Raw genomic sequence first — 72,089 nt, 5'->3', positions numbered from 1 at the left:
GAGACGAGGATGGACCTAGGTACTGTCATACAGAGTGAAGTACGTCACAAAGAGAAAAACAAATATCGTATGTTAACGTATATATGTGGTATCTAGAAAAATAGTACAGATGACCCAGTTTGCAAGGCAGAGATAGAGACACAGATGTAGAGAACAAACATATGAACACAAAGGGGGGCAAGTGGGAGGTGGTGAATTGGGAGATTGGGATTGGCATATATACATATTAAAAAAAATAATTGTGGCAGGCTGGTAAAGGCTAACCAAATAATTTCATCAGAGGAAAATCTACAGCCTTCATTTGGGTAAAATAATCAGTTGAAACACCTGCCCTGACAGCGAGATTAATTTCACTTTTCCAAAAGTGTGTTGTGAGCAAACATACTTCCAGGAGTTGCTTCCCAAAGGAAGAGCCCTGGGGAAAACTAAGTATGGGAAACGCTATATGTTAAATGTATCTTATGATCATCCACAACACATATTAGCATATTAAAAGTTTGTAGTAAAGAAAAAAAAATAAAAGCAACTGTATTTTTGCATAACAACAATATCAGTTAGACATTAAAAATTTTAAAGGTACAAATGCAAAAAAATCCTATCAAATACCTATGAATTAAAGATGTGTAAAACCTCTATCAAGAAAACAATAAAACATTTTTGAGAAATTAAAGAAGGTAGAATAAATTGAGGCATATACCATGTTCATGTATTAGAAGTTTCAATAATATGAAGGTTTGATTCCTCCCAAATTAATGAACTCAATGCAGTCCCATTAAAAAGTCTCTTCCAGCTCTTGTACTATTGACTGGCTAACTGGGTAAACATAGGCAAGTTGACTTCTGTGTCTCAATTTCCTCATCAGTTAAACGTGCCAGTAATAGAATCTACCTCATAGGTTGAAACAAAGTTGTCAGAGAACTGACGTGTGGCCTTATCATTTTGTAAATTTGCAAAAGTAAGATATTTAAAGCGCTATAGATAACCAAAGTCACAATTAAACATGAAAACTGCAACACTAGTTATTTATCCACAATTCTTTATTCATAAAAACGCACATGAAAATCTAAATTTTTTAAGTAAGAATTTCATTTGGTGAGTATAAAATCGAGGAAGGGATTTTAATTGGGGGAAACAACTCCTCTCAAATCTAGGGAAGTTAGATGAAATAACTCTGCCACCCACGAAGTTCCATCTCTTTAGTGAAAAGATTGCTCTTCCCTCCCAAATGCATTCTCTCTCACTCACTCAACTAGTCCTGTGTGACCTCTGTGGTTCTTGTGGCTCCTTCTTTCTTCAGTTGCAGTCACTTTCTTTAGATGTAGTCAAGGTCTGCACTGGTTAAAGGCACATTGTGTCTTTAGGCCTTGGAGGCATTTTGTCTTCTCCCATTATGTGCTGATTTATTCAGGCAATTTCTCAGAATTCCCTGGCAGAGCCCACAAAGGACTATGGAGTTCTCTACTTTCACAAATCCACAAGCATTCAGCCAGCACCTGTGTGGGCAATGTTTTACAAAATATAGCTTTTCTTAACTTAATCCCCATTTTAGTATAAAGGATATGTATGCTTGAAGCCCTGGAAATTATTTTGATTACAGGTAGGGAGTTTGTTTTCAAGTACTACTTATAACGTTCTTTGAAATATGGTATCACATTGATCATAACCATGGGGCAGAAATACAAAGCAGCCTATAGGTGGTAGAAAAAGGGTATGTATCCAGCAAAGACTGGAATAGTTTAGTGCACAAATTACATAATCAGCATGGCAGAGACAAAGGACTTGCCATATGATCCCAACCACAACTTCACCTAAGAAAATGGTTTGGTGCCAAAAGAAATCCCCCCAGTGGACTGTAGGAGGATATGGTCATCCCCACTTTGTCATTCCCAGAGGCCGAGGGGATTCCACCTTCTCTTCTTTGCCATTTATTGCCTCTGACACACACAAATTAGTGCAAAGCTTTTAAAAATCTAACTTATCTCTATTCCTCATTTGGAACAAATTCTATCATTAGTTCCTTAAGTGAAACACATTCTATGTGACAATGTACTCACATTTTATTTATTTATTCATTTGCCTCACTCATCTCTCAAAGATTACTCATCGTGTCAAATGTTTCAAGAGCTGGTCAACAGGTTTGTGTTCACTTTATTTAATACTATTTTTTGTTTTCTAGATTTCACCTTTGATCCTTCTTAATATTTGAGTTTACAGGCTGAGTTCTAAACCCTACTAAGGTGCTAATACGGGCATCATTGATCTGCTACTAAGAGGAATCATGACAACTCTTGTATTAGAAAATTTTAGGAAGTTTTCAAAGGGCAACTTAACTAGTGTCAACTGAAAAAAAATCACAACCTAAAACTTGAGAATTATGTTTTATTTGTTAGACAAAACTGAGGACTTAAGCTCTAGACACAGCATCTCAGATAACTCTGAGAGACTGCTCCAAAGAGGCAAGGTGGGGAGCCAGGATATATAGGAGTTTTTGCAACAAAGACCAGGTAGTCAGAACATCAAACGATTAATGTCAATTAAAGAAAACCAGATATCTCAAGTTAAGGAATTTAGGGCTTTTCTATTTATGGGAAAATGCAAGAGTCTGGGCTCACTGAAATCATTCTTTTGATATGCACCTCAGCTATTTGAGGCCAGTATCCCCTGCTTTCTCATCCTGAGTCTCCTCAGGGTGTACCACTGAAGGTGGCTACAGCAGTTGACTGCTAGATGGCAGGCATCCTGCCTCCATCCTGAGCTCCCTCAGGACTCACTATCAAGGAGGCTGTAATGTGATGGTTTGATGACTGCAACATCCTTTGTTTACTGATATGGCAGGCAATATTTTTCATTCACACTAGTAATTAGTAACTTTTATATAACATAGAAAATGAGATGGTGGCTAATAGCATTGGGAAAAGATGACTGTATCATCTGTTTTCTAACAAATTATCACAAACTTAGTGGCTTAAAACAATACAAATTTATTATCTAACAGTTTCTGCATGTGAAGCCCAGGCACGGCGTGGCTGGATTGCTGCTCAAGATCTTACCAGTCTGAAACCAATTTGTCGGCCTGAGCTATGCTTTTCATATGGGGCTTCAGGTCTTCCTCCAAGCTCACTGGTTGTTGGAAAAGTTCACTTCCTTGTGGTTGTAGGACTGAGGCCCCGATTTTCCTGCTAACTTTCACCTAGGGAACATTCTCAGTTCCTAGAATATTCTCAGTTCTTGGCCACATGGCCCCCATAGGCAGTTTACACACAGAGGTTTGTTTTGCTTTCTTCCAGGCTAGCGGGAACAAATCTCTCTGATTTTCTCTTCTTGACCAGCCAGAAAACTCTCTGTTTTCAAAGAATTCACCTCATTAGGTCAGGTTCACCCAGGATAATCTCTCAATTTTAAGATCGAATGATCTGAGAACTTAATTATATCTGAAAAATTCCTTCACTTCAGTAAACTGATATTTAATTGAATAACTAGGAGAAAGTGTGAGTATACCAGGGGCCTGGAATCTTGGGGACATCTTAGAATTCTACTTATCAAAATGATCTAGGAAGAAATGGAGTATTTTTAATGCTAGAAATCTAGAATATACAGAGAACAAGCTTCTTCTAACAGATGGATGTAAGAGATGAAGTCACAGCCTAGTCTAGGTGCAACTTGTCTCTCAGTAGAGGTTTCTGGACCAAGAGAATTTCCTCTCCAACAACCTTACCCATTTCCTTTCCACTGATGGCAAGTTTATAAAGAAATCCCTACCTATAATGAAAATAAGGGTCTTCAAGTCTTCTGAATTTGATATGCAATTATAGGTCTGTTAGTTGGCCCATTTTTTTTTAAATAAACTTCATTGGTGAAGTATTACATTCATACAGAAAAGCAACAAGCTCAGAAGTGTACAGCTCAACAAATTATCACAAAGTGAACGTACCCATATAACTGCACTCAGCTCAGGAAATGGAAAATTTCCAGCATCCAAAAGGTTCTCCAATGTCCCCTACCAGGTCCTATGGCCTCCTACCTCCCCCAGATTAACCACTACCCTGATTTTTAAGACCATGGATTAAGTTTGCCTCTTTTTCTGAACATTTTTATAATTAGAAACTCACAATAGGTAACATTTGGTGTCTGATTTCTTTCATTCAACATTATTTTTGTGAGTTTCTGTTATAAGAATATGCTACAGTTATTTTCTCCATCCTGTTGTTGATGAATCTTTGAGTTGGTTCTCATTCTTGACTACAAATAATGGCTGTTGTGTGTATTCCTAGAGATGGAACTGGTTATGAATACTCATGAGGTCTACTTTAGTACTTACTGTGAGGAGAATCCCTACCCTTAACTGTGTTTAATGTCTCCCAGTTTGAAGACTCTCTCTTTACCTTCTACAGAGAATAAACTTCCAATTTTCTGCCAGAGTAGGGAGGCTCAGTCATCCAGCTTGTGGAGTGAAGGATCTGAGGATCCAGCTGCTTCTTAGTTAGTTTGCAATTCATTCTCCTTACTTTAGCCAGCCCATCTCTCTTTATCCCCCTCCAGGGGTACTTGGTGCTGTCAACTCCAGAACTTTTGGGGTTTCATCATATAAATCAGATTGGTTTTCAGCTTCTCCCACTACACATTTTAAATTTACCTTTCTCGGGCCTGCTGCCTTTTCCATCTTCCCAGTTTTCAAAATTCTGATGCTGTCATGCCCTTCTGCACTTCTTGGTCCCTCTGGGGTTTATATCTCTAAAACAAAATCCATTGTCTTTTGTTTTGGTGGTCAGTTGCAAGAGCACAAAAGAAAAGAGCATGTGTGTTCAATGCAGTCTATTTGGTAAGGTAATTTGTTTATTTTTTATATGTTCAATGTTCCTCCTATAGTAACAGAAGTTACTTTGTATTATGTGAAATGGCTCACAGCTTCACACAAGATTATCTCCTGCTTCCTGTGGTTTGGAATTCGTCTACCTTTTTTCTGTCATTGTTTTGGACGTATTTGTGCATTTTTAGCTTGCTCGTAAAGTGTCACAAGGAAATATAGCATGAGCAGCACCATCTAATATCTCAAAACCATATGTTGATAGAACCAAGATATTTATGAGCTATGCCTTCCACAGTGATGGGTTAGTTATTAAGATAATAATTATTACATGTTTTATTTACATGTTTCATTTCTGGAATTATTTACATTTCATTTCTTTTTTATGCCAGTCATCTGAAAAATGGTGTAGCTTAGATAGAAATATAAACTGTTCTGCTGGATAGATTTGGGAGGAACAGATAACACTGGTGTGATTAGCAATATCGTCCAGTTGATGGATTCCCACAGGAAGTAAAGGGGTATCTTGTGAGATGGACTCTGAAAATTATGCCAGGTTCTTCTATGCCTAGAGCCAGAGTCACCTTGAAGCACATTTTTAAAAAAATTGTTTTAGGTGAAATTACTTAGGGTGGCCTACATTAGTTATGGCAATGTAAGGCCAAAATGTACCTTTATATTGGAGGGAAAAAATATAGAACCATGTGTGGTCTCCCAAAAGTGACCCTCTAAATACCACCTGAATGGGAACTGGTCCTGGAAAGAAGGTAGGAAAATTTACCCAGGCACCAAGGAACTTCTTGGAAGTAAAGGGATAAAGACCCCCCTCCCTTTTGAATCTCAGCCTTAGAAAAACCTCCCTACTATGCTGGAATTGCGATGACAGGGGTCCTCTGGTAGAAAAGGACAGCACAGGCCTTGGAGGAGAAGCTACCATGAAGGAAGGTAGAGCCGGTATGGTCATTTGGGCCTAGAAACTCATGGCCAAGAGCTGATTTGGGCGCTGTGGGCAGACGAGGCTGATGCCCCTGCAGACCCAGGCTCCTCAGGCACGTTGCTCCTGTTTTGGAATCAGTAGTTGAGGATGTGAATGTAAACTAAACAGCCCAACTAGGTCGGTTTTCCAGCAGCCTCTGCAAGAATCAAGACCAGCAGAAGCTTCACTGGCAGAAAGAATAATTGTCCTTTGGACCTTGGGGCCATGGGAACATCAAAGTGTTCACTAGGACACTGAGGGACAGTAATAGATACTATGGGACGGTCGCAAAATCAACGACATGAGTGGACCGTCTAGACGCTGCAGTTTTCTCTCTGCCTGGCACTCAAAGGGAGGATTGATTCTTTTGAACTGAGTAGGTTTGTGAGACTCACTATGAATACAATCCTAGACATTTTATTAATGAGTGCATGTGAATTCCTAAACAGTTAATAGAAAAAATATGAGATACATGTACATTTTCAGCTGGCAAAGCAAGTTGTACCAATATTCATTAATGAGCTCCCACCTTCCTGCAGTATATATAGAGAGAGTGTTATTAGTTAATGTCGAAAATGACAGTACCCACATTACAAGATTGTTATTTGCATTAAAGAGAGTAGAGAACACAAATGTTTAACAAAGCGCTTAACACAGGGCAGATGCTAAATAGATCTCTGCTGCTGCTGCTTGCCCAGGTTCATTCTGGTAGCTCCAAAGTGTCTGTAGCACCAGGGCATAGAAAAATCATCTATGTCATTGGCTCTGTTATCTTAAGCAACTATAATCATCCCTCTGGACCATGATTTCTTGATCTTTAAACTGCGATACTACAGCAATCTCATAGGAATCTGCAAGGATTAAACAAGGCAAGAGTCTAAAATACTAAGGGTGACGCAAATGGAAGCTCTTCTGATTTTTAGGATCATTCCAAGGAAACAGAAATCTGGTTCATTAATCAGGCATTTATACAGCTATTCCTGAATCGATCTCTGCATGTAAGTTTTTCCCATTGAGACTTCAAAGGACGGAAAGATTGCAGGTGCGTTCAGACTTTCTTCATTCCTCGAGGAACGTGCTGTTTTCCGTGATTCTTCAAGGATTTTTGTTGCTGGTATGTCTCTATGGACGTAAAATAGTGGCCAAAATATATGTTAGTAAATACTGTTTGAGTGGCTTTGAACTGTGAGTTTGACTGACTCCCCCCCCCTGCCTCGGGCATCCTCCTACTCTCCGGGCACAAGTTCCACTTCCTTGCTCTGTACCAGGAAGAGTTTCACAGTCTGTGCAGGGAGGGAATAATTGGAAACAGCAGAAAAATTAGTTAAGAAGAGACTCCGACTTGATGACTCAGTGACAACCCACTGAAGGAGAGTGGCAAGGTTCCACCAAGGCCACTATTTAATTCTTTGAGTGCTGGGCTAATTCCAAAAGAAAACCAGGAAAAATCCCACAAAGCCAAATCTCCAGGCAGGTGAAGTTCCATAGGGCAGAGGGCCAGGCTAGCTCCTTTCTAAAAAAATTCTTGGAAAAGTGGCAAGGCAACCCCGTTTCCCACAGGTGCTGGATAAATACCACACACCCTGCAGGAAGCCAACTCCCAGGATGCCCCACGCATGGCGCTACTCTTGTTCGTTCTCAGCGCTGAGCTCCCATCGCAGCCTCCGTGCCACTACTGGGAAGCCAATTAAGGCACTGGGAGCACTGCTGCTCATATGAAGAGGTTGCCAGCTCGGAGCCCCAGGGCTCTCTCTTCCACTCTGCTGATTAACTATTCTTTCTTACTTTCTATCATTCTTTCTGATTGTTTCCCTGGCATGAGAATGCATTTTTGTTGCTTCTGCCATTGGAATTGATTCCCTGCTCTTCCGAACGTCAGCTAACGAAGCCTGGAATGCTAGCCTCGGTCCAGGCAGTCGCTACCACCGAGTGATTCAACGCATCTCCTCCAGCCGACCCTCTCCTCCCTTCCCTGCACCCCTTCCCACAGGTCTGGCGATTAGCAGGCGAGGCAGCACACAGCTCTTCCTCCTTTTAGCTGCTCTGCAGTAAATTGAAGACTCCTTAACGGCTGCTGAATTACCTTGGAGAGAAGACAGCCCTTCTGCAGTGGGAGTGCTGTTTTCGCTGAGTCTCCACAGGGTTTCCAAACACAGTATCTCGTGCAAATCAGGCCACGTGGTGATTGTGAGAGAGATGGGCAATAACAAGGCGTGCCAACACTGAACAGAGATTTCCCATACATGCAGGAATTTAATTATTATTCTTGAGCTATAGCACGGTGCTTTTAGATCTGCTTTATGCCTTATTCAGTATTAAGCTTCACAGTGTTTGTCATACAGGGCATAGAAAAATCATCCATCTCTCCCCTCTACGTTACCTCAGGCACATGGGCAGGTTTAAAGGTTTCAATCTTCTTTATGTTGCAAGATTCCTTGTTTTCCCTCTGTTTTGCTTCACAGGTTTCATCCTTTCCCTGGTATCTTACACTAGTGCCGTTTTTCACCTTCAATACTATTGACATTTTATGCCAAATATATATATTCCTATTTGTGACAACCAAAAATGACACCTGGGGCAAAATTACTGCTAGCTGAGAACTGTTGGTCCAGTGGAGGACAAAATGAGGAAAGGAAAAGGATGAAGAAGGCTCGAGTCCACATCTTAGTCCAACGGCTTCCTGGGGCATCTTCTCACTCTCAACTTTGATTCTGGAATGTGCTGTGTATTGTAGTCTGAGAGCTGGCCAGTGCTGCTGGCAAGCCCTCTGGGATAATGAGGCCAAAGCCGTCTGTCTGATCCTGAGCTGGGCCCCAAACCTGGTCAATTCCATGACACCAGACTGTGCCTCTAATCCCATGCTGCTGTAGTTTTGGAAACTCACTCTTTTGGACAACTAAAATTCTCCTGCCTGTCCTCATCCTCCAACCCACCACCTCTCAGGGGGCTAGTGTTAGAAATACCTTAGGTGTCCATCCCCAGTCTCTTTTTGAGTATACCAACAATGTGAGTATAGAGTTTTATTTCCCATCTATTTACCCAAAAGGGAGGCATATTTTACTGAACCCTTTCTTCCTTATTAATGAAACAGAGAACTCTTTCCATATCCGTCTATACAGTGTTACCCTATTTTTTTGTGTACAGCTGCATAGTATTCCATCACATAAATACATATTTAACCTCTCTCTCACAGAAGGATACTTGTACTATTATTTTTAAAAGTGCTGTAGTAGAAAATGTATATATATATATCAAGAAGTGGAATTGCTTGGTCAAATATAATATGTATTTATAATTTTGATAGATAGTGCAAAATTGTTCTCCATAGGAGTTATAATAATTCACCCTCCCACTAGCAGTACATGTCAGCACCTATTTCTCTTCAGTCAGACCAACAGAGTACCTCTACTTTGGATTTTTACTGATTGGTGGAAAATTGTATTTCAGTGTAGTTTTAATCTGCATGCATCTTAATTTGATGAGTTTGAGTGTCTCCTCATATGTTTGAATCATTTTAATTTACTTTCCTGTGAACCATCTGTTCATCCCTTGCTCATTCTTTTTCTGGGTTGTTGGGTTTTTTCTCATGAATTTCTAGAAGCTCTTTATATATTAGGGAGGTTAGTCTTTTGTGATATGAGTTGAAAATAATTTTTCCAATATGTCAATTGTTTTGTGTTGTTGCTTAAAGCACTTTTTCCCCTAAACAGGCTTTTAAAATACAATTTTAGTTAGACTAACAATTTTTCCTTAATGATTTTTGGTTTCAGATGATAAAGAAATTCTCCACATTTTTCTTCTAATAGTTTTAGGATTTCCCCATTTTTAACATTTAAATTTTTGATCCATGTGGAATTTATCCTGTTAGCATAATGTGAGTTATAGATACAACCTTGTGTTTCCCATATGGTTACCCAGATGTCCAACACCATATATTAAAATATACATCTTTCCTACATTTATTTGAGATACCACCTTTATCCGATACTGAATCCCTTCTTGTATCTGACTTTCTATGAATTGGACTTCCTACTCATTTCTGGACTTTCTATCTTGTTCCTTTAATCTGTTCATGCAATGCTGCCTCACTATTTTATACACACACACACACACACACACACATACACACACTCACACGTTTTAATATTTGGTCAGGCTAGTGCTCCATTATTGCTCTTTTTTTTTTTTTATCAGAACGCATTGGCTCTCTTGTTTATTTTTTCAATACATTCATTTTTAAAGGGAGCACACTAATACAAGGGTATTTTCCATGCTTCAGTAGACCCTTCAGGATTCAGGGGGCTGGACTGGGGTTCAGGGCTGTGGGTCATCACCTGCTACAAACTACTTCAAAGTCACTTACTTTCCTTTCACAAAATCCTCATGTAGTTGTTCATAGGATTTGTGGGATGTGATGAGGTGAAAGAGCATGTAGAATAGGAAAACCCTACTCTCTGATTTTATATAAACCTGGCCAATTTGAAAGGAATACCCAGCAGATGAAGTGAATAGGAGTTAGTAAGCTCATTCTTGAATCATTGAATCTAGCCTGCATATCTCAAGCATTTGACTTTCAAATGTTTCCCTTCAAGTAAAAGCACTCACTCCTCTGTTGCTGCCCTCGGTTCTTCTTTTTCCCTATATTAACCTGTCTTGCTTGAGTAAAAGAAAAGATACTATGAGGACAGATGGTTCTTTCAGTCCTTTGCTATTCTCAGGAAGACCTCTAACCTAATGGTCATTTTCTTGGAGGGAAAATAGAGCAAGATCCCATATTTAAGTAGGTCTACCCACAACCACTGTTTCCTATAAAAGTTCTTACTATTTCCTTGCCAACTTTTGAAACTCGTTGTTGAGCTGGTCTTGCTCGATTCCTTCATGTGCATGCCCAAGCCTGACTGCAGACATGTCTATTACCCCTTCAGGCCCATTTTGTCAAGCTGTACAGAATAAGAGCTGGGATTCTGGTTGACAAGCAACAGCACCCGCACACCTTGGCAGCGACGCATGAGCACAGAATTACTAATGTGAGAAAAGAAGCGTAGCTTAAGAAACATCAATAACTCCAATGATTCATTAGGATGACATCATTTAACTATACAGTCCCAGACGCATCCTGTATTTGTTATATACTGTGTACCTGCAAATGATAATCCTGTCCTTTATTTTATAGGATTAAAGTCAAGAATTCTTGAAGCATGATACTGACTTTGAAAGTCCCAGTCACCTTGACTCATGGCAAGAACTGTTTTGTCTGAACTGATACCTAAAGAAATGATTGACAATCACTATGTTTTGAAGGCTATGAATATATTTGTCTAAGAACAGCAGGAATTAGTCCTTTACCTGTTTAATGTCTCAAGGTGTTAGAAAAAACAACAAAACGAGCAGAACCCTTTGATTTCCTTTGTTTTGAAGATAATGCATTTGTTTAATTTGAAACATTATTTTTAGAGAGCATTATATAGTATGAAAATGATGACGGCAGCAGTAGCTATACACAAACTATGGTGTATGAGCCGCAAACCTATGGGAATAGGCTGCTTGGAGACTGCTCCGTGGTGTAAAATCTCCTCACACGCTGAAGATCAATACTATTCTCACCTGTTAGTCTGCACACCTCAGGCTCAGAAAGGACGAAGGGAAAGAAAGGGCATGCCGTGGATGTGGTGGCAAGGCTAGCACCGTTCTGCCCCACTGTTCGCACTGTCTGAGACCTCTTGCCGGCTTTGTGCCTTGGGCATCTACCTCTCCAAATGGAAGCTCACATTACTGAGTTCCTGCTTTGCTAACAACAGGAAAGGAGAAATAGTCTGTTGCCCCCCACCCCATGAACTTGTGAACACCTTAAAGTCAGTGACCACACTGTCTTAATTTCGACTTCTTCCAACTCCAGCTTTGCACCTGGTACAAAATAAACTGGCGATACATTTAGAATCATCCTCGATTCTCTGACAGGTAACTTGGTTTCTCTTCACAGTGCAGGCATCAGCGTGGGGCTTCCAACATTTCACAGTCATTCTATGTTGTGGATTTCTTCTCTAAAAATGAGGGTTCAGATTTAAGTAAGTGCCGTATAAAGCATTTTAAGGTTTCCTTGCCATGTTCCTACTATGATTGATTTTCTTAGAATTTAAGCTAAGAACAAAAGAAATATGTGTGTTGCAAAGGTGAGGGCAGAGGTGAGTGGGGAGAATCAACCTGGGAAATGGGAGCAAGACCATTTGACCTTAGGGCTTTGCATTCTATGAAAGGTTTCTTCCAGCAAGCTGTCCAAAGAGACATTGCCCAGAAAGACAGCTTGTCTTAAGTGTTCTTTATGCCATTGTCAGATTTACTGGATAGTTAGGAACTTTCATATTAATGTTGTTTATCAAAAGTCTGAGTTCAGAGGGTAAATTTCTTACCTCTTCCTTACCGTGGATGACTTAAATATACAAAAAAAGAAGGGTTTTTTTTTGGTATATTTAAGGTTTTGTCTGTATTAAGGTTTACATCATGAACACCTTAATCTTTTCTCCTGGGCCATGATCCTGCCTGTTTCCTCTCATTTCTCTGCAATTTGGCTGTGCCAGCTTCTTTCAGCTCATCCAAGCATTACATCAGCATCATTACAGTAGCCCTACTGCCCACATTAGAAGGATCTCTGTGTTCTATTTTAGCTCTTCGGTCCCACAGGTATGGTATAAATATGGACTATCAGACGGGCAGAGTGCCTGCACGCTGTTATCCACTATTGCTCCGTCTTCAGTCGTGGCTGGCGCAGGCCCCGAGACTCCTGTCTGTTAGACAGAATTGGTGGTGTATTTAAGGTCTGGACCTGCTGTTTAAGCAGAATGTGTACCTGGCTACGTAATGAGGTTTCAAGGGTGAGAAGCCAAATCTGTCCCTCATCCCTGAATGCTGCCTAAAATTTGACTTTGAGAGTACTATCCCTTTATCTTTCAGCACTAATACACTGCACAGTGTGGAGAAAGCGGGAAAGGAGCTAGCATTTTTGAAATCCATCATGTGACCAGTATTCTTTCAGGTAGAACCACTTAGCATGATATTATTTGTTTAATCTATACAAGAAAACTGTGAAATCAATGTCTTTGGACCCATTTTATGGATGAATAAACTGAGGCCTAGCAAGAGCCCAGGTAGCAAGCATGGCCCCACCATCAGCACAGTCAGTAATTAGAGAAAACAGGATTTGAACTCCACTCTGCCAGACTTCACATTCCTTATATGCTGGTAGGAATCTCAGAGCAGTTTTCCCCCTTAGGGAATAGCATCTCTGGGAAGGGAAAGGGACAAGAGGACTGAGTTTGCGGGATATCATCAGCTGCCTATGGGTATGTTGGCCTGGAGGTGGTTCTGCCGGTGGTGGCTGCAGTAGGTCTCTCTCAGGACTCCAGTGAGAGCAGATCATGCAAATATATGATCAGAGAGCACCAGAGCTGTATGGGACACTGGAGACCACCTAGCTCAGTTCCCTTTCCTCACTGCAGATGAAGAAACAGACAGGAAAAGATTTGCCAGGGAAGACTTGCTCAGAGAGAGTTAGAGGCAGCTCTGAGTCTACAACCCTGCCCTTCAATCTACCAGCCGCTCCACCTTCTCAAACTCTCTGTCTTCTCAAAGTGCTGTCTTAGGTTATTATTCTCAGTCCACACTTCAAAATCCAGCACTTGATAATGTGCCAGCTTCCTACAACTATAGAAGTGAATTGCGAGGAGTCCTGTATTAATTTATTTATGTCTTCCTGGATCATTCAGACTTCTTTTACCTAGGAATACAGTAATATATATATATAAGTTACTCCTAATGCACACCATAACACTCTCTCTTACATCATTATACATCTATCACAAGTGTCTGTGTCTCAGCAGCAGTCGGGACATTAGCATGGCTTCATAGCACATGCACGACTCAAAGACATTGCACATTTCCACTCAGCCTTCCTTTAACTTATTTCTTGAAATCATAAGAATGTTTTCATTATTCCAAAATGAATAGGATGGAACAAAGCTCCAGCTTAGAGAGTTAATTATAGCTTTTAATTTCAAATTTACCTCTTCATAAGGTCACTCACTGACTTAAGAACAGTCTTACCCCAAATTGCCTGCAGCTCTTATTTCCTCCTGGCTTTCCAGGGCTCTGCTGACTCATAACATAAAATCACATTACCTTCCAGTCCCTTGGGTTTCTCATCTGTAAACTGGAGAAGGTAATACAGACCAGCTTTGGGGTATTTTTGTGACAAGCAGTGAAACATGAGAGCAGGCTAAATTGTAGCTTGCTTGTACTCAAAGGAAAAGGCTTTTCTCAAAGGTCTAAGTGACTGTTGAGGCCAGCAAATCAATAGGACATTTGATTCAATATTTTTTCCATTTTTGTTTTGCAATTCCATCATATAATTTAATATAAGAGGGGATATAAACTTGAGACTTCTTCAAAGACATATAGGAAAAAAGTTAACTTCCTTTGTTGAGTTCTGACATAATATCACATTAAGTAAAAGTAGATCAGAAAAATGATCAAAATGTTCATTGTGCAGAATCATCAGAATCTGTAAGGAAAGGGAAACTGAATTATTACAGTGGATCAAAAGACACTTGAAGGGTGGATATGACAAAACTTCCTTCTCTCTGCATATATTCTGTTATTTCTTAAATACACTTCTTTTACTGTTACTGTCATTTTTTGTCTCTGTGTAGGAAAACTATTCTAACCTAGTTGTGGTGTGTATGTTCAGAGAATGCTACATATTAGATTTGAAAGGATTAATGAATGGTTTGAAACACCTTCTCCTTTGCTAAATCATCTTAACAGAGATTAAAGGCGTTCTGTGTTCACAATAATTCCTCCAGGAAGTATTCACAGACACATCCATCTAGTATTACTTTCTCTGCCACCTTTGTGCTTCTTTGTGGCTCTATTCCTGCCATGCCTCAGTAGTTTATGGCATTGGTTTGCAGGCTGTCCCCTGTCTTTGAGGATTCTTTTTCTGTGTAATCTCACTATCAGCATTATATCTGCTATAAAATGGATGCTCAAAAAAAGGCGTATTGCTTAAATTAGTGAATTGGTGAGTGGGCAGATTGATGGTACCAAACTAGAAATGTGTAATTGACCATGAGAGGTGTTTGACATGTGAAAATCACTTAAGATGCTTCCAGTGTAACCAGAAGAAAAAAAAAAGTGACCAGTGAGATAACTATGGGCATGATGGAAGTGCCTTAAAGCAGTGCTTCTCAAACTTCAGTGTAAATGTGAACCACCTAGGAATCTTGTTTAAATACAAATTATGATTCATTACATCTGGGTTGGGGCCTGGGGTTCTGCATGTATAACAACCTCCTAAGTGATGCTGATTCATGGTCTGAATAGTAAGACCTCCAGGACCTGGCCTGGCAAAATAACTGGCTGCCCTTGAGAGTGGCTGACACTGGGCACAAAGTTAGCAGGACCCTGCTTGTGGAATTGTAGTGGATTCTTGTTCTTTGTGGTAGTTACCTTCTATAAAGTCACTGAACACTGAATTAGCAAATACTGAACTATTGATCCTGGGGGAAATACAGAACTAGATCGCTGTGAGCCTCTGGTCACAGCATTTTTTCCAACTAATCAATACATGACCTTGTTTTACATGTTTTTCTGTTTACAGGCACTTTATTAAATATATATTATTGATTCGTTAGCATTAAACTCATGGCCATCAGCACTGTAACTCATGCCTGAGTGCAACTTATTTAAAACATGTACTTTCTCCGTGAAGCACATCACAGCCTTCTTGCACTCAGGGATACTTCAGACAGACAGTACTCTGTTTGGAGGCCATTATAAACAGCAAAGTCACCCCAAAAAGCACAAAAAAATGTGTGAAATATGACACTAAATACACTGCAAAAAAAGACATGTGTTTACAGTCTGAGAGCTAAAATAAGAAGGCAGAACATCACCTTGTTTGACCTCAGCTGGGAATGTGTGAATCGGGTAACTCAAATGTTTCGCCTCTTTGTACGTCTGCTACGACTATGAAAATGCCATCACTATTGATTTGGGACTTACAAATAAATTTTGTAAAATTTATTTGAGTAGGTGAAACCACAAATATGGACTCTGTGAACGATGAGGATTGACTGTATAATATTCAGATGTGTGATGAACCAGAAAGACCTAATAATTGTAGCAACTTCAACAGAACAACAGCAGAAAATTTCAGGAAACCATGATAAAATAATTGGATCCTTCTGGGAAACTACAAAGAGAGCCTGTGAGTCTCACTGGCCACCAGGCAGGGACCACTGTGAAATCCCAAATGCAAAACTTGTCAGCCTCAAGACAGTGCAATAGGTGCAGCTCTAGTCACGCTTCAGGCTTCCTTGGGGAAATGAAGACACTGCAATTAAACAAGACCACATTGGTGTTCCCGTGTAGTCATTAGTTATAGAAGTGTCTCCCAATCAGCATTTCTCAAACTTTCAACCCAAGTTCCTCTAATAGCAGAGGAGAGTCAAAAATGTATTCCCAATTAAGAAGAAGTGGTATATACAGATACAATGGAATATTAATTATTCAGCTATAAAAAAATTAAAAACTGCCATTTGCAGCAACATGGATGGACATAGAGAATATTAGGTTAGTGAAATAAATCAGACAGAGAAAGACAAATATTATATGATATCACTTTTATATGTGGAATCTAAATCTAATACAAATGAATGTATATGCAAAACAGAAACAGGCTCACAGATATAGAAACAAACTTGTGGTACCAAAGGGGAGAGGGAAGGGGGAGGAACAGATTAGGGGTACAAGATTAAAAGATACAAACTACTACGTGTAAAATAGATAAACAACAAGAATACACTGGATAGCACAGGGTATTGTAGCCATTATCTTGTAATAACCTAGAATGGAATATGATCTGCAAAAATACTGAATCACTGTGCTGTCTTCCTGAAACTAACACAATATTGTAAATCAACTACACTTCAATTAAAAAAAAAAGTATTCCCAAGAGCCTGCCTCAACAACGTCCAGTGTTATATTCTACTCCATAAAATATCTGGGTTTGTTTTAATATAACAGTGTTTTCATACTATTTACCACCAGATAAACTGACCTTCCATCAAGATGGATCTCATGCCTTTTCATCCTCCTGGCACACATAGCCTGGGGAGGGGCCCTTCCTCAGCCTGTGTGCTGGTCATCTAGATCGGAGTCCCCAACACCCGGGCCACAGACCAGTACCAGTCTGGGCATGGCCTGTTAGGAACTGGGCTGCACAGCAGGAGGTGAACAGCAGACGAGCAATCGAAGCTTCATCTGCCTCTCCCCATCGCTCCACATCGCTCGTATTACTGCCTGACCATCCCCCTAATGCTCACATTATCGCCTGAACCTCCCTCCCACGCACCCCCGGTCCATGGAAAAATTGCCTTCCACGAAACCGGTCCCTGGTGCCAAAAAGGTTGGGAACCACTGATCTAGATCAGTGGTTGGCAAACTACTGCTCATGGGAGAAGTCTGGCCCACCACCTGTTTCTGTAAATAGAAGTTTTTTGGAATACAGCCATACCTACTCATTTAAGATTGTCTATGGCTGCTTTCACACTAAAAAACAGAGTAGAGTAGTTGCAACATGAGACTATAAGGCCCACAAAGCCAAAATTATTTGCTATCTGGCTCATTATGGAAAAAGTTTCCCCACCTCTGGTCTAAATTGTTGTGTTGCTCTTTCTTAATAATTGATGTTATTACTTTCCCAACTTCGTATGTAAAGAAGCCCTTCAGATATTAAAAACCAGGCAAGCCTGAATTCATTAGTTTCAACTGATTATCAACTCAGATATTGATCTCTATGGAGTGAGCCAGATCTTCAATTAGACAAGACTCACATAATGCAAGTGGAACCAGACAGGATCTGGACCTGCTAACATGAACCAGTTATTTTATCCTGAGCTGAGCCTTTCCCTTTGGACTGAGAGAGCCAAGGGTGTTTTATATAATGTAAATGCAAATGCTTCACTATGTAAATGATTCTGTAATGGGTGATGAACAGGGGGAAATTAGAGCTTAGACTGCCTAGTACTGATAAATATGGATTAAAAGATGGAATTTAAACATAAAGGGGCATAGGAAAGGGAAGAAGTATCCATATGTAGGCCAATGGAAGGGATTTAGCTGCCTAGAGTCTGATAGCCCAAGGCAGTCGAGGACAGAACCAGCTAGTGCAGAGTTCAAGCAAAGCTTTGAGGAAACACTGAGGGTTTAATCAGGGATAAATGTGACTGATAAATCCAAAGGATAGGCATTAGGCTAAAAATAGCAGATAAGCCAGGGGAAAGGAAACACAGATTTGAAACAGAGCAAGAGAATGGGTGACAGCAAAGCTAGGGTCTCTGGAAGGTTGCACCCCAAAGAGAGGAAAACTAGCTTGCCTTTAATGACTTTTGGGTTAGTGTTTGGAGTTTGGGCAATTTGAATCAGTTGGAAGAAACTGAAGGTGTTTGGGAGGGCCATCTATTCAATAGATAGAATTTTCAGTAGGCTTCTGAAACTCTTTTTTTTTTTTTTTTTCTGAGATTCAGGGCAAGACTTGGAGAATCACACAGAAAAAAGCTTGATTCCTCAGGGATTGCGAGGTGGAGTGGAAAAGCAGAATGGAATTTGTAAGAAAAATCACATTACTTGGAGCAAAGTTTGAAAACTTACTCCTAGAAGGGCTTGGCTTAAAGGAATAAAAAGAGAGATTCATACCTGGAAAAAATGTCGAAGTTTTTTTTTTCTTAAACAGGGTACTATGGTTTATATAATTATATTATGTGTGAAATTTGATTGGCTTTATATATTATATTATCTACCTCAAGAATTTTCATATCTGGGTAAAGTACTCCAAATAGGTGTTCCTCCCTCCTGCCCCCTGCATGTAAAATGACTGGGCCAGTTCTTGTTGATTATTCACTATTAATTAGAGGTACAGAAACACAAAAGGACAGGAATTTCTTCTTGAACAAGGGAACATTGTAGTTTCCCTTGATTCCCACTGCCCTTCATGTTGATGAATGAAATTGGCATTCAGGTGAAAATGACCCAGAGGATAACTAAGTGGTGATACTAAAAAGAACCTTAGTTCTTGCTGGCATTATGGAGCCCCTGGTATACTCTTTGCTGGACTTCCAGTTATGTGAAAGATTACATTTCTTTTTTTGTTTTGGTCATTTGGGGTTGGAATTTCTATTACTTCCTGCCAAAATCATACTGATAGGTGCCAGGTTCTCCTCCAGATACTGAGGCTACAATGGTGAATAAGAGCTAGACACAGGCTAACTGGGAGAGCAAACAAAGAAACCAGATGATTTTAGTAGAATAATCGACTATGGATATTAGATCCCCAAATTCTTGTTATCCTGTTGATGCTACTCTTGATTGAATGATTTGAGTTTAAGGAAGGGGATGGATTCTGGGGGAGCAATACAAACCCATAGTGGAAGTTAAGATTTCCAGAGGTGAAGGAGATATACATGGTGAAGCTTAGGGGGAACATTGGTGATAGGAGGATGTTACAGTGGGGGGAGACAGGAGGGAGATAGAGGGGTGTTTCTTCTAGGGAACTCCTTTGAAGGAAACTCAGAAGGAATCCAAGAATGTGGATGAAAACCAGAAGAAAATGGAATGAAAGAAGCTGAGAAAAGGGTATTTAAAGGAAACATTAGTCCACGGTGTCAAGAGCAGCTAAGAAACCAAGAAAGTTGCAAACTGTAAATTGTCCATGTTTGACAATGTGAGGTCAATAGGAACCATCACAAAAGTAGTTTCTGTGTAGAGAGAGTGGAGAGAGTCAGAAGGTGTTGCAGGAAGGAGAACTCCTTCCAGGGCCTAAGAGTGGGCTCTTGCCTAACACTCGGAAATGAATTGTCCAATGATACACATGTGCTGTCAAAGCAAGAGACTTTATTGGGAAGGGGCACCCGGGTGGACAGCAGCAGGATAAGGGAACCCAGAAGGACTGCTCTGCTACGTGGCTCACATTCTCTGGTTTTATGGTAATGGGGTTTGTTTCTGGGTTGTCTCTGGCCAATCATTCTGACTCAGGTTCCTTCCTGGTGTCACATGCATTGCTCAGCCAAGATGGATTCCAGAGAGGAGGATTCTGGGAAGTTGGTAGGACATATGGACTGGAGTCTCCTCTCTCCTTTTGACGTTTCCCATGTTCTTCCAGTTGGTGGTGACCAGTTGGTCGTGGCTTGTTCTGCATTCTTTACCAGAACCTCCTGTCACAAGATAACTTATGTAAATGGTTATCATGGTGCCTGGCCAGGGTGGGCGGTTTCAGTCAATGGTTCCCCTAACAAAGAGAGTGAGTTGAACAGGGAAAGGAGGTAAAGAAGTAGAAATGTCGTTGGTTACTTTTTCAGGCAGATTAGCTGGGAAAGAGAATAGAAAAATAAGGAAGATTGTGTACAATTGGTGGGGGAGAGGTGGGAAGAGAGACCTGAAAGTTCTATGGGAAATTCCTTTTGGCCTGCTGATGGAGAACCTCTAATATAGAGGAATGATTGAGGTCCTTTAGCCCCGATTACAGGCCCATATCATACAATCCGTGTTTGGAAAGGCCTGTTGTAAAAGACCCACCCTGTGATTCACACACTGAACAAAGGGAGTTAAATGAACAAGCAAGGATTTCCCAACAGTACACTTGATTTGTTGAGTCTGGCTGTCAAAGTCATGGCTTTTCATTCATTGTACAAGGCTGCTGTAGGCGCCTTTCTCAGGAGATGTGCTTGCTCCACAGTTTTAAATCGAGTTCAGAGCTTATTCGGCAAAAATTTAAAAAGGTTGTTTTTAATTGTAAGAGATATATATATATATATATATATATATATATATATATATATATATATAAAATAAGTGATGGAGAAATCACCCTGGCCCCCACACACACAGAGGGAAAACATCTCTAAACGTTGTGGTCTATTGCCTTTTAGTCTTTTGTTGTTCATGTGTTTATTAGTAACCCTCATGTCTTAGTACTTCACTAGGCCTGGGCACCCTGAAAAGCGGCTCTGAGATGTGAGGTCTAGGCCCTCTCTCCAAGCTCTGACAATATGTTTGAGAATACAACACATACAGAAGTGGGTGGGCATTCAGCAAGGTGGACCGAATGTCAGGGCCAAGACTGTGGTGAGGTGACAGAGGCCACATCGTGCAAGTCCAGGAACAAATTCTGTATTTATTTAAAAATTTGATATTTTGTTCATTATGAATTTTTTGCACTAATTTTGATTTTTCTAAAAAATATTCCATTAAAACATTATATATCTTGATTACCAAGTTTTGCACTGAAGGTGAATGGCTCACTCCCCTCACCTTCACCCTGGCCTGGTGTCACCCTGGCTGAAAGACGGACTTTAGTTTCAGCTGTAGGTTTGAACCCATCTCTTGTACTTACTAGAAGTGTGACTTGAGCAAGTTACCTGCTTTCTGTAAGCTCAGTATCCTTATTTGTAAAGTGCAGATAGTTAACTTGAGTTAATACAGGTAAAATGCTTAACTTAGGGATAGCAAATATTCAATAAGTAGAATACGATTCCAAAAGCATAGATGAGCAATCTAGATAATTACTCTACAATAGCACTGTCCAATAGAAATTGAATGTAAACCATATATGTGATTTTACATTTTCCAGTAGTCTCTTTTAAAAATGTAAAAAGCAAAAGGTGAAAGTAATTTTAATTATGTTGCTTATCCTAATATATCAAAAATATTATTATTTCAACATGAAATCAATAGAAAAATTATTAATGAATGGGCTTCCCTGGTGGCACAGTGGTTAAGAATCTGCCTGCCAATGCAGGGGACATGGGTTCGAGCCCTGGCCCAGGAAGATCCCACATGCTGTGGAGCAACTAAGCCCGGGTGCCACAACTACTGTTCCTGTGCTCTAGAGCCCATGAGCCACAACTACTGAGCCCGTGAGCCACAACTACTGAAGCCTGTGTGTCTAGAGCCCATGCTCCGCAACAAGGGAAGCCACGACAATGAGAAGCCCACGCAGCACAAAGAAGAGTAGTAGCCCCCGCTCGCCGCAACTAGAGAAAGCCCACGTGCAGCAACCAAGACCCAACACAGCCAAAATAAATAAATAAATTTAGAAAAAAAATTATTAATGAAATAGTTTACTTTTTTAAATACTAAGTCTGTTTTAAATACTAAGTCTGGGAAATTGGGTACGTATTTTATACTTTACAGGACACCTCGATTTGGACAAGCAGCGTTTCAAGTGCTCAGTAGCCACACCTTACAGGTGGCTGCTGTTTTGGTTGCACAGATACAGACATTCTCTGGAGACTGTTGGAGGCAATAGCCACTGAGACAGAAATGCAGGGAAAGGAAAGCAACTTTTAATCCTTTCAGTAAAGAACTTTGGAAAGAACACAACCTCCAAGTCCAGGACAGTTTCTACTATCCTTTAAATAACTCTCTTGTGGCCATTGAAATACAGAAGGCTGTGAACATTTGGGAACACAAATAGAAAAAAAATAATACCCATTAGGAAAATTACAATATCTGCTCTTTCATTTCTACCAACGTATCAAACACTCTTTGCTTATTCTTTTATTCTATTGGACTCTAAGAGCATCATAATATAACTTATAAGCCCAGTAACCATGGATTTTAAATACTTTGAGGTTTGTATCAGTCTGTTCCCTGAGCCAAAAATTGATAATCATTTGAAAGTATAATACCCAGACACTTTACAGATATTTTAAAGTCTCAAAAAATTCAAACTTAAAGGAGGGAAAAATCCAACTAAACTAAAAGTTGGAAAGGATTTATAATTTTAAAGAAAGTCTTGCATAGAGCCAAATTCCTAAAAAGATATCGGTCCTGTGGTAGTATGTCGTTTATTGAAAAGGTGAGAATCTGTGTTTGTTTAATTCACTTAATTCACTTGTGTCAAGAAAAAAAAGAAAACATTTCCCTAAGAATATGTGCAATATCCGTAGGTACAGTGTATGATCAGAAACAATTTTTAAAATGTGAACTCCGAGTACATTTGCTTCCTGGCCTGCCCCGGCACTCCCAGTGTCTTCTTTACCTGGTTCATCACACACATGCCACCTAATGTTAGCAATGAGTGCAGATCAGGCACTGCATTTAAGACAAAAAAACCCAGCCAGATTCTTCAGGGGAAAGTTATTTTCCTACCATGAAAGAAATTGCTGCTTTTTTGTATGTGCATAGTTTATTTACAGCATTTAACATTTTACTTGAAGTCAAGACATAATTTTGGAATGCATGAATTGACTTTTTGGAAATGGCAGGGATGAAATTTCTTTAACCAAAAGTGCTTTCCCATGACCTGTATATCTTTAAGGTAAATGCTGAGTCATTCATGATGTATTAAAAAAAATCTTTTTTCTTCCAGCTCCACCCTCCTGGATTGGGAATGAGTATGCCAAATCTCACACAGAAATCATTTCCGGAGGTTTTTCAGGTCTGAGAATATGGAAAGGAAGCCGTTTAACATTCTACAGCCTCAACTGCTCCATTTGTGTGCCTGGACCAGCAGTTTCAGCCTCATCTGACAGCTCATTAGAAAAACAGAATCTCCAGCCCCACTCAAACCTATCAGATCAGAACCTTCATCTTATAAGATCCACTAGATGGTTCCTTTACACATTAACGTTTGAGAAGCACCAGTCTACAGAGCACAATAATCTCCATGGTTTCAAAACATCATAATAAATTGTTCCGTTACTACTAGCATTCTTCAAATTAATATAAAGTTTCCATATTTGGGCTTCCCTGGTGGTGCAGTGGTTGAGAATCTGCCTGCTAATGCAGGGGACACAGGCTCAAGCCCTGGTCTGGGAAGATCCCACATGCTGTGGAACAACTAGGCCCGTGAGCCACAACTACAGAGCCTGCGCGTCTGGAGCCTGTGCTCTGCAACAAGAGAGGACGCGATAGTGAGAGGTCCGTGCACCGCGATGAAGAGTGGCCCCCGCTTGCCACAACTGGAGAAAGCCCTCGCACAGAAATGAAGACCCAACACAGCCAAAAATAAATAAATAAATTAATTAATTAATTAAAAAATAGCCAAGCATTTGAAGGCCTTTAAAAAAATAAGTTTCCATATTTAACTGTTTAACTAACTTTAAGATTTCCCTCACAATAATGTATAATACCATGCTGCTATTTAAAAGTCGCTGTGATTTGACAATTACTTCAAGAAGTTTTCATGTAATCTACAAGTATCCTTGTAATCTCTGTGGGTATTTGCAGTGTAGAAAGCTGTTCTTAGGCATCCACGACGCCTCTGTGGATGAGGCCAGGGCATGGGTGTTTTATAAAGCTTTCCTGGGGAGGCTAATATGAAGCCGGGGCCAAGAGCCACTGCTGTCTCCAGAATGTCTGATCCACAACCTCAAGGGCTTTGCAGGATTCAGAACCAATAGGAACAGTGCCTTTTTTTTTTTTTAACGTAGCTTTAGCTCTGGTTCATTTAAATGTGTGGTCCCCCAAAAACTGATGAAGTAAGGGGTTCTTTCCTGCCTTTCCCAAGTCTCCCTGGGTTTCAAGTTCTCAGCCACACCCTGAACATTCATTCTTAGACTTCTTCTTCCCTGACTTCACTCATGAATCATTTCCTTTCATACTTCTGATCTCTTTCCAGCTTTCCAGGGTCTTTCTGGAATCCTGGAGCCTGAAAATAGCATCCCAGATGTGTCTACCTCCGTTTTCCTCCCTCCCTTCTCTATGATAGTCTTCAGGACAGCCTGAAATAGAACTGGCCTTTACTTGCTGGAATGTAAACATTCTCAGGCAATTTTACATTTTTAAAATGAAAAAAATGTCTGGAATAGCTAAGTTGCATATCCAACAATTCAGATCACTGATTGCTTTTCTACAAAGCCATAGGTTATATTTAAAAACTAGAGATGCTGATGGAAAGGTAATGGAGCTCAGAATGAGGTAAGTTGCAGCCTGCTTCTCCTCTCCAGCCCTGGGTCAATGGTTATAAGAAGCAACCCAGGGCTGGTTTCTAGAGAGGATGATACCCTATCCTGCTATATTTATTTTAAAAAAAAATTTAATGATTTTTTCGATAAATAGTATTAAAAATACAAAGAATGATGAATTTAACCAAAGTTAATTCTATAAAACAAATAATAAGTTAACATATTAAAAACAATTCTGACCAATTACTTTTCCACATAATTTAGAAAACATGCATATTGCACAAGTAGGGAATCAATTTGGATTTGAGAATATAGCTGTGAGAATGACCTGCATATTATATTTCTATCTGCTTGGTTTAGGGACTGTTTTGATAAGCCTTTAGGTAGTAATGGCAGTTCTTAAAGAAGAAACAAGTTTGCTTTCATATGTCTAGAAAATAAGAGTGCTGGATTCTCTTTTCTACTTCAGGAATCACTTTAGATCTTTTTGCCCTCAGGCCTATGCTTCCCCTCACTTTGTGTTCTGGGCTAAGAGCTCCCTGCAGCCTGTAATCTATGTTTCCCCTAGATCAGCCTACTAGTTTGATCTTTAATAATTCACATCTGAATTGAGCCCTAAGACAGGAAGGCATGTCAAGCTGACACAATGAGAAAACCAATGTAAAGATAGAAAGGAGTATTAAATGATTGCCTTGGATTTCGAGTTCGCTGTGAAAAGAATTGAAAGTGCTCGAGGTCCTGGATTCATACAACTTCTTCCACCAATATTCTGGCCAGCGAAGGGACCCAAATCAAGTAGGGTGGTGTAATTTGCCAGGAAATGTACTTTTCAGGAAAGTCCTTTAAAAATAAAGATTAAAAGCACTATAAGATACCTTAATGGCAATATCATCACTCAAGGGAATGCTTAAAAGTTCAACTTTTACTACAAAACTATATAAATAGAGATGAGATCATTAAATGTTTTAAAGTGCAAATTATCAAGATTTAAAATTTTAAAGAATGAAATATTGCCATTTGCAGCAACATGGATGGACCTAGAAAATATTATACTAAGTGAAGTAAGTCAGACAGAGAAAAACAAATATATGATATCACTTATATGTGGAATGTAAACAATAACACAAATGAATCTATATACAAAAAAGAAACAGACTCACAGACATGGAAAACAAACTTGGTTACCAAAGGGGAAATGGGAGGAGGGATTAAATTAGGAGTGTGGAATTAACAGACACAAACTACTATAATAAAATAAATAAGCAACAAGGATTTACTAAATAGCACAGGCAACAATATTCAATATCTTGTAGTCAACTAAAATGGAAAGTTATCTGAAAAAATGCACGTATATAACTGAATCACTTTGCTGTACACCTATACCAACACAATATTGTAAATCAACTATACTTCAATTAAAGAAAAGATTTAAAATTTTAAAAAATTGACATAGGAATTTATAAATGGAACCATAATCTAGTGTAAACTGGGGGAAAAAAAGATGTGATGTAAATGAATAAATATATATATTTTTAATTCTAGGTACTCTCAAATAAGCTATGTAGAACTCATGAAAGCACTTCTAAGAGAGACATTACAAAAGATAACCCTTCACATTTTATTAATATATTGTTAACTCTCCATTATGTAGTTTGCCCTCCCAGTGTATCAGCGAAGTCCAAATTGAAATCCTGAGCTGCCTTCCTCATTGCCAACCCATATTCAATCGACTTCCAGCTATCTTTTCTAATTTACCCAGCTAGTTTGTGCCTAAGCACCAAAACTTGGCTTTAGTGTCAGCCAAGACACGTCTGCGACTGAAAAAGAACAAACTTAACCCTACATGTAAACCCTTATTTCCTTAGACTGGAACAATCACAGCGAAAAATCAGGTCTTCAGTAACAACCACAGCGGGATTAGCTCCAGCGCCACCAACTTGGTTATTTTGAGTCTAGATGCCCCTATCACCTGGCTGGCCCAGTACAAGGCAGCCAGGTCAGTCCAGTGGGACTGACGGGGAGAAGTTTTCTGCACCGCTGCTGTTCCCACTGCTGGCCTGCCTCTCCTCAATGCCGCTCCCCAGCCAGACCCGTCAGCCCTACAGGGTTCCGCCCCATCCCCCCACCCTTACTACCCGCTGTGGCTATAGCCAGGCCAGAACTGACCTCCATTTGCCTCACTGGAAGCCCAGGTGCTTTCTACCTGAAAGAAAAAGAGATTTTACTTCCAAATGGATTGTTTCCTATTCGGCCCTAGGTAGTGTGGGCTGAAGGAATGACAACTCTTTGGACTCTTTCAGGAGTATTTTGTGTTTCCCTTTAGCCTGGTAGTTTTGAATCCTCCCAGTACATGGAAATACTGAGGAAGCTTTTAAAAATCTATTTCGACACAGGCCTTAAATTTTAATCTAATTGATCTAGGGTGAGTTCCAGGCTAAGAGCCTTTGAAAAACTCCCAAGGGACTTTAACATGCAGCAGGAGTTTAGCTTGAAAAGTGCCCCCTTAAGCATTTCTGAGAGTTCAGTGTGCTCAGGATTATGTCTCGTCAGTCACCATTGGGCTCTATCTCTCTACCTTCCTTTTCTTGTTGTGCCCTCTTCTGTTTGGGCATCTTCCTGCATGCTTAACGTTGCCACATCCCTGCTCTCCCCCACCAGGTACATCTGTCTCTGCCCAGTCACCAACACCAACACCATTTCTACAGGCTCTGCTACTCACCCTAGGGGCGGCCATGGAGTCAACTAGGTACCATCTTCAGAATTAGGGCCACTAGGCCCCAACAATAATAATAATAAACACTTTACTCTTCCTATGTAGAACTGTTCTAGGCACTTTACATATATTACATTATTTGATCCTCAAAACGACCTTATGAAGTAGGCATTATTATTATCCCTATTTACAGATGAGGAACCTGGAGCGCAGAGAGGTTAGGTATATGGAGGCAAAATCCTAAAGAGGAACACCCAAGATTCCATCCCCTGATTTTTCAGTCAAAGACTAATACAGATACTGCTGTTGACGGGATTTTGCAGATGTACTTTAAGTTCCAAATATATTTCCCTTAAGGTTCAGAGATTCACCCAGGTAAGTCTGATCCAATCAAATGAGTTCTTTAAAAGCAGAGCGTTTTCTCCAACTGATAGAAGAAGAGGAAGTCAGAGAGATTTTAAGCATGAGAAGGACTCAACATTTTAATGCTGTCTTTGAATGTGGAGGAGGGTATGTGACAAAGAACGCAGGTGAGCTCTAAGAAAAGACAGTGACTGGAGGCTGACAGCAATGAAATGGAACCTTAGATGTAGGGTCGTGAGGAACAGAATCCTACCAAGAACGTGAATGACCTGGAAAGTGAATTCTTCCCCAGAGCCTCCAGATAAGAGCCCAGTCCACATGATACCTTGACTTCAGCCCTGGAGACTCCAGGAAGCAGAGAGCCCAATCACACCTTGCTGGACTTCTGCCCTTAGCACTGTGAGCTGATAAATGGGTGGTGTGTTAGGGCATAAAGTATGATGATCTGGTACACAACAATGGAAAATTAATAGTGGCAACTCACCCAAGGTAAGCCAGACAGTAAGCAATAAAACCAAGATTTAAACCCAAGTAATATGGGTCAACAGCTCTTTCAAACTACTTTAAATTTCCACACCAAGTGGATCCAAGCTGCACTGAATGACAGACACAAACCTGTGCTCTCCCACTCATCACCTCCTGACAGAGGCTTTGTAATTAGGGCGAAAGTGCTGAGCTGGCTGTCTCTTCTGAGGAAGTCTCCTGGCAGGCTGCTTCATCACTTAGGCAAAACATTTTGGTAGGTTTCATCATGTTCCCCAGAATTAACTCCACTTGGGCTTAGGTTTGGACGTGATGTGCTTTGTACACAGAGTTATAGTTCTCTTTGTTGGGAATGTATAACACTTAATGCCTAAGAAGTCCAGGGCTCTTTGTACGAGGACCCATTCATAGCCCATACTTAGCCTACATTTTGAGGACTTATTCAGATAAGGAATGCATTTGCTTGGGCTCTCTTCTGCTTCATTGTGCACAGATCACTGGGCTGTCTACATTTCTTTTTCCCACTAGAAGAGATATTGAGAATTCACTGGTCAGTATGTCATAGCTTTTCTTTCTATAGCTCTAAAAGTTTTTATTTACTGAATAACAAGTATTTGCCAGATAGTATACTAACTGCTTTTCAAATATCTCATTTAACCTTCCCAATAATTCTATGATGTTGGTATCATTATTTTCATATTATGGATAATAATTGAAGTACAGAATTAGGAAAGAAGAATCCATCTGAGGTACATAGCTGACAAGGAGGGGAACTAGGTTTCTCCATGGGCTCTTCAACTTCAAAACCCTTCATTAAAATAAAAAGCTTGATGCTTTACTTATCTTCAGATCACCCCTGGCAGTTTAGACCCACCCCAGGGCCCAGTGCTTTAATATGGTTCAACTGAATGGCTCAAAGCCCTCTCACAAACTCAGTCTTCAGGCAACACCTACATTAACTTGCTGTGCTGTCTATCCCATACCTCCACTTCTGGTTCTATCCCACACCTATACATCTGGTTCTAGCTCATACCTTCACTTTTGGTTCTAGCCCATACCTACACATCTGGTTCTAAAAACCATTTTACTTATGGATGCTGGCTTGTGTGGGGTCTCCATTGACATAAAGCTAATTAAGTAAAAATTCCAAGATTTAAAAAAAAAACAACAACTTTTTGTGAATCCATTCTTAACCATACTTAATTAGTTCATTTAGAACAAATAAACCACATTACAAATAAATTAAATTAATTTTGATTAATTAAAATTAATCAAATCAGACAAATAAATCACATTAATTCTCACACAGAAAGGTGTCGTCTATAAATTAATCAAATCAAACAAATAAATCACATTAATTCTCACAGAGAAAGGTGTCGTCTATAAATTTCTTGTGTTTTCTGATAAAGATGATGTTTATTGTATGCATATATAAGAGGTTTCTTGTTATTATCAAGAAACCCTTTAAGGATAAAGCATTTCTGTATATTACCATAATTCGGTCAATAATAATGACTGTTTCTATCAAGAACCTGTCAATTAAGCAATTTTCTGATTAAAATCAAGTTTATTTCTTCATTTGCAAGCAAAACCTTCATTAACCAACGTTAATGAAATGATCACATTTATGTTTTCCACTCTATTCTAGAATGAAGTTTGTGAATTTTTAATGAAGAAATGAAGGGGAAAGGAGTCACCAGAAGAAGGACATCACAGTATGTTTGAATGTGCTCTGGGCTGGGAATTAGGAGGGCTGAAATCTTACCCTGGCTGTGTCACCCCCAAACTATGCTTTCTTGGATCTCTGAGTTCCAGTTTTTATGTATAAAATGAAGATAATGCTTAAAGCACTATACAAATTTATTTCTATTTTGTTATTATTATCAAAATTGAGAAATGACAGTGGGTAGTTATCCTAGACCCTTATGGTCATAAAATCCTTTGTAGGAGGCTGTTCTGAGGGGCTTCAATTTTCCAGGTAACTGCCTTTTTGTTTTGCCTATAGAGTCCTTTTCAGGCAGCAAAAGGGTGAGATGATGCTCTTATTGTAGAAATAATTGGTGAGATGGTACCCAGCACTGAAGTTGACTATGATTATCTGTCCACCTTTGGACTTGGGAAAGTTGTAAAGTATAAATGTGAGCTTCACAAAGTTTGGGGGAATGTCTCATTAAGGATCTGCCCAAGCACCCATCACACAAAGTGCTTGATAAAGTGATTAATGAAGGAAAAAATGAAGGAATGGCTTTTAATCTTTAAATGGAGCTCAGAGTCAATGATCAGGCTAGAAAAAGGAATCATAGAAATATTTCTTTTTCAGTTCCTCTAGAAGATTGTTAATCAACATTTTTGTCTCAGAAATTAAACTTCAGATATAACCTTTCTTAAGGTATGAAGTGCAAGTGTTAAATAATGTCAGATACCTTCCTTAACATATAAAAATATATATTTTACCAGTAAGTATTATCATTCATTCATTTATTCACAGATTCTGCCAGGCCATGAGTAAGGCTATTGATTTTTTCCTGAAGTCCCAGTGCTCAGTAAATTTATCCATTTGATAAATAGTCACTGAGTTCCAGGCACTTTGGTAAGCTAAATATTTACTCTGGTGAAGCTGCCAATGATAACATTTTCAGAACTTCTTTTTCATTTGTTTTCAGGGCCTGCAGTCGGTTAGTTATATAACACCTTTTATTCATGGAACCAGTGCACAAACATTGTCTAATCCTTATAAGAACAGGGCATCATCATGATATATGTGAAGGGAGCACACCTAACAGGGGCTCAATACATACTTGAAGGGATCATTGTTAACCATGCTTGACAGTTGAAGACACGGGGACTTGAAAAAGTAAACGACTTTCACAAAGTCAGCACCCTAAGTGTAAGAACCCAGACTTTCAACCTCTGACCCTGAATTGAGGGTCAGAGGTTTTTAAAAAATTCAGTACACCTATATCTTCAACAGTGACAAATCATGACTTGGGAGATGGTTTGGTACTTAGGAAACATGCAAAAATCATTAAGAGCTAGTTATTATAAACAAGGTGGAGAACTAAACTAGGTAAGAGTGGGGGGTTTGTATTGGTTGCTTTGTTTTTATTAAAACTGAGGCATTAAAGGAGGCAAGAATGTACAATGGGGAAAAGACAGTCTCTTCAATAAATGGTGTTGGGAAAACTGGACAGCTACATCCAAAAGAATCAAACTGGACTACTCTCTTATACCATGCACAAAAATAAATTCAAAATGGATTAAACAATTAAATGTGAACCTGAAACCATAAAACTTCTAGAAGAAAACATAGACAGTACTCACTTTGACATCGATTTAATAATATTTGAGAGGATATGTCTCCTCAGACAAAGGAAACAAAAACAAAAATAAACTAATGAGACTACAACAAACAAAAGACTTCTGCACAGTGAAGGAAAATATCAACAAAACAAAAAAGCCACCTACTGAATGGCAGAAGATATTTGCAAACAATATATCTGATAAGGGGTTAATATCCAAAATATACAAAGAACTCATACAATGCGATATCAAAAAAAGCAAACAACCTGATTAAAAAATGGGCAGAGGATTTGAATAGCCATTTTTCCAAAGAAGACATACAGATGGCCAAAAGACACATGAAAATTTGCTGAACATCAGTAATCATCAAGGAAATGCAAATCAAAACCACAATGAGATATCACCTCATTCCTGTCAGAATGGTTATTATCCAAAAGAAGAATTAACAAGTGTTGGTGAGGGTGTGGAAAAAAGGGGGTTCTTGTTCATTGTTGGTGGGAATGTAAATTGGTACAGCCACTATGGAAAACAGTACAGAGATTTCTCAAAAAAATTAAAAATAGAACTACCATATGATCTAGCAGTTGCATCCCTGGGTATTTATTCAAAGAAAACAAAAACACTAATTAGAAAAGATATGCGCACCCTATGTTCATTGCACCATTATTTATTAATACAACTGTGGCCAAGATATGGAAGCAACCTAAGTTTCCATCAACAGATAAATGGATAAAGAAGATGTGGTGTGTATATATATATATATATATATATATATATATATATATATATATATATATATATATATATATATACAGTGGAATATTACTCAGCCATAAAAAAGAATGAATTCCTGCCATTTGTGACAGCATGAATGGAACTTGAGGGCATTATGTTAAGTGAAACAAGACAGAGAAAGACAAATACTGTATGATTTCACTTATACGTGAAAACAAAACCACTGAACAAACACAACAAAACAGAAGCAGAGTTATAGACACAGAGAACAAACAGGTGATTGCCAAAGGAGAGGTGGGTAAAGAGGAGGAGAGAAAAAGATGTGGGAGATTAAGAGGTACAAATTTCCAGTTACAAAATAAATGAGTCACAGGTATGAAATGTTCAGTGTGGGAAATACAGTTGACAACTAAGTAATATCTTTGTATGGTGACATATATCATAACTAGACTTATCATGAAATAAGTCATATCATTTTGAAATGTATAGAAAAAAATCACTATGCTGTGTAACAAGAACTAACACAATGTTGTAAGTCAATTATACTTCAACAAACATACAAACAAACTATAGAAAAAGAGATCACATTTGTGGTTACCAGAAGCGGAGGGTTGGGGGGAGGGGGAACTGGATGAAGGCAGTCAAAAGGTACAAACTTCCAGTTATAAGATAAATAAGTACTAGTGATGTCAAGTACAACATGATAATTAGCACTGCTGTGTGTTACATATGAAAGTTGTTAAGAGAGTAAATTCTGAGTTCTCATCACACACACAATTTTTTCCATTTCTTTAATTTTGTATCTCTATGAGATGATGGATGTTCACTAAACTTACTGTGATAACCATTTCATGATGTATGTAAGTCAGATCACTATGCTAGACACCTTAAACTTACATAGTGTTGAATGTCAATTATATCTCAATACGTAAATGTAAGATTAAATTTTAAAACTTGAGGCATTGACCAAAATAATAAACCATATTTTCTTGAGTGACTTATGAAGTGGCTTTGTAGACAATGCTGGGAAACTAATCCTAAATTTTTGTGAGCAGTGTCAACATCTCTAAAAGAAGCACACCTGTGTGTTTCTACAAGACTCTTTTTGGAGGAGTGCAATATTTTTATGGGATGTAGAAGGGATCACAATTAGTTCCAGGAATCTTGGTTCTGTGGTCCAGACTGGATCTTTCCTTGAGCATCCACAGCACTAATTGCATTGGTTGGTTACTTTAAAACAGACAATAGAGCAGGAGACCTGAGGTTTACTGAACACACAAACAATAGTAATTTATAGAATAAATATAGAAAAATACACACATGTAAACAAATATATATTAAAGGCATATATAAATCAAACAAACAAACAAAAAAACCCACAACTTAAAATGAAACAAACCTAGACCCAATCAAGACAGGAAATAAGGGTGGTATCATATACCAAGAAAACTCTGCCCATGTCTTCCTTTTCTGGAGATTATACCATAAGCACAGGAATGAGGCAGCTTAGGCTAGCAGTAGGTAATTCTAAATAGAAGCCTGTCTAGTGTCTTTAGACCTTAAAGTAAATGGAGTAAGCAACTAAGGCAGGATCACTTAGTTTCTGATAAGGTTTCCAGATAAGGGTTGCAGCCCTCTGGCCTACCTGTGATGAGGCCAAGGAGAGAATGTTACATAAATACAAGCCAGGAGGGTTTTTCGAAATAGACATCTTTGTGCTGCCAGCTGAGCAGGCTGAACCATTGCACCCTCAGGGGTAAACACAATACGCAGAGTGTGGTTTCAGAGCATAGGAAATCTCAAATTCTTAGACTTTCCGTTTGTTAATTTTAACTTTTAATGTCCATAGCTAAATTCTGACATAATCTCAAAATTTCTACATCCCATAGCTATCAAATAACAGCAAGCAATCCATGACTAGTGATTTTGCAGGAGGTCCTTGGAATAGCTCATGGAAATATCAAAAGTAATCTTTGACTCTTGGCATGCTAGTGTTCATTTGTTTTTTTCTGCAAGAAACTTTGTTAGGTGAACTTTCACATTGCAATGAGGTTGCTGGAGGTTACATGGAGAGACAGTCGAGTGCCAGATAAATCACTGGGCTAAGTTTTATTATTCATGACCTGAGAAACTCACCTAAGGAAATAAGCATTTCTAAATATCAAGGCTGATATTCAAGGAAATGGATGAATAAAACAAAGCTGGATAAAAATACAGCAATGATTATCATCTAGCAGAAGAAAATTTATAAGGCTGGGACCATTGGAAAAAAGCAGTTATTGAATGTTAGGCCAGAGATAGATAACCAAAGATCAAAGCACACTTAATTAAGAGCACCACCACGAAGAGTTAATCTGAAGACCTATTAGAGGACAAAAATGTTGAAAGGTCCGATTAGTTCAATGGGAACCAGAGAAGATGACTTCTCTCTGGAAATGGAAGAGTCTAGAATTGATGGATCATTTAATCATTCTTTTATTTTTGACATCAAGACCTCCAAAGAGACATCCAGCACACTGTAAAATATAAAGGGAACATTATGCTATTTAGAATTTTTCACAGTCCCTTTCAATTAGAGGACCACTCAACACTCATCCTGAGAAGATCAGAGGGAAGTTGACCACCACCTGGAAGCACAGCCATGGCAACGCCCTTCCTCTCCTCAGCCCTGGGATCATGTGACTCACTAAGGTGCCCCATCCAGGACCACTCTTAGTGCTTCCCCAACCACACCTGCCACACTCATTGGAATTCCTTAGAAGAGAGGACCACTAAGAAAATAAGACCTGGTTCCACACCACAACCACTGGCATTGCTACCAAGCCCAAACACTTACCCTCCCTTAGGGGGGAATCAATCCACCTTTCACTTATTCCTGCTTTTACCAGTTATTACTCATGAAAAGTCTCCTTTGTTAAACCAACCTGTCAACTCAAATACAGAGAACAGATTGGTGGTTTCCAGAGGCTGTGGATGGGGGTGGGGGAAATGGATAAAGGTTGTCAAAAGATAAAAACTTCCAGTTATAAAGTAAATCAGTTCTGGGGATGTACTGTACAGCATGGTGACTATAGTTAACAATGCTGTATTATCATATATTTGAAAGTTGCTAAGAGTAAATCTTAAAAGTTCTCATCACAAGAAAAAAATTTGTAACTATGTGAAGTAATTGATGTTAACTTATTGTGGGGATCATTTTGCAATATATACATATACCATGTTATATACTCTGGACTAATACAATGTTGTATGTCAATTATATCTCAATAAAACTGGGAAAACAAAAGAAAAATAGCACCTCTGCTTTGAGGCTTCTACCTCTGAGCTGAACCATCCTCTCTCCTCCTCATTGTAGTCCTCCACTGGCTTCCCAGTCATATCCCCTTCAATGAAGACTCGGAGTCTGAGAAGCACTTCTTCTCCATCCCAACATCAGCCATCTCCCTAGGAGACTTTAACTTTTATACGGATATTTACCTTCATTTCTGCCACAGCCACTCTTCCCCATGGTTACACCAAGAACCGTGTCTTTAAGGTGAAACAGTCCGACTTCCTAAATCACTAATTGAAAATCACGCTCCTCTTAACAATCTAGCTAGCTGCCCTGTTCACCCACTCATGACTGCAATTGTCCCTTTCCATTATTGAGTTCACTAAAGCCTTGATCACCCCTTCTTTGCAAGGAAGCTACCTGTCTACTTATTCATTAATCCCCTTCAGTATTCAGTGCCTCTGGCTCAGATTCCACAGTATGTTCAATCATTCTCTTGCAAATACTCTCCTCTCTTCTATCGCCTGTCCCTAGGAAAAAAAAATCTCATGTTAAGTCCTCTTCTCATATCACCCTCAACAGTCTCACCAAGTAATATGGTCCACTCTCATGGCTTTACATACCATCTCTATGCTGACAGCCCACCCCCATGCTCTCTTCTGCATTCTGAACACGTACACAGTTAACTCCTTGCTTGATACCTCTCAATGGATATTGCACAAGCACCTCAAATGCATTATCGCCCAGAACTGAGGAACGTCCTGAGACATGGGACTTTCAGTTTTAAAACCAGGAAAATCCTAGGCACATTGACAGTGTCTGTTACTTTAATCTTCAATACCTAGAACAATCCTCAGCACTTGCTTGTAAATTGAATGATTGAAACGAGGAGCTTCTCCTTCTAGACCACGTGAACATGGTCTCTTCTCTTGAAATATTTGAAGCCCTTCCTGACCTTTCCACCCTGTCTCTACCATTCAACCCAACTCCACTGTTAGGTTTTCCCTTCTCTGGATTCCCATAATACCGTGTGTAGAACTCTGTTTTAGCACTTATGATATTGCATTGTACTTGTACTTGTGCAGTTATAGATCTATCCTCCCCGCTGGACTTTGAGCTCCTTGCTGATAATGACCATGTGTTTCTAATCTTTCTATTTGCAGTAACTGTTACAGTGCCTGGTACATGATAGACACCAATAAATATATGAGGAAAGAAGGGGGAGAGGAGAAGAGACAGGAAAGGAAGGGAAAAGAAAGGAAAGGAAAGGAAAGGAAAGGAAAGGAAAGGAAAGGAAAGGAAAGGAAAGGAAAGGAGGAAGGAGAGGAGGAAGGAAAAGAGAGAGGAAGGAGAGGGGTAACAAAGCAGACAGTGACCCTCCGGTTACTTGACACAGTGTATGTAGCCATATATAGCCTACTTGTGCTAATCATGCCTGGTTGTGTGATTCCTCTAGTGAGAAGTGACAAGCAAGGGAGCAGACTAACAGAACAGAAGTTTGGGATGAAAGCTTTCCCAATTCACCCCAAATACTTGCCATCTTCTGTTCTTATACATACAATATTTCCAGATCTGTATAGAAGCATTTTTCTCCGTTCCAACATACTTAACCTTGAAAAAGTAATTTGATGATATGGGCTTGGGAATAGACATTACTTAAATATTAGCTCAGAGCATGCAGCCTTAACACAAGAGCTCCCATCACCCATCTTGTTCCACATGCCCTCAATGAAATAACAATCTTGAGTACTAATATCAATTTGCCTATTTACTAACTTTGTAACTTATGTCTGAATTACCTGCTTGGGACAAAATTAGTTTTTTTATCTATAAAATGAGGAGGTTGGATTGTGCGTTCTTATCAAACTCTGAAAGTCTATGAATTTCTGGATCTAGTTTGCTTTTGTATGGTTCCCTATATCTGCCTATGTTCTTTCTTATTCATAAGCTAATGTGAGTGCTGTGGGTCTTCCCAGGTATATTAACTAGAATACTCTAGAGATGGAGAGAAGAATGAAAGAAATGGGAAGAATTCTGAGCTGTTTAATATAACTAAGTAAATGGAGACAGTTGATGGATTTTCTTAGGATTCCTCTTTTGAATAATAATCATACAAATTATTCATCAGAGTGCATTGGGTTGGAAAGATTTAGAATCTATTGATTCAAGCACACGTGTGCTTTTGTAATCCCAGGTACTGTCTCATATGGTTAGGTTATAAAATGTCTGTGGTCTATTTGGCTGCCTAGCTATAGCAGGTGTCATTAACTAGACTCTTCAACTTCTTTGAAATAAAAGGAAAGTGTGGATTTTTTAAATAGTGGCCAAAGAAATTATAAAAAAGTAGATAGAATTGGTGAGTCTGTGAGGAAAATTACAGAAAAGAGAATAAAGGGAGTGAGAAACTTATCCCCTCTTCTAACCTCCAGAAAGTATCTGTGCCATTTTTCAGAGGTCAGAGCTGTCAGCTGCAGTGTTGATATTTATGAAGCAATGTCTCAGAACTATATTTTTCATGAATGGAAGAAAATGAGATAATCACACATGCAGTTGCATGCATGCCTGCCCATGCACGTACCTACACACACACTAGACTCATACATTCTAGAACTTCTCCCAGTGAATGTAACATGAGTTAATTTTTATAAATCTTTGCTTGTAAAACTTTAAAATGCTTGTACATTGCTAACTTCACTCTTTTCTTAGATCTAAATAAACATTTTTAAATGGGGAAGATAGAAGATAATGCCATTTCTGTATTTTTATATCTATATCTGACTATAAATGTTGCTCCCAAGTAAGTGACGAGATTACTAATACGTTTCAAGAAAATTATCAAAACCTATTTAATTATATGTCCAGAAAGGCCAATCTACACATGCCACCTTCCCCTTCCCTTTCTCCCACGGTATTTAATGAAGGAGGAGGCATAGAAAGCGTATTGAGAGTAGAGAACTCAAGCAGCAGCTTATAACTTGGCCTGTAACATAAGCCAGTTTCCTAAGCAAGGATCTATGGTAACTACTAGATTATATAGAATTTGAAAGAGTTCTGGTAACCAAGTAAATATGACATTTCCTGTTGCCAGAACAATAGAAAAGATTGGCTAGTGACCTGAAAGAGGACAGGAGATGCAGGAAATTTGTGGTAAATTAATTAGGAGGCTGTTGCAATACAGAGGAAATGATGAGAACCTGAACTAACGCTCTGCAGGGAAGACGGAGAGAAGGTCATGGATGCAAAAGATACGAAGGAAATAATGTCTCTAGGACTTGGTGACTGATTTGATGTGAGGGTTGGGGGAGAGGAAGGCACTCAGGGTGATGCACATACTTTCAGGTTAGGAAGCGTTGGTGAGGACATTCCTGAGATAAGAATTCAGGGCTCAAGATGATGAGTTCAAATGTCTCCATGATAAGTTTAAGGTCTCTAAGGAAATTAAGAGAAAAGGTGTCCATAGGCTGTTGTATTTATGATGCTAGACTTCAGGACAGAGATCTGGGTTAGAGATGTGTATTTCAATGTCACCAGCATATAGATCGTTGTGGGCTTTAGAGAATAAGAGGACCAAGGACAATCAATGTGATAATAATACATTGTGTGTATTTTCTCAATCTAATAAGTGGCATGAGTGTGGGTGAGCTACCCCCAAACACCAGTATCACTTCACATCTTGGGGTATTCTGACTCAGTGTGTTGCTACCATGTTATTTACAAATATAGTCAGTGCATAATAAACACTTATAAACTCTATGACTTCATGCTTTTTTAAAACCTATTTGATCAACAGAAAATAAAAATGTGGTTTATAGAGATTTCTATGAACTATCAGCACGTTGTCATGAGAAAACTACTGGTCTGGGAATTAGAACATCCAGGCTTTGTTCTAATTTTTGCCATTAACTTGTATGTAATCATGAGAAAATCCATTTCCATCCCTAACCTTCAGTCTCTGCAGCTATAAAATTATGGGGTTGAACCCTTCCAGTTGTGATATTTTGTATTGTCTATAACTTTCAAAAGGGAAGTACTGTATATCTCTCACTAGACAGATCAGTTTCAACTAATAGTTTATAACCCTTTAAAAATGTCCGATGTGCAGAACTTCTAACCATCAAAGTTAACTAGTAAAGGAGGATTTATTCTCTGTGCCTAGTAATTTTCTCAGTAAGAGAATTTAATTGTTATGTGGGTTCTAAAATGAAGATAGGCTAGAATCTGCATTATACCTTAGATAGTGATCCCAAAATAGCATGTTTGTATGACTAAAGAGAAGAGAATGCACTGAGAATGGAAAAGAACTAACTACTGCAAAGGTGCTACTTGGAAAATATTTGGGGGAGAACTTCTGGCTCATACACAATTCATTCATTGATGCTCGTTTATTTGTTTGTTTGCTTGGGGAAAAAATAGTCCTGGGGAGGATTTTGTACATCTAATAATAGAGCCAGAAGGCTCGCAACAGTGTTTCTTTAAATATCTTTCTTTAATTTCCTGTCTCTTTAACTGAAAAAGGAACCTAAGTTAGAATTTGTTAATTGTTCATTTCTATCTAAAGACTAAATACACAAGGCTCACGGAAAGAGTGTTTGGTGTATATCTAAGGAATCTTTGTCTTTTAAGTTTAATCATGGTGTAGTCCTAAAATGATTAACTAGTTCAGTTAAAACAGAAAAAACACTGCTCAAAAAACCTCAACCACCAGCAGTTTTTAAAAAAATTAATATTCAATATTTTTGAAAATTTATACATGAGTATGGTTAATATGATGTCAGTAGTATTTTAAATAGTCATTTTTTTAATATTAAAATGGACATTTTCTTGTATTCCAAAAGGAAGAGCTTTTGTTTGACCCAAAGTAAAATATTATTGAATTCCTTAGTGAGATTTAATTCAATTTCACCTAATTTCCACCATGATTTTATGAACAATCTAGAAGCTAGTATAACTTCTAATACATTAAGAAAATAAGAAAATGCATTAAGGAAATAAGATAAACATTTGTGTTTGCTTCATCCAATTAATTTTATTTTTTATATATTTTCATCTTATTTATTTTATTTTTGGCTGTGTTGGGTCTTCGTTGATGCAGGCAGGCTTTCTCTAGTTGCAGCGAGCAGGGGCTACTCTTCATTGTGGTGTGCGGACTTCTCATTGCAGTGGCTTTTCTTGTTGTGGAGCACAGGCTCTAGGCACGCGGGCTTCAGTAGTTGTGGCACGCGGGCTCAGTGGTTGTGGCGCATGGGCTTTGTTGCTCCACGGCATGTGGGATCTTCCTGGACCAGGGCTCGAACCTGTGTCCCCTGCATTAGCAGGTGGATTCTTAACCACTGTGCCACCAGGGAAGCCCTGATTCATCCAATTAATTTTATTAACCTCTAATCTGTTCCTTAAACATAGTGAAGTGGCCCAAGTGATGAACTGGGAGACAAGAGCAAACCAATGAAAAGAAAAACCAGTTCTATGTTTAACATGTTTGTGAGGAAAGTAGTTAAACAATGGTGAGACTGTTTCTTTACTGAAGGACTGTTCAGAGTCCTTATATGCCAATGTGCGTTTTTCAATCTTCAAAGAGAGTTTGCAAATCCAAATTAATTTGGTCATGGAAGGTTTTATCCCTCCTGCCAACATTTCCTGTAACTAATGAGTCATGGAATACATACTGCTGCGCCCTAGCTTCTACAGTTCATCCCCACACTAACTAACAACAGCACATCATGGCAGCCCTCTAAAGTTACTTTTACCGAATTGGCTTCGGCATGATATAAGTCCCAAAGTACAGACCTTTAAAAAAGTCTTATGTGTGGCTGTTTTTTGTAGAGATACCACTCAGAATGCTGTACATGGTTGGGTCTCCTTCGGGGGATTAATGGGAGAAATTCCTCTCAGTTCTCAGCCCAGAGAAATGCTGCCCTGAGACTTGGTGCCACTTGTTTGTATCCTTTGGATACAGTGGATCAGCTTTCCCCTGAGGCATTAGCTGTTACACTGGTTAGAACCAAGCTTGAGTCTTGCCTTTTACTAATGTGCAGGAAGGACCTCATCCCATTTGTTATGAACTTAACTCATTCGTGACTTCTCTCTTACTACCCTTATTTCCCCAATCACAAAATTCTAGTTTGATTTGCTCTATTCACGTTGTATTTCTTTGTTAAAGCTGTTTTGTGTCCTTTCTGGGTGGAGAGGAAAGGGGCAAAGGGAAGGGAATGAGAAAGGAAGCAGGAGAGAGAGGGAAGGAAGGAAAAATCTACCCTGTGAGACTCACAAGCTTCCTTGTGAGCCTTCTGGATTCCTCCTTCCTATGTGTAACCAAAATCTTAAAGCAAAAATCACCAAGAAGTTTTTGCAAACAGGTAGTTTTCCAGATACTTCTGGCAAATGGAAATTTCTTTCAAGTGTACCAAGGAACATGAAACAGATTAGGCTATATTTAAAGAGAAGTGGGAAGCAAAACTCACTGACTGTAATAAGAGAGAAAAATATAGTTTTGCAACAGGGCAGATCAAAGGTGGATTCTGCAGCAAGGACCCCAAAAAGCGTAAGGTCACAGATGAGCACAGGAGACTGGGAGGGGAGAGCTGACCTGGTTATCAGACAACATAATTTTGGCAGAACAAGAAATTGGAATGCGGCAACTGAGAAAAGTGATGACAGGACAAAGCAGTGTCTCTGAATCAGAGTTCATTGCAATCAGGAGAGCCAAAGAACAAAGGGTTAGTATACGCTACAGTAATAACATTTTATGAGCACCATGCTTCACTAATATATAATTTGGTTTTACCCACACGTACACCTAACTTGTAATTCTACTACTGCTATGTCATTCCCTAACATCACCACCATCTTCTATATTGAAGTGAGTAAAGGGGAGCATTATTCCTTTAAACCGTAACTACCCAGGGTTTCACTGGACTTTGCTTCTATATTGAGCTGAGGCAGAGATACATAAGCTTGGTAAAGTTTAGTTTTAGAAAGAACTTAAACACACAAGCAAGAGACTAAAGAGGTGGGATAAACAGATAGAAAGCTCAACTAAAAGGGAGATAAGTGATCATCTTAAATCAGAATGAGGAAACTGAGGCCCCCCAGAAAAATGACTTGACATTTACTCAGCTTATAAACTGTAGGTCAAAGCAATATAAACAAACAATAAAACAAACATACAAACAAAAGCCCCACAAAATGTAGTTGGATATGAGGAACAGGATAAGATCCAAGTCTCCTAAGGAAGTCCGCAAGGCCTACCCCAGTGAAGCCCTACACTTGGTCCAGCCTCACTGCTAATCCCCATCTCCCTCCCACTTCACATCAATTTCCCTGGGACCCCACCCAGCAGCAGCAGGAGCACATAGGCCCCTTCACGATGGATGCTGTGTGTCACTCTCAAGCCTTGTCTTGACTCACATTATTCATTTCTATGATGTCTCACCTGTTTTTCTTTATCCCTTTGCTAGCTAACTCCTACTCAGTCTTTAAAGCTCAGCCTGAGCTCTGCCTTATTCTGAAAGTCTTCCCCCTGAGCTGCCTCCATCACCAGCCTGGGTAAGGCACCCTCTCTGCATAGTGTCTGAGAACAAAGTCAGATGGCCTGCACTTGAGTACTATCTCTATGCCTTATTGTCCTGTATGATCTTGGTCAAGTCCCTCTTTGCCTCAGTCTCTACACCTGTGAAATGGGAATAATAATGTGTTTATCTCCAAAAGGACACTGTTATATATTAGAAAAAAAAATCTTTTACCTATAAAGTTTCTTAGAATCCTACCCGGTACATAGCTCAGTAAATATTAGCTACTATATGATTACCTCCATTACTGATCTGACCAAACATTTATGAGTTCCTTGAGGATAGAGAGAATGACTTAATCATCTCTATCTCCAATCCCTAGCATGGTACCTGTCACATGGTAGATGCTCAGAAAGCGTTTTATAAATAAATAAATGGTCTAGTAAAGGCTACATTTTTTATTATCATTCAGTTTGCAGAAAAGACTTAGGGTAAGACATATTTGAAAAATAGTGGTAAAATGGAGTAGTTAAGTAGGTCAATTACATTTTAAGGCAGGCAGATCTGGTCTTATACTGGAATATTGATAATTTCTGAGATAATTTTTTCATACAACTAAACCTTTAGCTGTTACTAGAATCCAATTGCTGGGTCTAACAGAACAAGGATGGGAATTTAAACCACTTAGCCATTATATCAGAATGGGCCTATTGCCTCTTTTAACTTCATGCCTGAGAGTTTTATATAAAATCTCTCTCCTTTTATATCATTGACATAATTATTTTATTGTTAATATTATCAAAAGACAATTTTAATAATAAATATTATTTAATTAATACATTAATTATATTTTTAATATATTAACTTAGTATTAATATTAAATATTCAAAGGCAACTTGGAAAGGATGTGTTTCAAATGGAACTAGTTAAAATTAAGGGGGAATTTGTTGACCCTCTGTATATATATTCAAGTAAACTCTTACCTACCTCCTCTGCACTGAGGTCTGAATGGACGTTTATTAGAAGGAATGAAAGAAAGTATTATGAGCTGCAATTGTCACTAACTATGCTGGTGAAAGCACAGACAATAAGAATAATCTATGGTTGTGTTTCATCCCCATTTAAAAGGAAAAAATAATAGTCTCTCTATTCTGTTGCAGCTTTGACATTGTCTCATGAATGAAATTTTGTCCTTCCTTGGCTACTGTTTTGTTCATACACATGCAGCCTGGAGCTTTTGTAACCAAATATAGAAAGTGTAGTGACCATGAAGATTAATGCTAGTGGGCAGACTGGAGTATGACAAGACTGGCAAAGAACAAAAGACAACATATCTATTGTGCTCTCTAGTTTGGGAAACACAAAATTATAGCTTATAAGAATCTAGTCCTTGCTAAACTTGGGGTATAAAGAGCACCAAACCTGGAAAACTCTGTAGATCATTGGTTTGATTCCTCTTTGTCAGACAAACAGAGTCAACTTTGAAACAGAGCCTATAGTGATGATGCCATACAGTAGTAGGTGACTGACATCCAAAATAGTAATCCCTGGTCTTCCTCTGTACATTTCTGCTCGCTATCACCTGTCTCTTAAACTTCGCTTGGGAGTTTAGTGATCTTTTCTAGGGTAACCTCCTCCATCTGGTTCTTCTTTGGCAGACGAGAAACAAGACCCTCTGTACCAGGCCCCAGATGACCTTAGAATCCAGTTGGAGATTTGGAAAGAAGAGATTTGCTAGAGATATCAGCACCAAACCTCTTGCAGTGCCTTTGAATCCCCCAAAGAAGTTTGAATCCATACTCAGAAACCTTGAGGTAGAAAATGATTTTTGATGAGTAAAGACTAGTTTCATGAAAGTTTAGAAATAACGTGAGTCTCCTTTGATTCTCTGGTGCTTTCCCACGTACATCCACCAAGGGGTTTCCCAGTTGTCCCTGCAATAATCAGCCTCTTCCTCACCTGCTTCACCACTACTATTAGGAGTTTCATTATCTTTTCCAAAAATTACTTTAATAGCTTCATTTACTTTGAGTGATGCAGGAATTGCTATTAAACAATTTCTTTCTTTTCAAAATTTGGTTAATTTTAGTACCCACTCCAGAGGGGTGATGTCCAGATTAAATTATGAAATAATCCCTGTAACAATGTTAAACTTGGCACATAATAAGTGTTCAATAAGATACTAGAATTATAATACTCTAATACCTATTTCTGTGTGCTTGATTTCATAAAAATAATACAAGTTTTTGTTTTTTTAGATTTTCATGAAAGACTGATTTTTTTGTTGCTGACACAAAGTCTATTTTTCCCAAACAAAAGTTGAATCATGGTGGAGTAGCCCAGAAGCACAAAAGAAGCACGTGACCCAGTAATTGTGTGGTGAGGAAACTTTTTTCTTTTTTTTTTTTTTTTTTTTTGCGGTACGCGGGCCTCTCACTGTTGTGGCCTCTCTCGTTGCGGAGCACAGGCTCTGGACGCGCAGGCTCAGCGGCCATGGCTCCTGGACCTAGCCGCTTCGCAGCATGTGGGATCTTCCCGGACCGAGGCACGAACCTGTGTCCCCTGCATCAGCAGGCGGACTCTCAACCGCTGCGCCACCAGGGAAGCCCGAGGAAGCTTTTGAGTAATGACTTCTGGTCATTTTAAGAACTGTACTCATAATGCTTAAATGTTCACAGAGCAATTATCAAGAGACCATTTACTGAAAAGGACATTAGTCCTGGAAAATATTGGAAATTTCATTCATAATATTGTTTCCATTAATGAGGATTGTGTCACTAAAATGCTAAAGGTTTTTATTTCTGATTTCAGAGGTTTAAGTTGGTAACAACCTAAAAAGAATCAGAATGAGCCCCCAGCTGAGTGAGTAACTGAGGACCAGGGTAGCCAGGTCTCATTGGATGACTGGGCTAGGCTGAAATCTTCTCTTACAAACAATGGTATACTTTTGAGAAAGAGGTGGGAGCTCAGAGTGATTGTATAGTTCAAACTGCAAATCAAAGTTTAATTTTTTAGCTTTTCTAATGATTGCTTTACTATGTGAGGTACAACAAGTGGTTTAACCACTCTGAAATTCATTTTCAAAATCGAATGAACTCTGTTTCTAAGTGTATTTCTAAGTGATGTGGGGGAAGTAAGACTGTGATTTCTGAGACTTTCCAAGATGTTTAATTATTTGTCTTATTTTTCAACCTGAACACATGGGTTAGAACTAATTAGAATAAAGATTAGATTGATTGATTTCTCCTGTCCAGTCAACACTGAAATTATGGGATAAATTTTTCAGGAAAAGTTTGCCAGATTTCACTAAATTCAAGATTTTTCCCTAACTTTTTTGTTTTTCTATTACACAGCATAGAGATTTTTTTTCTATATATTTCAAAATGATAAACATGATAACTCTAGTTAGGATATATCACCATACAAAGATAATACTTAGATATTGCTTGTATTCTATACACTGTACATTTCATAACTGGGATTCAATAATTTTGCAACTATTAATTTGTACCTCTTAATGTCCCTCATCTATATCCTTCTTCCCCCACCCTCTCTCCTCTGGTAACAACCTAGTAACATAATGCCCTCTAAGTCCATCCATGTTGTTGCAAATGGCAAGATTTCATTCTTTCTTATGAATAATGTTCCATTGTGTGTGTGTGTGTGTATACTACATCTTTTTGTTTTTTACATCTTTATTAGAGTATAATTGCTTTACAATGGTGTGTTAGTTTCTGCTTTATAACAAAGTGAATCAGTTATACATATACATATGTTCCCATATCTCTCCGCTTTTGCGTCTCCCTCCCTCCAACCCTCCCTATGCCACCCCTCCAGGAGGTCAAAAAGCACCGAGCTGATCTCCCTGTGATATGCGCTGCTTCCCACCTGCTATCTACCTTACTTTTGGTAGTATATATATGTCCATGCCTCTCTCTTGCTTTGTCACAGCTTATCCTTCCCCATCCCCATATCCTCAAGTCCATTCTCTAGTAGGTCTGTGTCTTTATTCCTGCTTTACCCCTAGGTTCTTCATGACATTTTTTAATCTTCTTAAATTCCATATATATGTTAGCATATGGTATTTGTCTTTCTCTTTCTGACTTACTTCACTCTGTATGACAGACTCTAGGTCTATCCACCTCATTACAAATAGCTCAATTTCGTTTCTTTTTATGGCTGAGTAATATTCCATTGTATATATGTGCCACATCTTCTTTATCCATTCATCCGATGATGGGCACTTAGGTTGCTTCCATCTCTGGGCTATTGTAAATAGAGCTGCAATGAAAATTGTGGTACATGACGCTTTTTGAATTTTGGTTTTCTCAGGGTATATGCCCAGTAGTGGGATTGCTGGGTCATATGGTAGTTCTATTTGTAGTTTTTTAAGGAACCTCCATACTGTTCTCCATAGTGGCTGAACCAATTCACATTCCCACCAGCAGTGCAAGAGTGTTCCCTTTTGTCCACACCCTCTCCAGCATTTATTGTTTCTAGATTTTTTGATGATGGCCATTCTGACTGGTGTGAGATGATATCTCATTGTAGTTTTGATTTGCATTTCTCTAATGATTAATGATCTTGAGCATTCTTTCATGTGTTTGTTGACAGTCTGTATATCTTCTTTAGAGAAATGTCTATTTAGGTCTTCTGCCCATTTTTGGATTGGGTTGTTTGTTTTTTTGTTATTGAGCTGCATGAGCTGCTTGTAAATTTTGGAAATTAATCCTTTGTCAGTTGCTTCAATTACAAATATTTTCTCCCATTCTGAGGGTTGTCTTTTCATCTTGTTTATGGTTTCCTTTGCTGTGCAAAAGCTTTGAAATTTCATTAGGTCCCATTTGTTTATTTTTGTTTTTATTTCCATTTCTCTAGGAGGTGGGTCAAAAAGGATCTTGCTGTGATTTATGTCATAGAGTGTTCTGCCTATGTTTTCCTCTAAGAGTTTGATAGTTTCTGACCTTACATTTAGGTCTGTAATCTATTTTGAGCTTATTTTTGTGTATGGTGTTAGGGAGTGATCTAATCTCATACTTTGACATGAACCTGTCCAGTTTTTCCAGCACCACTTATTGAAGAGGCTGTACTTTCTCCACTGTACATTCCTGCCTACTTTATCAAAGATAAGGTGACCATATGTGCGTGGGTTTATCTCTGGGCTTTCTATCCTGTTCCATTGATCTATATTTCTGTTTTTGTGCCAGTACCATACTGTCTTGATTACTCTAGCTTTGCAGTATAGTCTGAAGTCAGGGAGCCTGATTCCTCCAGCTCCATTTTTCATTCTCAAGTTTGCTTTGGCTATTTGGGGTCTTTTGTGTTTCCATACAAGTTGTGAAATTTTTTGTTCTAGTTCTGTGAAAAATGCCAGTGGTAGTTTGATAGGCATTGCATTGAATCTGTATATTACTTTGGGTAGTAGAGTCATTTTCACAATGTTGATGCTTCCAATCCAAGAACATGGTATATCTCTCCATCTATTTGTATCATCTTTAATTTCTTTCATCAGTGTCTTATAATTTTCTGCATACAGGTCTTTTGTCTCCTTAGGTAAGTTTATTCCTAGATATTTTATTCTTTTTGTTGCGATGGTAAATGGGAGTGTTTTCTTGATTTCACTTTCAAATTTTTCATCGTTAGTGTATAAGAATGCCAGAGGTTTCTGTGCATTAATTTTGTATCCTGCAGCATTACCAAATTCATTGATTAGCAGTAGTAGTTTTCTGGTAGCATCTTTAGGATTCTCTATGTATAGTATCATGTCATCTGCAAACAGTGACAGCTTTACTTCTTCTTTACCGATTTGGATTCCTTTTATTTCCTTTTCTTCTCTGATTGCTGTGGCTAAAACTTCTAAAACTTGAATAAGAGTGGTGAGAGTGGGCAACCTTGTCTTTTTCCTGATCTTAGTGGAAATGCTTTCAGTTTTTCACCATTGAGTATGATGTTGGCTGTGGGTTTGTCATATATGGCCTTTATTATGTTGAGGAAAGTTCCCTCTATGCCTACTTTCTGCAAGGTTTTTATCATAAATGGGTGTTGAATTTTGTCAAAATCTTCCTCTGCATCTATTGAGATGATCAGATGGTTTTTCTCCTTCAGTTTGTTAATATGGTTTATCACATTGATTGATTTGCATATATTGAAGAATCCTTGCATTCCTGGAATAAACCCCACTTGATCATGGTGTATGATCCTTTTAATGTGCTGTTGGATTCTGTTTGCTAGTATTTTGTTAAGGATTTTTGCATCTATGTTCATCAGTGATATTGGCCTGTAGTTTTCTTTCTTTCTGACATCCTTGTCTGGTTTTGGTATCAAGGTGATGGTGGCCTTGTAGAATGAATTTCGGAGTGTTCCTCCCTCTGCTATATTTTGGAAGAGTTTGAGAAGGGTAGGTGTTAGCTCTTCTCTAAATCCTTGATAGAATTCGCCTGTGAAGCCATCTGGTCCTGGGCTTCTGTTTGTTGGAAGATTTTTAATCACAGTTTCAATTTCAGTGCTTGTGATTGGTCTGTTCGTATTTTCTATTTCTTCCTGATTCAGTCTTCGCAGGTTGTGCATTTCTAAGAATTTGTCCATTTCTTCCAGGTTGTCCATTTTATTGGCATAGAGTTGCTTGTAGTAATCTCTCATGATCTTTTGTATTTCTGCAGTGTCAGTTGTTACTTCTCCTTTTTCATTTCTAACTCTAATGATTTGAGTCTTCTCCCTTTTTTTTTTTGATGAGTCTGGCTAATGGTTCATCTATTTTGTTTATCTTCTCAAAGAACCAGCTTTTAGTTTTATTGATCTTTGCTATCGTTTCCTTCATTTCTTTTTCATTTATTTCTGATCTGACCTTTATGATTTCTTTCTTTCTGCTAACTTTGGGGTTTTTTTTTTTTGTTGTTGTTCTTCTTTCTCTAATTGCTTTAGGCACAAGGTTAGCTTGTTTATTCGAGATGTTTCCTGTTTCTTAAGGTGGGCTTGTATTGCTATAAACTTCCCTCTTAGAACTGCTTTTGCTGTATCCCATAGGTTTTGGGTCATCGTGTCTCCATTGTCATTTGTTTCTATATATTTTTTGATTTCCTCTTTGATTTCTTCAGTGATCACTTGGTTATTAAGTAGTTTATTCTTTAGCCTCCATGTGTTTGTATTTTTTACAGATCTTTTCCTGTAATTGATATCTAGTCTCATAGCGTTGTGGTCAGAAAAGATACTTGATACAATTTCAATTTTCTTAAATTTACCAGGACTTGATTTGTGACCCAAGATATGATCTATCCTGGAGAATGTTCCATGAGCACTTGAGAAAAATGTGTATTCTGTTGTTTTTGGATGGAGTGTCCTATAAATATCAATTAAGTCCATCTTGTTTAATGTATCATTTAAAGCTTGTGTTTCCTTATTTATTTTCATTTTGGATGATCTGTCCATTGGTGAAAGTGGGGTGTTAAAGTCCCCATTCCCCTATGAATGTGTTACTGTCGATTTCCCCTTTTATGGCTGTTAGTATTTCCCTTATGTATTGAGGTGCTCCTATGTTGGGTGCATAAATATTTACAATTGTTATATCTTCTTCTTGGATTGATCCCTTGAACATTATGTACTGTCCTTCTTTGTCTCTTGTAATAGTCTTTAAAGTCTATTTTGTCTGATATGAGAATTGCTACTCCAGCTTTCTTTGGGTTTCCATTTACATGGAATATCTTTTTCCATCCCCTTACTTTCATTCTGTATGTGTCTCTAGGTCTGAAGTGGGTCTCTTGTAGACAGCATATATACGGGTCTTGTTTTTGTATCCATTCAGCCAATCTGTGTCTTTAAGTGGGAGTATTTAGTCCATTTATATTTAAGGTAATTATCGATATGTATGTTCCTGTTCCCATTTTCTAAATTGTTTTGGGTTCATTATTGTAGGTCTTTTCTTTCTCTTGTGTTTCTTGCCTAGAGAAGTTCCTTTGGCATTTGTTGTAAAGCTGGTTTGGTGGTGCTGAACTCTCTCAACTTTTGCTTCTCTGTAAATGTTTTAATTTCTCCATCAAATCTGAATGAGATCCTTGCTGGGTAGAGTAATCTTGGTTGCAGGTTTTTCTCCTTCATCACTTTAAATATGTCCTGCAACTCCCTTCTGGCTTGCAGAGTTTCTGCTGAAAGATCAGCTGTTAACCTTATGGAGATTCCCTTGTGTGTTATTTGTTGTTTTTCCCTTGCTGCTTTTAATATGTTTTCTTCATATTTAATTTTTGACAGGTTAATTAATATGTGTCTTGGTGTATTTTACCTTGGATTTGTCCTGTATGGGACTCTCTGTGCTTCCTGGACTTGATTAACTATTTTCTTTCCCATATTAGGGAAGTTTTCAACTATAATCTCTTCAAATATTTTCTCAGTCCCTTTCTTTTTCTCTTCTTCTTTTGGTAGCCCTATAATTTGCATGTTGGTGTGTTTAATGTTGTCCCAGAGGTTTCTGAGACTGTCCTCAGTTCTTTTCATTCTTTTTTCTTTATTCTGCTCTGCAGTAGTTATTTCTACCATTTTATTTTCCAGGTCACTTATCCGTTCTTCTGCCTCAGTTATTCTGCGATTGATCCCATCTAGAGTATTTTTAATTTCATTTATTGTGTTGTTCATCATTGCTTGTTTCATCTTTAGTTCTTCTAGGTCCTTGTTAAATGTTTCTTGCATTTTCTCTATTCTATTTCCAAGATTTTGGATCATTTTACTATCAATATTCTGAATTCTTTTTCAGGTAGACTACCTATTTCCTCTTTATTTGTTAGGTCTGGTGGGTTTTTTATCTTGCTCCTTCATCTGCTGTGTGTTTTTCTGTCTTATCATTTTGTTTATCTTACTGTGTTTGGGGTGTCCTTTTTGCAGGCTGCTGGTTTGTAGTTTCCATTGTGTTTGGTGTCCGTCCCCAGTGGCTAAGTTTGGTTCAGTGGGTTGTGTATGCTTCCTGGTGGAGGAGACTAGTGCCTGTGTTCCGGTGGATGAGGCTGGATCTTGTTTTTCTGGTGGACAGGTCCATGTCTGGTGGTGTGTTTTGGGGTGTCTGTGGACTTATTATGATTTTAGCAGCCTCTCTGCTAATGGGTGGGGTTGTGTTCCTGTTTTGCTAGTTGTTTGGCATAGGATGTCCAGCACTGTAACTTGCTGGTTGTTGAGTGAAGCTGGGTGCTGGTGTTGAGATGGAGAACTCTGGGAGATTTTCGCTGTTTGATATTACGTGGAGCTGTGAGGTCTCTTGTGGACCAGTGTCCTGAAGTTGGCTCTCCCACCTCAGAGGCACAGCACTGATTCCTGGCTGGAGCACCAAGAGCCTTTCATCCACACGCCTCATAATAAAAGGGAGAAAAAGTGGAAAGAAAGTATTAGTAGAAGTAGAAAGAAAGGAGGGAGGGAGGGAGGGATGGAGGGAGGATGGAAGGAAGGAAGGAAGGAAGGAAGGAAGGAAGGAAGGAAGGAAGGAAGGAAAAAAGAAAGAAAGAAGATAAAGTAAAATAAAGTAAAATAAAATATAATAAAGTCATTAAAATAAAAAATAATAATTAAAAAAAAACGGACAGGTAGACCCTAGGACAAATGGTGGAAGCAAAGTTATACAGACAAAATCTCACACAGAAGCATACACATACACACTCACAAAAAGAGGAAAAGAGGAAAAAAATCATGAATCTTGCTCTCAAAGTCCACCTCCTCAATTTGGGATGGTTCGTTGTCTATTCATGTATTCCACAGATGCAGGGTACATCAAGTTGATTGTGGAGCTTTAATCCGCTGCTTCTGAGGCTGCTGGGAGAGATTTCCCTTTCTCTTCTTTGTTCTCACAGCTTCCAGGGGCTCAGCTTTGGATTTGGCCCCGCCTCTGCGTGTAGGTCGCCGGAGGGCATCTGTTCTCCACTCAGACAGGACGGGGTCAAAGGAGCCGCTGATTCGGGGGCTCTGGCTCACTCAGGCCGGGGGGAGGGAGGCGCATGGATGTGGGGCGAGCCTGTGGCGGCAGAGGCCGGCGTGACGTTGCACCAGCCTGAGGCGCGCGTGCGTTCTCCTGGGGAAATTGTTCCTGGATCCTGGGACCCTGGCAGTGGCGGACTGCACAGGCTCCCCAGAAGGGGGATGTGGATAGTGAAGTGTGCTCGCACACAGGCTTCTTGGTGGCGGCAGCAGCAGCCTTAGCGTGTCATGCACATCTCTGGGGTCCGCGCTTTTAGCCGCGGCTCGCGCCCGTCTCTGGAGCTCCTTTTAGCAGCGCTCTTAATCCCCTCTCCTCGTGCACCAGGAAACAAAGAGGGAAGAAAAAGTCTCTTGCCTCTTCAGCAGGTCCAGACTTGGACTCCCTCCCAGCTAACCGTCGTGCACTAACCCCCTGCAGTCTGTGCTCTCGCTGCCAACCTGCGCTCTGACCAAAGCCCAAGCCTCAGCTCCCAGCCCCGCCCGCCCCGGCGGGTGAGCAGACAAGCCTCTTGGGCTGGTGAGTGCCGGTCAGCACCGAGCCTCTGTGCGGGAATCTCTCCTATTTGCCCTCCGCACCCCTGTTGCTGTGCTCTCCTCTGCGGCTCCGAAGCTTCACCCTCCGCCACCCGCAGTCTCCGCCCGCGAAGGGGCGTCCTATTTTGTGGAAACCTTTCCTCCTTCACGACTCCCTCCCACTGGTGCAGGTCCCATCCCTATCCTTTTGTCTCTGTTTATTCTTTTTTCTTTTGCCCTACCCAGGTACGTGGGGAGTTTCTTGCCTTTTGGGAGGTCTGAGGTCTTCTGCCCGCGTTCAGTAGGTGTTCTGTAGGAATTGTTCAATGTGTAGATGTATTTCTGGTGTATCAGTGGGGAGGAAGTTGATCTCCGCGTCTTACTCTTCCAGCATCCTCCCCTCGTCTCAGAGCATTCTACCACATCTTCTTTATCCATTCATATATTGATGGACATTTGGATTGCTTCTGTATCTTGGTTATTGTAAATAATGCTGCAATGAACATAGGGGGATATATTTATATATATGTAAGAGTGGAATTGCTGGATCACATAGTTGTTCTATTTTTAATTTTTTGAGGAATCTCCTTACTATTTTCCTTAGTAGCTGCACCAGTTTACATTCCACCAATAGTGCACATGGGTTCGCTTTTCTCCAAATCCTCACCAACACTTGTTATTTGTTGTCTTTTGAATAATAGCCATTCTGATAGGTGTGAGGTGATATGTCATTGTGGTTTTGACTTTCATTTCCCTGATGATTACTGATGTTGAGCATCTTTTCATGTGCCTTTTGGCCATGTGTACGTATTCTTTGGAAAAATGGCTATTCAGATCCTCTGGCCATTTTTTAATCACTTTGTTTGTTTGTTTGATGTTCTATGTTATGAGCTCTTTGTATATTTTAGATATTAACCCCTTTATTGGATATACTGTTTGCAAATATCTTCTGCCATTCAGTAGGTGGCATTTTCATTTTTTTGATATTTTCCTTCACTGTGAAAAAGCTTTTTAGATTGATATAGTCCAATTTGTTTGTTTTTGCTTTTACTTCCCTTGCCCGAGGAGACATATCCAAAAAAGTATTACTGTGACTGATGTCAAAGAGAGTACTGCCTATGTTTTCTTCTAGTTTTATGGTTTCAGGCCTTACAATTAAGTCTTTAATCCATTTTAAGTTTATTTTTGCATATGGTGTGAGACAGTGTCCAGTTTGGTTCTTTTGTATGTAGCTGTCCAGTTTTACCAGCACTATTTATTGAAGAGGCTGTCTTTTCCCCATTTTATATTCTTGCCTCCTTTGTTGTAGATTAATTGCCCATATAAGTGTGGGTTCATTTCTGGGCTCTCTATTCTGTTCCATTGATCTAGGTATCTGTTTTTGTGCCAGTACCATACTGTGTTGATTACTGTAGCTTTGTAGTATAGTTTGAAATCAGGGAGCATGACACCTCCAGCTTCATTTTTCTTTCTTAAGATTGTTTTGAGGTTTTTTGTGTTTCCATACAAATTTTAGAATTATTTGTTCTATTTCTGTGAAAAATGGCATTTGTATTTTGATACAGATTGCATTTTTTTACCTATGTTTTTTAGGATGAGTTTGGCCTGTTCCTGAGTGTCAGATGGTATTCAGTTTTGTTAGTTTCTCTTATTCCCAGGTGATCCTGGTCTTTCATTGTTTGGAGCATTCATTTAAATTAGCTCCAGTTGGTCAGCAGCTCTCACTTCAGTTGAGCTGAAGGCCAACATTACTAGATGCTTTTGCTCCAGTCTTTCTTCCACCAAAGGGCAAGGGATATTTTTCCACCTTTGAAAATCAATAGGAGAGTTGCAGACTAAGAGCTCTATGCCAAGAGAGCTGATGCATGAACGACCAAAATAATGGAGCCAGAAGAAAGGTTGGTTCATTTTTGTTGTAATACACAGTTACTTACAGCTGTGCCTATTGAGGAGATCAAGACAGAGCAGAGAATTTAATAGGCCTGCCAACAAAATAGGTAAATAGAAACCAGTAAAAAAAACAGTCAATATCATCTGATAAAGAAGAAAGCATTTGAGGAAAGAAAGCCCACGTGGAGTGACTCAGAAGCTTCAAAAGGTTGACAGCTGCTAAGAACACCAGTGAGGCTCTCAGTAGTTTTCCATAGAGGTGTGCAGGCAGCTTCCACCTATTGACATGATCTGAGCTTGTCTTGTATTTCCTTTTATTAAGAACTGGACACTATTTTGCCAGATGCTACAGTCTAAATATCAAGTTAGTCTCAAACTCTAGAAGAATGTTTTTAGGAGACTGGATGGAACCTATTTAGAAGAGGCTTTTTAAAGTCTTTCATTAATTTTCTGAGTTTATTGCTTAGAACTTAAGTCCTAGAGATTGATTTAAGAACTGCAAACAAATCTTGATTTTTTTCTCAGTAGGTTTGTTTTTCATAGTGGCATGTATACAGCAATTCTGTAGCTGCTTTTTGTGTATTATTATACTGAGCAACTGAGAAGAAAGGAGATACAAACAAAGGAGAGCATTGTGGGGTTGGAATGAAATTGGAGGCATCAGTATAAACTCATTAGTTCTGATATATGTAGTGGCTTGACTTCAAAGATGGCTAAACAGAGATTTCGGGTGATTTACTACTGAAGCATAACCTAGCCTATTCTAACTGACTCACAAGCATTATATTAAAAAATAATAAAGTACTTAATAGCTAATAATGAGAAACCACTATCACTTTTCTAGCTCCTTCCCTCTCTCAGGAACAATCCATTTTTAAAGCTTTTAATTATTTCTTCTGATAGCCATCACTAAATTGTATTTTTATACTGCTGTTTTATGATTTATCAATTTCAGACACTATTTATTTCCTGCTGTAACAGACAATAATTTAGTTCTCTTTCACTCTCATCTCATTATCTACCTTCCCACAGTAGTTGTAAAATAATCATTTTTTTGGCATTCAAATGTTATCTATTATCATTTTTTTTCTAGATCTCAGGTCTTCCTCTTGATTTATTCTTTCAAGAAGCTTCCTGAAAGAAAGAAAGATTTCATGGAGATGTTTTCTGACCCCTTGCATGTCTTAAAATATTTTTTCTACCCTCCAACTTTGATTGATATTTTGGCTGAGAATAGAATTCTGGATGAAAACTATTCCTTCAAAAAATTAAAAGAACAGCTCTACCATCTCTGGCATGCTGTGGACAAGTCACTGAGTATGTCATTGAAAAGTCCAGTGTTTTTCTGATTCTCCTGTGTTTGTAGATGATGTGTTCAAGATGTTTTTCCCTCTCAGAGCTTTTAGAAAATTCTCTTTTGTAAAATTTTACACAATGTTCTTTGTGTCATTTTTTGTCATTCAATGAGCTAGGCACTTATTTGGGCCTTCTCTTCCCTTGTGTGTGAGTGTGTGTGTGTGTGTGTGTGTGTGTGTGTGTGTGTGTAACTCCCCCTATTAGCCTCATGTAAACTCACTAGGATAGACTCTTTTGTCTTTTCTTACACATATTTCATCTTTTTTCTTTCTGTGTGTTATTTTGACTTTGTATTTTTGTTGTATTTCCAAGAAGATTTCTTTGAATAAATTTTTCAACTTTTTTTTTGAAATTTTTATTTTGACAAACATATTTTTAATGTCTATTAGCTTTTGATGACTGTCAACATCTCGCTTCTCTTCCTCTTTCCACAACTTTTCTTGTCAAGGCTACAGAGTCAGTTCCTGTCCCCACTGGGTCATCCAAAGTTTCTGCCCATTCAGTGCTCCAAACTGGTCACTTATTATCTTATTTTTCTTATTGTGTTATAATCTTAATTATGTGAAAATTGTCTGGCACTTTTCTTTTACCTCCATATTTAAATCCATAATATCCATTGGAATATCTTTAGACTATATGAAGTGTATTTGAGAAATTCTTAATTTTGTTGTTGGTAGTTAACTTTTTCTGAAAGTGGAGGAAGCTGTGGGAATATATTTTTCTAATCCTCAATTTCAAAAATAAATCCGCTCATGAAGTGTCAATGCAAGACTTGTGATAAAATGTAATCTCTAAATTTGGGAAACCCAAGGAGGAAAATCTAGTCACAATCACACATGCTTCCTAAAATTTAGGAAGTTAAATATCAAAAAGTCCAAAGAAAAAGTCAGATGTAGATTTATTTTAAAGGGGAAATAATGGCTCAGAAGAGCAGAGAGATTAATGTACACTTAACACCTTTGAATAACAAGAAAGGGCTTATTAATATGGTTACAAAAGGATCTGTCCAGATGGCCTAGAGAAAACATGGAAGGAAGAACCAATATATCATAGTGGCATACAGACTGAAATAAAATTGTTCATTTTTGTCCAGCTTTACTGCATACCAGATGCCTGACTTTGTTGAAATACTTAACTTCTTACCTGTAAAATGGGTTAATGATACATGCCTCATAGAATATTGTGAATTTCAAATAAGATAATGTTTATAAAATGCTCAATAAATGTTAGATTAAATCGTGACATATGGTTAAGATGAATACAAAGTATGAAACAAGCCTTCTATAAGAATAGTCTAACAAAGGTTAAAGCTAAGAATGAACCAAGGCTTGAAAAAATATCAAGAACAAATTAAGAAACATTTTTTTTGAGATAAGTGCAGCCCCAGGAAGATAAAGAATAGGCCTGGTGATTAGGATGAATAGCATCATGTTAATAAATGACAAAGTGAAAATGTTCCGGCATTTTCTCTGCTCTGTCAAGGAGATAATTGTCATATTGGGAAGAAAATTTTTTTAATTATTCAATGAAATTAAACCAGAAATTAGGGTAGAAAATTGTAAGAGAGAGCCAGTTTTTTATTCTGAATGAGCTTAGATCTCTTGGATGAATCTCTTGCAAGGTACAGTGAAAAATTCCAGCTTAACCATTGAACTATTGTCCACAATCTTTAAGGAAATGTTGACCTCATAAAAGGTATTCAAAGACAGGAAAGAGGTTACTATTTTTCCAAACTTGAAAAACAAAAAAGGTAAATGTTGTAAACTGTAATCTGGTGATCTTGACATACATCTCTCACACAAAGCTCTGGAACAAATATGATTTGGGCACTGCTTAGAGAATAAAGACTCATTACTGTTAATAAGGGATTAACTAAGAAAATATCCTCCATTTTTGGTGAGGGCTTTAGCAAGGTGTCAGACAAAGTATATTGTTTTACTTAAAACAAACAAAATATATTGTTTTACTTAAAACAAACAAAAGACTGACTAATGAATAAATCTAATTTGATTGATGTTTTATAATGGTATAGGCCCAGTATTCTATCCGAGATGAGTTGTGTGTGTGTGTGTATAAATGTTTTTGGTCAGTGACTTCAGTGAGGACATGCAGGACAAATTGGGAAATTTATTAAACCAGTAATTATTGAGATAGCATGAAGGTAGAAGGAAAGAAAATGTTAGAGAAATTGATTTTAAGGTTATGATAGACAGATATAATAAGACAAAATTTAATGAGGTGAATAAATATTTATGACATATAATATATAAATAAATATGAAATCAAAATATAAAATAAAGCTCATTTCTACATTTTATATAATATGGTTATATAATACATAAATGCTATATAAATGTTACAGATTCATATAGTAATAAAAAATAAATATATAAATTAAAAATCCATCCCATCAATAATCACAATTTCAGGACAGATGGTCATGGCTGAGTAGTTCACCTGTGAAAATCAATTTGGTGCTTTAGTTGCCATCAAAAATTAAATACAGTCAATAATAGAATGGGGCTGAGCCAACAAGTCATATAGTCTAAGCTACACACATTTTATAGAGTCCAGAACAAAGGAAGGGATTTTTTTTTTCTCCACAATTGTGTACATATTAGAAGATCATCGAATTTCTACATACATTTCAGGGAGACACTACAGGGGTGTTTGACAAATTTTAATATTAAGAAGACAGAGGAAGAGAAAATGTAACTATTTGGTATGAAGAAGAAAGGTCTTTGAAAAAAGAAACCATATGCTGGAGAGACTTTGTTGAAGATCACTGGATTTGTAGATGCAGACGATTAGACATATTCCTTTGTAGCTCAATAGTACAGAATGGGCATAATAAGTGGAAAATCATATCCACGCATATAGTCTATGAATCTATCTACTTCAAAAGGTCTGGAGGAGAGGAAGATAAGAAAGTTTATGCTAATGACAACACAGTGCCTGAGACCCTCAAACCACTCAATACACAGCATTCACTTGTCTGTTAGAGACTCTGGCTGAGAAGAACAGTTAATAAAGTTATCTTTCATTAAGAAAAGCTGTTCTCATTTTTATTATTCCTGGATTTACCTCTGGGAGCTATTCTAGACACTTTAAAACTAAATACTTGACAAGCCAGCCCTAAGCAAATGTGCCATGCTTATTTATGTAACCTAATAATGTGACATTGGTGAGTATGTATTTCAGAGAGGAAACATAGTTAATGAATGATTATAATAGCTTAACTTTACTGAAATAATTGCCTTGCATTAAAGTGGTTCCTGAGTCATTAGGTCTCAAGGATATTTATTTGATCATGTTTTCTTGTAGTATTCAAGACTACCTGTGACTCTGTCCCCAGTTAAGGAAATGAACTACATATTTATGAAAATATTCAATCATCCAAGTTTATGGTAAGTCTGATATCTTAACAATAAGCAAACTTTAAAAGACATTATCTTTCAATAGTATGATTTATCATCATCATCATTAAAGGAAAGAGAAAATAATTAGAAATGGCCAGAACTTTTATCATAATGAATATCCAGAATTAATACAAGTTCCAACTTCAAATTAATTCTGTGAAAATCTATGGGATGTTGTAAGAGTACATAAATGCTTTTCTCTACTCTGCTCTTTTTCTCCTTTATCTCTACATCCTTCCTCCTCTTGTTTTCTCTCTTTCAATTTATTCATTCATCCTCGTCCCCCACATTGATTTTTCTCTCCACCATTCCTTATGGAAAAGTCAAAGAAAAGCCATAGTTTATACATGAATATCTACATGTGGCCTAATAAGAAATATATCTGGTGTTTGTCCCCAGTCTGGCACCGATGTCCTAAAATGCTTGGAATTTCCTGAGTGATAGAAGTACATTTTGTTATTCATAACAAGCCCCTTTCAATCACACCTGAGTTTATAATAAGATGTCTTACAGTGGGGACCCTAGATAATTTCAGGATGGGACTGGTCACTACCAAGAGATGACAGGGTTGGAATTTTTAGCCCCATCCATCTGCCTCCTGGGAAGGAAGGGTTTTCTGGAGATCGAGTTCTACTAAAACTCTTGAACAAGATTCAGGGAACTTCCAGGTTGGTGCACAGATGGAAGCTGTGAGAGGGTGGTGCTCCTGGAGAGGGCACGGAAGCTCTGTGCCCTGCTCCCACCTTGCCCTATACGTCTCTTCCATTTGGCTGTTCCTGAATTATATCCCTTTTAATAAATTGGTAAACGTAAGTGAAGTTCTGAGTTCTGTGAGCCATTCTAGCAAATTACCAAACCTGAAGAGGGAGTTCTGAGAACCTACAGTCAATCAGAAGTCTGAGTGGCTCCGAACTAGCAACTGGTATCTAAAGGGGGAGCAGCCTTGTGGGACTGAGCCCCTAATCTGCGTAATCTGATGCTAACTCCAGGTAGAGAGTGTCAGACCTGAATTGAATTGTTGGACACCCAGCTGGTGTTGGAGAATTGAAGAATTGTTTGGTGTTAGAGAACACCACTCTACAAATGCTTCAAAATTAATGCCTGATTAGATAACTGCCTGTGATAATTAGGTCATTGCTTATTAATAAATTATTCAAGGGTCATTTATTATATTTGCACTTTGTATTCAAGAGCTGAATTTTGCTCACTTTTTAAATGACTTAAAAGTAGAATAGGTGGGAATTTCTGATGTAACCTTCTTTCTTAAAGGCCACTGAATTTGTAAATGCCAAGCAGTATGAAGACATTTTATGCAAAGTTTATTAGAATAGGTTATGTTTAATACACATGCAATATCTAATTATTATTGCACTAGCTGAGAGAATCTTCTCAAATTACATGACCCATTGCTTAACTTGGGAGCAGCACCAGATAGCCAAACATATGCCTTAGATAAAAACGAATGAATTATTAGGTCAGGGTGCTTGTTTTTTTAAAAGAAAAAAACATATTAAAATAAAATTTGTAAAACACTTCTATTGGGATGAGATTTGCACTATGGACAATTTCCTTTCATTCCCAAACTATTTACAAAGGTATCTTTTATAAAATAATGTGAAATAGGGCCTCCCTGGTAGCGCAGTTGTTGAGAGTCCGCCTGCCGTTGCAGGGGACGCGGGTTCATGCTCCGGTCTGTGCTCCGGTCCGGGAAGATCCCACATGCCGCGGAGCGGCTGGGCCCGTGAGCCATGGCCACTGAGCCTGCGCGTCCGGAGCCTGTGCTCCGCAACAGGAGAGGCCACAACAGTGAGAGGCCCGCGTACCAAAAAAAATAATAATAATAAAATAATAATGTGAAATATGTTTTCAATGGTTGAAATAACTCAAATGCCTTTAAAAACTAGCTAAATAACAGGCTAGATCTAGGCTAGTGAGTAGTTGTGAAAACTATGAAATAGTACATTTCAAACTAAAATCATTCATAATCAATCTATTTAAAAATCATGAGTAGGGGGCTTCCCTGGTGGTGCAGTGGTTGAGAGTCCGCCTGCCGATGCAGGGGACACGGGTTCGTGCCCCGGTCCGGGAAGATCCCACATGCCGCGGAGCGGCTGGGCCCGTGAGACATGGCCGCTGAGCCTGCGCGTCCGGAGCCTGTGCTCCGCAACAGGAGAGGCCACAACAGTGAGAGGCCCGCATACCGAAAAAAAGAAAAAAAGATGAGTAGGCAAATAAATGCAAGTTTAACAATATTATAAAAGATAAAGTTCTATTTACAAAAACAACAAAAGAGCTGAAATCATTAAGAACAAACAGTAAGAAAATGGTAAAGGTGTATGAAGATTTCAATTATAAACCCCCAGTCTACAAAAATAACACAAACAAATCTTGATCTCTTGGCACTGGGTTTGTTTTTCATGGTATATGTATAGCAGTCCTGAAACTATTTTGAGCATGTGGTTAGATTGAACAACTGAGAAGAAGGGAGATACAACGGAGATCATTGTGGAGTTGGGATGAAATTGGAGGTACCAGTATAAACTCATCATTTCTAAAATAAATAGTAGCTTGTCTCTAAAGATGGCTACTATCAACATCTTCCCTACCTGTACATGCACACCAGACTGCCATAGAGAGGTGGTATCTATTTCTCCACCTGCTTCAATCTGGGATTGTCTGTGTCTACTTACACCAATAGAATATGCAGGAAAGGACACTGTACCAGTTCCAGGCTTTGCCTGTAAAAGGATTGCAGTTTCAGCTTCCTCCTCTCACCCTTGTCACGCTTCTTCTCAGAACCCAGCCATTGTGCTATGGAAGCCCAAGCCTCGTGCAGAGGCCACTTAGAGATGCTCCAGCTGACACCCTCAGCTGAGCTTTCAGCTGACAGCCAGCACCAGCTGCCAGCCCTGTGAGTGAGCCGTCTTGGATGTCATTCCAGTCGAGCCTTGACAACTCCAGTCCCAGGCACCATTTAACTACGACTGTGTGAGAAAGCCCAAACAAGCACTTCCTAGTTGAGGCCAACCAACACAAGATTTGTGAGAGATAATAATAAATTGTTGTTTCAAGTCATTACATTTTGGGGTCACTTGTTATAGAGCAACAGAGCCAAAAACTGCTGAAAGACCATGGAAGTAATATGTCTCAGAAACAATGATCTCAGTGCTAGGTCGGTGTCCAGATTTTTCTAATCATCATTTCCCACCAAAAGAAATCAGTTTTTGTTTGTTTATTTTAAAAATGGCTGATTCTGGGGCTGAGGCAGGGAAAGTACAAGATGAATACAGAACATATTGTGCCAGAAAATAAAGGAGTGCTAATTAATTAATTAGTTAATTAATTGACTAATAAGTCAAAGGACACTAGTAGACAGTTTGAAGGAGACAGATCTGGGAAAATTTCAGAATCAAAATAAATGAAGACAGTAATGGATTGAAACAAAATTGAATAAAAAAGAATCCATGGGTTCACACTGATAAGAAAGAGAGAGGGAAGAGGAGGAAAGGAGGAAAGAAAAGAAAGAAAAAGAGGAAAAGAAAGTCAACTTCTTCCTTACAGTACACTGCTGACTAGTATAGAGAAGGAATGATGGAATTAGAAAATCATGACTTTACAACTATCATAAGAAAAAATGATTTTAGGCAAGAATCATTAATGGATGCTAAATTAAGGTGGGGAAGGGAGTTGGTTAAGGAGCAGGATGCTTACATAGTCTCAAAGCATCTTCCACAAATTGCTTAATTACAAAAGAGAAAACAGTATCACAATACAGTGGAGAAAATCTTGACCAGGTGATTAAAATTAATATCACCTGGGTGTGGATGAGCATCTTGCACCACCAGATATGGTTCCCTGAGAAAGACACATCTGTTATGTTATAGTCCAGCCAAAAATGCATAACCTAAATCCAGTCATGAGGAAACTGGAAAAACCCAAACTGAGCAACATTCTGTAAATTAACTGACCTGAATTCTTCAAATATGTTGTTGATGTCATAAAAAACAAATAAGCAAACCCAAGAAAATGCTGAAGAACCATTCCGGATTGAGGAAACTAAACAGACAAAATAACTAAATACAAAATGTGATCTTAGACCAGATTCCATACTGGGGGGAATTGCTTTAGGGAACATCACAGGAACAAGTGGATAAAGTGGAATATGGAAAGTAGATAAAAGAAATATATCAATGTTAAATTTTATAATTGTACTGGAGTTATGGAAGTTATCATTGTACCCGAGTTATCATTGCTCTTAGGAAGTACACATTGAAGTGTTAAGGTGTAAAAGGAAAGATATATGCAATCTACTCTTAAATAGTTTTCTTAAACTGTCTGGGAAAAAAAAACAACAACTGTGGGGTGTATGTGTGTGTGGAGAGAGAGAGAGAGAGAGAGAGACAAAGAGAGAAAGAAAGAGAATGATAAAGCAAATGAGGTGGTGAGTTTAGGTAAAGCATATATAGATGTCCTTTGTTCACATTTTCAAAATTAAACATTTCTCAAAGTTTAAAAATTATAAAACAAAGTCTATGGGGGAAAAACAAAGACAAAAGAATCTATAAGTCAAATTCTATGCATGAGCTGCCAGTTTGTGGCCTCTGATTTAAAATATCATTGACTTACCTGAAATAGTTAAGGAAATAGTTCAAACAAACAAACAAACCAAAACCCACCTAATTGCAGTGAAACTGAAATCAATGAAAATAAAAGGCTTTTAAGCCTTCCAGGTCAAGGCTGATTCTTCGCAATGCCTGTGTGTGTTTTCTTCCCAAAAGTTACTTTTAAAAAGATGGAGGGGGCAAGTTTCAAAAAAGCCAATATTGTGAGAATTTTAACTAAGAGTCAAAGACTTGAGGATTGTCCAGGGCCCCAAGAGTCAGATTATCTGCCTGCCCAGCTCCTTCTTCTTATCAAAAAACAAAAGCAATGTTCTTGCTGGCAGTTTGGAGACTAAGAAGTTATACCATGTGACTGTTTTCCAGATAACAAGCATTCACTTTAAATGCTCTCTTAAAAATAAGATTTTTTAAAAAAATACTTCCTGTCATTAGGGTCCACTTTTACATATCTTCTGTTCATCGTGCTTCAGTTAACGTTATTTGGGTTTTATCCATCGGTGCCATGAACACAGGATTTATGTTCAATTTGCTGCTAGAATACTGTTAAAAGGCAAGAATGTCCTTAGTTAAAGAAAAAATATGTGGGCTTCAAGAGAGAAATGCAGATGGATTATCCAGACCTGTTGGTGGCTTATCTTCCACCAACACTCTATGTAAATCTTAGCAAATGATTTCTAGTCACTGGACACTAGTTCATCTGTAGAAAGACTGAATCAAATTATATCACCTCCAAGATCCTCCCAGATCTAATAATCTCCGTCATCTAATTCTGAAGTTAATCTGTTACATCCTCTGCTTGAGACTGGAGAAGATGTAGTCATTCATACCAGTTATCCGCATGTTTTTAACTGTGCTCTCTATGAAAAAGGTTAATTATGGATGTATATTAATCCACATAAGATATCCATTTACTGTTCCACTAAGAGATAAATAGAAAAAAAAGCATTAAAAATAGACATTTAAAAAGAAGGAGACAAAAAGCAAATTTTAAACGGGACCCTAGTACTCCTTGCCCACTCTATTTTGGAGACACTGTTTTGTAGAAAAAGTCTGAATTCCTTCATGTGTCAGAGTTCACCTCCTCAGTCTGCTTCCCACTTCTCTCCTGTCCTCTACGCTCCTGCCACCTGGGATTACTCACTGTTCTCTGGACCAGTCACACTTTGTCACGCTCCTGTCTTGACTCCTGCTTCTGCTGTTTTTCTGGTCAGGGGGAAAACAAACATCACACACATGCTACCTAGTCTTTAAGACTTTGACCCAAAGTCACCTCTTTGTGACGCCTTCCTCCTCCCATCAGTTTTTTTTTTCTTCTCTCTGAGATCACAGTGCAATATAGTTCACCAAAGTAATTTATGTAAATTATTATGTATATAAATTACATGAGTCTGTGAACTCTTCCACAAAATGTTAGTCTCTGAAGACCAAAATTGTCTTATTTTTATCTTTGCCTAATTTCCAGCACCTAGTACATGGAAAGAGCTCAATAAAAGTTAATTTAATTTAGTGTCTTTGGACTTCCCTGGTGGCGCAGTGGTTAAGAATCCACCTGCCAATGCAGGGGACGTGGGTTCCAGCCCACATGCCGTGGCCCACAACTACTGAAACCCGCATGCCTACAGCTCATGCTCCACAACAAGAGAAGCCACCGCAATGAGAAGCTTGCGCACTGCAACGAAGAGTAGCCCCCACTCGCCGCAGCTAGAGAAAGCCTGCACACAGCAATGAAGACACAACGCAGCCAAAAATAAATAAATTTATTTTTTAGGGCTTCCCTGGTGGCGCAGTGGTTGAGAGTCCGCCTGCTGATTCAGGGGACACAGCTTCGTGCCCCGGTCTGGGAAGATCCCACATGCCGCGGAGCAAGTGGGCCCGTGAGCCATGGCCGCTGAGCCTGCGCGTCCGGAGCCTGTGCTCCGCAACGGGAGAGGCCACAACAGTGAGAGGCCCGCGTACTGCAAAAAAAAAAAAAAAAAAATATTTTTTAAACAAATAATAATAATTTAGTGTCTTAAGGGAAGTTTTACCCTAGTCGAACTCTTCGTTTTAAAAGACCCTGTTCTCTAGTAAAGCTGTTAAGGCACTGATCCACTGCAATGAAGATTAAAAGTCTAGTCCACAGGCACCTTATGTGGATCAAAGACTATCTGTTATGGAATATAACAACTGTGATGAAACTGTAATTCTTGATTTCTTCTTTCAGTAATATCTTCCAAAATGTTGTTCAAGGAATGTTATTCCTGTGAGATTGAGTCTTTAGCAACTATGGAGACAGACAGCAGACCAGAGCAACAGGAGAAAACATCATTACTGAAGAAAACACTTGAAAATTTGGAATAAATTAGAAGGGGAAGAAACAAAAAAGTGCCATGTTCACTGGGGGTTGAAATGGTGGTATTCTTTGTGGAGAAAAGTAAAGATTAATCTGTAGCATGCATCATTCCTTGGCTGAAATTAAAAAAAAAAAGCCTTAAAAAATAATATAAAATAAATAGCAATTTAGTAAATAAATAGCAATTTAGTAAAGCATTAGTTAAATATGCCTGCTTCATTTAACATTTAACTGAATCAAGCTAATAATAACACATTTCAGGAATAAACTATGACCATTAATCTATTTTTTCCCCAACCATTTTTAGCTTTTCTGATTCACGGTGAGTGTGGCCGAGTGTCTTGTGGCAACAACTGTGAGGGGACCAGATTAACCCAGAAAGGGGGCGGTGAGTCAGGGTCACGGAGTTCCTGATTCACACAAACGACTGTACTGCCTTGAGCATGTAAGAACCAAAGAAATCCCACAGCCTGGGGTTTAATGAATGATATTACAGCAAAACTCATGCAAAGAAAGAGGTGCTACCTTTGTGGTTACAACTTTCTGTATGTAAAAATAAGCATGGGTCACTCCAGGGACTAATATAGTGTTTGTTGTTTAACTGGCTGCTAAGCTAATGGCAAAACTAAGATTGATTACATTTAGAGCAATGGGAGGTCCTAGATCAGGGGTTTTTAACCATTTGTTTGCCCAGGACTCCTTTGAGAAGCTAAAGAGAAGAACCATGAAAACTTTATGAAGATGTGTCATGCTCTTGGGAAAAATCTATGCCTGGGATGCCAGGCTAAAATGTCCTAGAGCCTCCTTTCTCTCCTATGGTTTCATGACTTTCATGGGAAATTCAACATTTGTGTGTTGTGCTTTTCCAAAATCACTCTTGGGACATTGACAAATTTCTTAGAACTCAGAACATTCACGTAAGGCCTCCAGAAGCATTTTGTCAGAAATATTAAAGCCCAAGTATCAATTCAAACTTCCTAGGAGTTTTAGCAATGCTTTTTTTTCACATAAACAAAACATCTTGAATTACATAGTTCATAATTTCCAAGATAACCCATTTTCCTAATAAAATGAAGAATGCATAAATAAGGTTTTAATATATTACTAGAATTAGGTTGACTCTCTCCATGTTAAACCTGGGCCCTCCTAAGACACCTCTCAGTAAAAACAAATCACAGAGATTCCTAGTTATATGGCTAATATCAAAAACTCATGTGACTGTTCTAATATATTTGAATCAATATATTAATTGCTTTATTAAACCTAGACCAGCAAAATGATTTATATGAACAATACTGTATTATATGAGACTCTTCTTTACAATAATACATTCATTTATTACTACTATATCCTGAAAAAGAAAAGAAAACTCAGGCCACAAAATTCAGCAAAAGGATTAGCAGCTCTAAGAATTCAGCTGAGAGGAATGGTAATAAAAAAGGAATGATTTTTAAAATTTAGCACAGGAAACTCTACTCAGTATTCTGTAATAACCTATATGGGAAAAGAATCTGAAAAAGAATGGATATATGTATAACTGAATCACTTTGCTGTACACCTGAAACTAACACAACATTGTAAATCAACTATACTCCAATATAAAATAAAAATTAAATTCAAATAAATAAATAAAAACATAAAATTTTGGTCTTTGACCTCAAACTAGAACAGCAGATCTACAAAAATCTCAAGCTTATATATGATTCTGATTAATCCTATTTTCTAAAGTAGACACATTAAATTATTAAATTTAAAGGTATCTATTACATTTTTTAAAAATTCAATTGAGCATGTCCTTATAAATCAAAGGAAACATTTCAATCTGATTTCAACAAGATCTGATTTAGAAAGCAACTCTAAGAAGAGTAAAAAGAAAAAAAAAAGATCCTAAGATATATAACTGACTTCGCCTAAAACCTAAAATATGGAGAAACTTGAATATCTCATCCAATTTTTCTGTTGCCATGTTTCCCTTGTGAGGCACTGAAGTCTTTATAAACACAAGGTTGGTGTGTCGTCGGCCAAGATCTCAAAAGGCAGGCTATTTCTTACTCTGTTTATGTTGGGACTTTGATCTTATCTCTTCTGCTTATCCCAAACCAAGCTCCTGTTGCCCCAACAGTTAGTCCAGTTTGGGAGCTAAGGGGAGCAACAGTACCATTAGGGCTGGAGAGACCATGACTGGAGGGGTGGGAAGTGGAATCCAGGGAGGAGAGAATGCAGAAAGCTGGCTGAGCAGCGGCCGAGGTGGTGAAACCACAGACATCCTGTCCCAGAGAACTTCGGGGACTATCACATGAAGTCAGGGTCCATTGAGAAACTATATATTTATTTGGCCACTATTTTTACCCAGTGAGGTAAAAATTAAACTGTAATGAATGGTAGCTGATTAATAAAGCTATCTTATTAAATGCCTCCTTAATTATTCAAACTGCCCAGAATTAGATGTATAGACTTAAAATGAGCATGCAGGTTTAGAAACTTAACTCTATCAGATGGAAACAAGAAGCTATATGCCGCCAACTGTAAGTCACAGGGGAAAACTAGTTGATCCGAACGCAAACCTAGCTACACTACTGGTTGGAATCTAAGAAGTAAACCTATGGTGCTTGTTTGGTCATGGCCTAATATTTCATAATTATGCAGTAAACCCTATGATATACACTTATGATATTCTAAACTCTCTCTTCCTCAATCTCCATATCCACTTAGTCACCAAGATTTACCCAGTTGAAGTGATTCTTGAATAAAGTGCCTCTTCCACCATCCTGTGTCACTACTTTAATTCACTCTTCCAGGTGGTCTGTACACAAGGCTACCAAGGTTATCATTCCAAACCAGTGGAAAATATGCTCTCTTTTGCACACAGGATAAAGCCCAACACCTTGGCATGGTCTCTGGGACACTTTGCGGTCTGGCATCACTCTAACATCATCTAGCCTCACTCTCACCAAGCCGTCTCTGTAATCTATGCACATGAGATTCTTTACTGTTCCTCCAACATCCCTCTCAGACATCCAGACTTTTACATAGACTAGTCCCTCTCCCCAGAAAGACATTTCTTTGGTCTTCCGGTTCAAATGTCCTCTTTTCTGTAAAATTTTCTTTAATCCACCCACTCACTCCCACAGGGAATGTAAGTGGCTCCCTTGTTCCTGAAGCATTTTGCTCATATCCCTATTCCGATACTTAATCTATTTTCATGCCATAGTAGAGCATAAAGATCAACTTCAGAGTTGACTCTGTCACAAATTGCTGTGTGACCTCATTGAAACAACTGTACCTCCGTGAACTTAATTTCTTCATCTGTAACTGCGAATAAATATAGCTACCAAACAGAGCTGTTAAAACAATTCAATATTGCATTAAAGCATCGACACTGCTCCTGACCATAGTAAAAATTCAACAAATAGAGCTAAAATATTATTAATAATAATTATTACTGTGTTAATTATACATGTAAACATCTATATAAGGTTTATTAAAATTACACCAGGATAAGAACTATGTCTATTTATACCATCTTTATCACACATACACATAAATTTACTTTTTTTGGTTTATATCCTAGATATCTGAATGATTTTCTCTTTTCTGTTGTAACACCAGATGTAAAATTTCTTCCTAGGTCCTTGCCTCTGGAAAACACGCCAAATCTGAAATGGATGTACCAAAGTCCAGCTAAACTATGATAAGACACAGGCCCTGATGAGAGATATAGTTTTCAGTAACTACAGTGGTTCAGTGATGAGCTAGAAATATTTATTCTAAATATTTATAGGTCCTTTCTTTTAAATAAAAGCCTAAATTATTTTTGGTGAAGGAGATAGCAATGGGTAGGGTAAGTGAATATGCACATGTACAGAATATATATTATCATGGAACAACAAAAATGTTTAAATTATGTTTGTATTGCTCATTCCCAATACTTCCAAATGTCTTAAATCTTCCCCAATACCCCCAAAGAGATTAAATTAATACAGCTATATTGAATACTTGGTTTGAACAGAATTTTAATCATAAACATCCCATTAGAGCTTTATATTTTAGATCATACTCAGACCACTCAAGAAATATGCCCTTTCAGGAACTTTATTTCCAGCCTCCTACCACATCCCCCAAAGTGATTTGTGTATTACAAACTGAGGAGTTAAGGTTAAAATTGCACTGATGAAAGCAGAACACAGCACATCTCTTGGTTTTCCATTTTTATTTCTGCTGTGATAGCATTTATTGACATGAACAAAACCCACTTCCTGCATCATCCAGAATTGTCCAGAATTCTTTTAAATTATATATTTTAATTATATTTATATTATATTATATATTTAATTATATTTATATTTTATATTACATATATCTTTTCATTCTTCAGATATTTAAATATTATACATATATCTGGCTTATCTTGGTTAATTAGGCAACACTCATCCAAATTCTAGAGCATGTAAGACCATTACTCTCTGATCAGAGAGGTACAATAATAACATATACATTAGCTGCTAGGCACTGTTGAAAGCATTTTGCATGTATTCAAAGACTTTACATGCCGATGAAGGTCACAACTGCCCATATTCTTTTCTTCAATAATTTCTCATGCTGCCCAGTTCATTTAATGATTGTTGCCAGTAGCATTTTCCACTAGAAATATTTTTAGTGACTAGTAGTGTCTAACAGTTACCTGTCTTAAAACATACGGTTTAACAAGAAACAAGCCAGGATACCCTGATAAACATTTTTGGAACTGAGGATGCCTGGTTGTCTATCTCGAGATGTGGACATGGAAGGTACACTAAGATCTCCATTCACTGGAGCCCTCAGAACCTTGGTCGCTGCTCTACAATGTGGGAGACCTGAACCATCATTTTCCCTTCACCACTTACTACCTGTGTAACTTTAATTA

The sequence above is a fragment of the Grampus griseus genome (assembly GCF_964374135.1).
Source record: "Grampus griseus genome assembly, chromosome: 17".
Lineage (NCBI taxonomy): Eukaryota > Metazoa > Chordata > Mammalia > Artiodactyla > Delphinidae > Grampus > Grampus griseus.
Note: the sequence above shows the minus strand (reverse complement) of the source record.